Source organism: Danaus plexippus, chromosome 6 (assembly GCF_018135715.1).
Source record: "Danaus plexippus chromosome 6, MEX_DaPlex, whole genome shotgun sequence".
Classification (NCBI taxonomy): Eukaryota; Metazoa; Arthropoda; class Insecta; order Lepidoptera; family Nymphalidae; genus Danaus; species Danaus plexippus.
In genome coordinates, this window is record NC_083540.1 from 6,232,259 (window position 1) to 6,304,347 (window position 72,089).

Consider the following 72,089-nt stretch of genomic DNA (forward strand, 5'->3'; position numbering starts at 1 on the left):
ATGAAAGGGGAAATTGAAATTCGCGGTTAAACTTGTGTCTTGTACAAACACCTATAACATTAAGCATTCTCTTATTCCATTCTGAGTCGATTTTAGCCTCTTCAAATGATTCTGCCTGTTTCGAAGAGATAAAGAGTCGCTACACATAAAATTAAAATTATTTACATAATACTAATATCCTTGAACATTTTGTTTCTTGATTTTTTATTTAATTTTCTTACTCTGCAATATTATAAATATCCTTCATGTACTGATAACCATAATAAGGTAAGGTAAGATAATAAGGTAAGTTTTAACAAAGTTCCATTTATTTATTTTTCCATTTAAATAATAATTTGCAGTATATAACTGCTTATTACTAAGCAATGGCTAACAAAAAACACACCTGGACGTGGTATAATTTAGCTACAGCATAGCAACTGCAACACATACATATATACGCCAGCTCCATTGAAGAACACCCTCCCACAAAAGATCAATTTTAAGTAGCTTTTACCAAAACGTTGATCTCATAAAGGAGAAGTTCTCAATTCTACTTCCTATTTTGAGGCCCTGTTGTCATGGCCACAGAATAGGAAGTGGCCCATTTATACAAATTTTTGTAGCCCATTCATAAATTTTTTTAATGTATTTTTTAATGGCAACTATGAATTTCGATATACGAATACATATTATAAAATTTATAAAAATAAATGTCTCTCTATTATATTCAGTTTTTAATAATACTATCGCATTTTCATTTATTGAATTAAGAATATTCTTAAGGATATTTTTTTATTGACGCTTGATATATATATATTAAGACAGTAATAGTGTCGTGAAATTTCTTTGTGATTGAGTTCAGTCTCATACCTAAGCCTTTGATATCGTGAGACTCGAGACCATGGAGCTATGCTAATATTTTTAAGTTATTTCACCAATGCTTGTAGGTATTTGTTTAATGGAAATAATAGTTTTTCTCATTATTTTCAGCATTATTGACCAAATAAAGAATGGTTTGTATCAAAATAGACTGAATAGATAAATCTTATAATAAATCTTTGTGACGTTATGAACATGAAACTAAGCAGATGAAAAAATTAGTAAAAGATAATGGAAAATGTGACTTGATTTTAAATTAAAATCAAAAATGTCTGGAAATATGACTATAAATATTATGTAATGAGATCTAAGACTTTCGCGAGTCATTTAAATAAAACTACTATTTTTTCCGATTTACTACGCGAATTTTTATTATTTTCAAAACTGCACAATCCCGATGTTACTTTTAAATTTCGGTTACTTTTCAGCAACCGTGATGGCAGGCAGAGGAGATGTGAATGTCTGTCAGTTGGTCCTGTTATTTATCATCTACCGCCAACGATTTCTTAATTTTCTGGGGTACCGCTCTGGATGCCGGCAGAATGCGCTTACCGTGTCATGAGGTCCGGCGGTGGGGTCACGGAGATGGGATTTTATATATTTAAGGAGGAGGTCCCAGGTGTGGGATAGATTCCAGCCAACTTCTCTATTGAAATTGGGATGTTTTTTAATTTCAATAGTCTCGCGGATTAACCTCGGTATGTACCTGTCTTTACGAGCGAGGATTTGTGGTTTACCAAAAGGAATATTGTGGCCTAGTTTGTTCATTGTGTGTTCACACACTGCTGACTTCGACGCGCGCATTTTTTTTTTGATGTCTGAGATGTATTCTTTCACCCTTGTACCGATACTTCTCTTTGTTTGTCTAATGTATGATAAGCCACAGTTCCAATTGAGTTTGTATACACCCGCTTATTGCTAAGGAATGGTACTTTTGATAGATCTCAAGAATTGGCTCCCTTTCTTATGTGGTTTGTAAATAGTCTTGATCAAAATCTTCAAGATGTTGCCTATTCTGTAAGTAACTCCTTTCACATATGGTAATATCGCAGGTTGTTGCTCAACTGTAGGTGGCTTTAAGTGGTTTTTGCGATGCTGGCGAGGTACGGGCAGGTTGTTGGTGGTCAGAGCATGTTTTACATGCTGCAGCCCGACCTCTAGGTGGACAGCATCACAAAGGTGTTGGGCTCTCTATAACAAAGATTTGCCAACGGTAAATAACTCACACCACCACCCTGTTCAGTTAATTCTGGTTGCTGAAAAGTAACCGAAACGTCGGGATTATGTAGGTTTTAAAATAAAAAATACGCGTAGTAAATATGAAAAAATAATAGTTTTATATAAATATTATGATTTGAAGTTAAGAAATAAAAGACAACAGAATAAAATTAAACGATAACTAATTAAAAACTAACGAATAATATATATTCCTAATATATATTAGGTTCACTCATTTTGATAGCCACTTCTAACTAATATGGTTTTCCACATCTATTTCTTCGTGGGATTTAATATTTGTATGCTTTGTATTTTCCAGCTTTTGAAAATTATCATTTAAATTTTAACTAGCAATAGAAAGTTGACAACTTTGTTAGCTTTCCCAATTAGTAAAGTACACATGCGTCAATTTCTACGGCAACCATTTGTACTACTAGCGGAATTACTAATTGGATTTTCTTTGTAAGAAATACCAGTTATTCTCTAATAAAACAAATTTGAAGCAACTACGCTTTAAGCCAAATTTTAATTAAATCAATATTGAAACAAATTTATAACTTTGGTTTCTTCCTAATTCTATTCGCATTTAATAATAAAAGTTCTATTTATATTACTAACCGAAAATATTTAGCAGTTTAGTTTTCGTAAGGTTTTCCTATTTTCATATGGACTATTTATAATTTTCTACTTTGACTTTTATATTTTCCCGATTGAAGAGAAAGAATGGTCTTGCGAAATCAAGGGACAACATTGGAGAATCTGTAAAATGTAAACCATAGAATAACCTAACCTAACTGTTTACCTTACATTGAAAAATAATATTTATAAGGGTTTTTTTTTTAATCTGTAAAAATTGGTAATTATTGTTTATGACAGGTTACAGAAACGTTTATGTTTGATCCTCCAAAGCTTAATAATTTTATATACATATCTATACAGATGACACCAGTGACTATATTTTCTATGGTTTGCCTTTTTGGGAATATTGGTGATTGAGTTTGAACCCCAGCGCAAACATTGGAGTACCAAATTTTTGGAAACTTTAAATTCCTAACGGTTAATTTTCTTGTTTCAATTATTAAAAATAACCTAAAAAAGTACCTAATTATTAAAAATAACGTAAAAAAGTACTAAAACCTAAAGAAAATACATAACATTATATCCCAACATGATGTTGTTGTGGAAAATTAAACAATTTTTTTTTTTATTTACACTTTGCAGGTGATAAGGTCTTCACCACATTCTTTTTTATTTCAATTGCTTTTAACTTTTCTTGATAACAAACAAGGATTTAAACTTTTGGAAAAAAAGCCCGCAAACAATCGTACTAAGATTATGGTCGACTCCAGAGGTCAAATACGATAAACCAAATGTTATAATAAAATAATATAACATTAAAAGTTATATGCTATTGGATATTTCTATTGTAATACTCAGCAGAAGAATACTCACGGTTTTGTGGAACCAGGCAATCTTTCAATAGTCGGCGATGTGTTATTTGGATTAATAAAATAACGATTACAAAACCGGAGATCCGGAAAGCAGACAGCAACACATCAACACTAGGGGATAGACTTTAACAAAACAACAAGCAACTGTCGATTTCTAGTATTTATACTCTCTACGAACAAAAGGATCTAGAAAACGAGTTGACCGATTCAAATGCCTTAAAGTGCACTACCATAAATTTAATTACTTTACAACAATAGAAAACAGAAATACGTAAACCGATTAATGTATGGATAATCTTAACGATGGTCAGTACAGAAACACGGAAACGACAGAATTTTTAATAATTGAAATAAAAATATAGGTCCTACATAATTTTATAAGGTTACAGATTTAAGTTAGGCAAAAAAAACTATTAATAGAAATAATAAACTAATCAAAATCGAATAGTCGTAACACAGTGAAAATTTAAATATTGTTATTCACATAGATTCAATAGATTACTTTGAAGATTAAACAACTGACATAGAACAAATCTTCAAGTATTAATAAAAATAATAAATGAGAATTTCTACGTAACAACAAATAATGCATTGACTCTTAAAATTATTTTCTTCATCATAATATTTATATTTTGTCGACAAAACCATTCATCTTTTGACGATTTTATCAGTAACAATATTAATTATGAATATCAAAATTTTGCTTTGTTAACTAATTACACCTGAAGATTATTTATTTAAATAACTTCTATGTTTGTAAAAAAACTGTTATTACTTCAGGTGTTTTTAAAACAATGGAGCATAGTTTTTTGTAACAAAAAAGCTATGCAAAAGCTGAAACTAAATAATATATAAAAAAAGTAAGAAAGACAAAATGTCTTCCATTATTGTCTGCAGTCCTAGCACTGTTATTTTTTTTTTGCTACATTAGTTGATAACAACAAAATGTTATAATAATTTCGTTTACAAGATATAACGGTTGTTTCTGAGTTTTTCTTTAAAGTGTTTTTTGCCAAATATGTTGATCGTATTTATCTATGTAAAACACACACGTAAATAAAATTTTCTACATTCCCATCCTCTGAAATTTTCAACACTTTACTTTTAGCAAGTAACTTTAGTTTCAAATATTGGACAGAAAATCTTGTTACAGAAGTAGGAATAACTAGAAATGTGGCGTATTGATTAATGGATTATGTTTCACACTGAAGTACCTACTTTCTGACCAAGGTACAGTTTAAAGTTTTACTTACATAATCTGCTGTGAAAAACAGTTTTTTTTAAATTAATTTATGTGATGTGATGCGGTTTTAAACTAAAAAGTGAATACAATTTCTTTTTGTCCTTTGAAAAATCTTAAAAAAAAATGTTTAAAGGCTTGTCGTCGATTACCTGAATATCAAACCAATAATTTTCTTTTATTTATTTAAATAAAAGCTTTAGTTCTTTGAGTTTAGTTTTTTTCTATTATAACTATGAGGTATGAGGTATGAGTAAGATTAGATACGATCTCACGTGCTAAATAAAGTAAAAATTAAAAAAAAATCTGATATTCTACTGCATAATCAAATTCTTTTCTAATTAATTGGAACTGTGGGTATCGTCTAATTATTATTATCTTTTATGGTAGAGGTGGCAAAGAAGCAGACGGCCTACCTAATGATCAGTAGTCACCATCGCCCATAGACATCCGCAACATATCTTTCGTCGGATGCGTAGCCGATCTTGATTGTTGAGGAAGAGGAAGGGGTGGGAATAAGGAGATGGCAGGAATGGGTGGTAACTGGGATAGGGAAATATCGATTGTATAATAATAGACAAATTACAGAAATGACTTTTATGTAATAAAGAATTGATAAAGCTCGTACCGAATTTCTAAGCACTAGACAAGCAATAAAGCTAAAAATTATAATTATGAATTAAAAAGATATTATGTTCCCTAAAATAATGCCAACTGGAACGCACGTGTTCAAAACGTGAGCTGGTAATATAACTTCGTGGATTCCTTGCGTAATAGTAAGAAATTATAAATGAGTTTTTAATAATATTATAGTTTACAGTATTAATTTAAACTTTAATTTTACTATTTGTCAGCTGTATTTTGAAGATAAAGTTGAGAATAGCATAAATCAATTATTTCCAAAAGAAAAAAAATTGTGTTATTTAGCTTAAGTTTTTATTTCATATCGTTTAACGCTTTGTAGAGACCGCCCACTAGATGGAATGATATTTGGTTCAGTACGGCGGAATCCCAGTGGATTCAGATGGCATAAGATTGGGCGTTGTGACAGAAGCCAGGGAGTTCCATGTGCAGCGGTAGGCGATCACTCAAGTTATTAGTATGATAATGATTACTTTACGAGTATTGCAAATATTTGGAATGAAATCTTTCAGTGTTCTGTATTTTTAGCACATATAAAGCTTAAAGGTGTGTTGTTTCGTATCCGTTTGTCTTCATTACAAAAATTATTATCAGTGCACGCAAAGCTACTATATATTACTTAAATGTTACTTAGTATGCAAAACAAATGACCAGGTGAATTCGGAATATATGCTAGTAAATATATTTTATTATATTTAAAATTGATAATTTTTTTGTTTAACTCATTTAATATTACAGCTCTAAAAACGTGGTTTTTTGTTTTTGATTTTGTTAAGATTACTACCAGCTGCCAGTTTTTGACGAGAAGTGTTTAATGACAGCTTAAGTGCTAGTTTTATTAATTTTTAATTTAGGTTTCTATATAACATTTTGCTTTAATGCAGAATGCAATAAATTGATTGCCACAAACGAAGAGCAAAAGCAATCTTTGCTTTGTTTGGAAAATAGTATAGGAAAAAGTATGCCAATACTTATAAGTCAATCCTAGTATTTTAAAAGTAAACCATCATCGTAATTAACAACAACAATTCTGAAATATTTTTAATACCTGGGTACAAAGAGGAAGGATTCTAAGAAAAATAAAATTTTGAGATTTTAATTAAAATTCAAAACTTTGTAGTGACCTTTAAACGTCTTTTTTTAACAGTACCGATATAACGTACTTTCCTATGGTATACAACCAAATTACGTTGTGCCAAGCGAAATAAAAAAAAAACATTTTTTCATAAGAATTATGACCACCCTTATAGATTTATATATATCTAATTAATTAACCTTTAAATTTTTTTTTTTTTAAACTTATAAAGCGATCGATTCATATTTATGGTGGTAGAGCCTAGTCGGCTTGACCGGGGAAATAAGATGAGTGAGGGCGCTGGCTGCCCTTTTCCTTTTCCTACCTTTTCCTGCTCTTTCCCTTACCTAATCCTATCCCTTCCCTCTTCCACAATCAAGGTTGCAGATGTCCATGGGCGACGGTGACTACCTTCCATCAAGTATTACTACATTCCATCTGCTCGTTCCCCGCTGTTGATAAAAAAAATCATTAAATATCCATAACCATGAATTTGAGACAAAGTTTATAAATATTATATAAAGCAGACTCTATTAACAAGTTATCATAAATAATAAAAAACCGGTTATTTAGGAAATAAAACAATACATTTAAAATATACACATAAATTTCGTTTTTGCAACAGTAATTTTACGAAGGTTGTACATACACCAATTATTATCATCAATACAATACAACCTAAGTTTAAAATTTATGCGGAATTTACAACCTCCATAATAATTTAAAATAAAATAAAGTATATTAGTGACTCATTAAGTAATATACTGCAACTTAAATGTACATGTATGGACTATAGTTTTGTAACAACTGAGTTATGTTAGATTTGTCACCCTTTTCTGAGGGTTTGTATTTTCTTTCATTTTTTAAGCTTTACAAGTGCTTTTTGATTATGCTGTTTTAAAATTAGTTAAAAATTACCAATAGAAATAGATAGTTCTTTTTGGTCCAAAATTTTAAATGTACATTAAAATGATTACTTATATACTTTTTTACAGCGCGTGTACCTTTTGTTTTCATTTCACTTTTAAATATTATGTCACCATTCGATTCCATTGACGAAGTGCATCGGAATGAATTTATTCAGCATTGGACACAATCAAGTCTAACGCGTCCTTTCTACTCGAGCGTTACAGAGGACAGTCGAAACTGAATAGCGCTCATACAATGGATGTGATTGCTTCACTGTGTTGAAAGCCTAAGCAAATGGTTACCGTACATTTTCCTGCTCTTTTTATTCTTTGTAATAATGTTTATGCCTTATGGACAGTGTGCTACGGTTTGACTTTAAAAAAGATTGTTTTATAGTTTTTATAGATATTAAAAGAGTTTATAAAGGAAGTGGAATTTAGTTTAAAAAAGGAATACAAAAATACAATTCTTCTGAATGAAATATTATTCAGGATAGAATATAACACCGTTTCTGATAAGAGAAGGATAGATTAAAATTTCAGTTGACTAAGATTCTGGACTAATAGACCATAGTTCATTGGCTATAAATATGTATATTATTATTACTTTAATTTAATCGAAATAACATTTTGAGTGATTTTAAATCATATTTTGATGGAAATTTGACCTTCAGAATGATTTTTATTGTTGAGAATAAAAATTGAGGACAACTTTATTTCCAACCGTTTGGTAGACCAAAATGCGTATTTGGAATTTGGTCGACATGTATTCATCGGCAGCAAGTTGTATAATAAGAATCAGGTTCACCTCCCTAATAAACCTAACATAACCTTTAACTTACAAACTTTTTGATGTCGTTGAGATACAAGTGGGCCATACTGAGTTGAACAAAGTGCGTTGGCTCAGTAAGGATAATTCTTGCCTATTCCAGGAAATCAAGATCCTTGGGAGAGCAAAATATTAAACTGCTGTCAAGATAATATTTGATATCTAGAAGGTACAGAAGATTGGAAGTTTGCGTACTCTAAAGATAGCATTGAAGAGCTATCTGGAAACTGTGACGTCTAGTGGGACAGTAATTTGTGCGAGAAAAAGTCATTCACAGATTATGTTTTTATTTTTATGGATAAGTCATATCTTGTTTTGGTTACTTAAAAAACTGACTATCGTTCTGTCGATCGCCGAAGTGAAATAAATTGTGAAGTCTTCCCTCTCACAAGAGGGTCTCTAGCGGGACAAGTTTTACGTCGAGCTAGGCCAACAACTAAAAATCCTATTTGTATCTTTATTAATAAGGATTTTATCTACCGAGAACTAGGTACATAGAATTTTTTTACCACTAATAAAGAAGTCGTGTTAATAGGCTAAACATTTCTTTTTGTATGCATGTGCTGAGAAATGATAAATTGTGTTACTGGGAGAAGTGTAAAAATATGTTTATTGGAACACAAAAGATTTAAGTACCTCCTCCTCTCAAATGTGTCTTTTGCTTGCTACTGTCAAATAATTAGTACTTATTACTTGTTCAATCTTCGAAATAAATTGTTTTTCAGTTTACCAATAATTTTTTCACAACAATATCTTGCCACATGTTGGATTTCTACTTCACTAAGATTGAGAAGCGTATCCCTTAAAAAATAAAATTAGCGTCGCTTCTTAGAGTATTTTCAGTGGTGGCTGACTAATAAAAGAGGAGTGCAGATGAGTGAGGTGCATTTTAAAAACTTGCTTCTTAAATGGCGACGTTTCAAGTTTGTGTCAGTGTTCAGAATGTATTAATATGAAGGATGGGTTTTAGCACTTAAAAAAATGATGAATAAATGTTTAAAAAAATAACCCAAAAATTTCACCAGACACATCATGCAGTAGCTGTTGGATTTGGAAACTGACGTCCGACTCAAGGGATCCGATTAAACAAAGCAAAATCTTTTTTTTTCAAATACCACTGTTTCTATTTTGTCGGAAAAACCTTAATCAAGTTTTTTTTTAAAGGCACTTTAATCATTTAGTCTTTTTGACAAGTCATATAAAAATGAGTCGTTATAAAATTAAAAAAATCTTGTTATTGAAAAATTTTATTGTTCAAAGAAGTTTTAAATGAAAAAAGTGTGAGAGAGTAGAATTTTTACTCAACTTTAAGCACGCAAAATAAGGCTCATGAGGACTAAAGCTCAAAGTTTGAATTATGATTTGACCGAAAGAATGCTATGATTGTTACAAGTATGCAACAAAGCAATAGGCAATAGTCAAATTAAGATTATTATTAAATAATACAATCTGTCCTCTTTGAAATTTGTACGCCCAAAGGAGAATATCGATACATCATAACTAACATAAACCACTATGGCTCGATATACTGAAGTCCCTAAAGATTACGAGTTATTAACGAGGACATTTCATATTATTCTCATATGTAAGCACATACATAAATACACTTTTCAATATAAATAATGAAAACATATTTCATGACATGAAAAGATAATTTTGTATTGTAAACAGATGAATAAAAAAACATTTAAAACCAATGTAAAAATTTAATTATTAAATTTTAATGTTTATTTAATATATATAATTAAATAGTTTATTGTTAAACCATTATATCGACATAACATTTACTGATGTAGTGTGCCATTTCAATAATATATAATAACCACCAACAGACAAAACATTCGAATGTTTATAAAGGTAAATTGTTAGATTAGGGTAAGAGAAGAAATGATTATTTGTAAATCAATATTATATGTTATACTTAATAGCAGAGGTCCAACCCACATAGAAATCCACATAACCTGTAAAATACCTGATAACCTTTTTAATGACAACACAGAGTACATTTATTGAGATTTATAAGTTAGTGTATTAAAGTAGTAATTAAATTAAATATAGACGAAAGTAATTTAACACATATGTCCGTTCAAAGATTCTTTAGAGAGGGAGAAAGGGAGACATATAATGTATAATATTATAAATATGATTGATTATAAAATCCTTTTTTCACGTTCAATTTAAAGCATTTATTTTTCTGAATGGTTTAGTTACTAGGCCAAAAATTAATCAACCAAGAGAACATGGGAGACAGTACCTTTCTCGCAATCATAGTGCCACAGTTGAAAATGTATAGATAGATCTCTTATCCTTACATTGTGTAAATAAGATGAAGTACATGCAAGTTGAAAATGTTGGCAGCAAAGATAGAAGTTAACAATCGAGTAGTACATTTTTAAGACTTATACCGTGGGAGTATTCAAATAGTAAGTTTTATGCTTCTGCAAATTTTATCATTATTTTTCGTGAAAACTCGTACTTTATGCCAGTCTTTGTCTTAGATAACTTTTAGGCCAGAAGAAAAATCAATGAGATGGAAGTTTGTATAAGATTGAAAAACGTTCATGATCTAGCTACCGAATCTACAGTCTTGTTACCAACTAAAGTTAAAGACCAATTTATTTGATGATTTGAATACATATGATTTGAAAAGTGTATCAAAATCATTAAGATGTTGATAAAACTTGATTTACATTTATAAGGGTCATAGTTAACGGTCTCCTGAAACTCAAAAAGGCGGTCAAAATAACAGTTTGTCGTAAGTTTCTTTGTAGACTTCGTGCAGACAATTGTTTCCACAATAGCAACGTTCCTTCGCTTTATGCTTGATTCTTATGACAGCGGTTGGGTAAATTAAAAACAATTATCTTTGGTAAAATGCGCAAGAATGAATGCAACTTTTACTCTTCATACGTGGGTAACACTGATTAATTTTAGAACTGGCTAATTGACATTGCTAATAAAAACTTTTTTGAATGTCAATTTTTTTTGTGAATTGGAGGCAAATAAAAACTCTTATTGCTCGTGAAAATGTATCTAACGAAAGAAAATTTTCGGTCAAAGATTTATTATAACTTTCGTTGTGTGCTTACTCAACAACAAAACCTATGATAGGCTACGATTAGCATTTCTTAATGAAACCCAATTTCATTAAGACCTGCTAATCGAGTGTTAAACGAGTTTATGCGTGGAAATAGCAATCTCAATAATTATCCGCGTGAGGGACGTCCTTTACTACAAAAGATAAGACTAGTGCTGTGTAACGCATGATAGAGAAAGACGAGAGTGAACTATCAGCAGATACGGGGAAACCTAGGCATTGGTATGAGTCAAGTTAAATTTTGTTTTTAAATTCTAAAAGGCGAAACCGAGCAGAGGGCCTACGTGATGGCGGTAGAACCGTCGTCCATAGACAACCGCAACTTAGTTTTGCGAATGTGTGGTCACCCTCGATTGAGGAAGAGGGGGAGGAATAGGTGGGAAAAGGGAAAGGGCAACCAGCCCTCTCACTCATCAGACCAAACGCAGCCAACGGAAGACTTCTTTACGCCGATCTTCTGTGAGAGGGTGGTACTTCCCGGGTCGAGCCAGCCCATATTCGAGCTGCAGTAACCTTGACCACAGCTGGGCTCTATGACCTCAAAAATATTACACGCACATTTAGGCGTCAGGAAGCTTTATACGAGGTGGATTCTCCATAATATAACCGACGACCAGGAACACCTTCGTATTTACTGGTGTCCCCAAATGTTAAATAAGGCAGTGACTCAAATGCTGTATTTAACATCGTCATAGGTGACAAAAGCTATATAAAAGGATAGATTGCTACGAACCCGAAACCAAAAGATAATTAGCCTGGTGTGTATTTTCTTTCGGGAATCGGCAAACTAAGGTAAAGAAAGTAAGAAGTCAAGGAAAAAGGATGATTTCCTCATTTTTTATGTCGACAGGGAGGGAAATTACTTCGAAAAACAGTAAAAGTTTTGTCAACTTTCTACATTAAACAGTTTTTCCTTTTCTGAACATTTTCCATGTTACCTAGGTTTCTACGCTTCAAACTTTATCTTACTGATACTCTAGCGTATTGGAAACATCTAGGTATTGGAGTTGAAAGGTTATTTGTCTCTACCTATAGGAATACAGAATAGGGCAATATCTTAGACGAAAGTAGCTGCTTCCAATAAATCAATGCCACAAACTGGGTGGGCATCCAGGTGGTAAGGCCATCCATATAAATCTGCTAGTTATTAAGCCTTTTTGCCTTTCAAACGATACCAAAACTAGGTGGGAGGGGATTTAGTTGTTCAACAAATTAATTAATAAGTCCACCGAAACACCTTCGACTAAACCCACAGGAGTCACATTATATGCAGGGTTTTTTTTATCCACTTTGTGCAACTTAATATATATATGTAGATTTTCAAGCGTGTGCATAGATGTAAAAATACCAAACAGACAGCAACTATATCACAGTTGTTATAATTTTGTAATACATTTTTGGATGGTTTACCATAACTAAGAGATCGTCAAACATTATATCTAATTACTATCACTATCATACTTTTAGATCAACGAGAAAAAAAAAAAGATTGAAAACACTGAATTGTCACTCAATCGTGTCTGAAGCAAAACAAACGCTTACCGGACCGATCCGCATACCACTAATCTCAATAACATTATTTTATAATCAAATAAACTTTTTTTTTTAACAGTAGACCAAATTATACTATTGATGCAGTGACGAACTTATAACGTTATTCTGGAATATACGTTGTGTACTTTACGTAATTAAAATACGACGTTGAAGCAAATGACGACTAAGTTTCCTACCTTTTTGAGTATTTTTTTACTATAAACAAAAAACTTCTCAAAATTCCATGATGTAGGTTTTAGGGGCCCCTATCTAATGCACGTTAAACGCTCCCCTCCTCCCTCTACCTAACCAAATTTGAAACTAACCAACTAGGGCTACCTTCGAAGCACATTCTAAGAATTAATTTATGTTAGTTCTGGACAGGCATTGAAAAATGGGAATTGGAAATTGCAAGAATATATTTCTTTTAACACGTGTTCTTCAGCTTCAACGTGAGAGTTGAATAACGATTAGCTGCACTGGGTTGTATAATTTTCATGAAATAATTTAACTTATTTGGATGGTGTGCCTCTAAATAATAGTTTTCTCGATTTATGAAATGGTCTGTATCGTTGCTGTGAAAACAGAATTACTATACCCGGATAAACTAATAGTGTGGTTTAATGACGACTGATTGTATTTTGCGGTGGCAGTAATTTGGTGGCTCACGTTTCGCAGTTAATTACTTAAGTGTATTTCCTATATTAGTAAAATACGTATGTAGGTATACAGGTACGACACTAATAAACGAACTAACTGTTTTATTGCGACAATTTCAACGTAAGTTGTATTAAGTATTAATTAATGAATTTCATTATTAAAATATTCCTATAGGATTACAGTTGATGACCTCAAACAAATGTAGGTGTGATAGGTGTCTTATTATAACTATAGTTGTTGAATTTTAATGAGTAGCTTTCTTTATTTATAGATTTTGAAAACAAAAAAAAAAATGATTTAGCTGTGTACATCTCTGTACAAACTGCGAATATTCAAGTGAAGTTGCAATTGCCCTTGCTATGTAGATATTTATATTCTATAGATATTTATATTATATATAAATGTAATAAGGACCTGCATTCTTCCTTCTATATTTCCTTCTCATTTTGTCATTGAGACTATTATTGTATTCTTATATCAGCTATAGGTCTGTTTAAATGTTTGACGAAGAACATAATTTTCTTTTCAATATGAAGACCTTCTGGCTCCATCAGTCTTTAAGAACCGGCTAATGTTTAGCTTGATGCATTTGTATAATTCAAACACTTAAAAAATATTTTTGATATTTCCTACACAGGACACTATAAATAATGTTATTAGAAGTTTAATTGTGGCTATAATTGCTTGTATTTATAAAACTTTACACTAAAATTTACACTGTGTTTTATCAATTAATGATATATTTGGTTATTTTACTAAGTAATAAGAGTACTTTTTAATGCCTTTCCCATTTAATTCAAAGATTTATCGATCAATTTTTAACGTAGAATTTTGTTTTTATTTAAAAAAATAATATTATGTAAACTAGGTAAAGTTGCCTTAAAAAATTAATGCTACATAATTTTTACAAAAATCTTGCTTTCAACTCTTATCATTCGAGGAGCTTTTGTTATTATGGACACTTTTGTAGAACTGTATTTTATATTTTTTTTTGAATGTGAAAAATCTATAATTTTAATTTATTATGAAAAGTAGCTTTTAATACAATAACCCTATCCTAAATATTGATACGAAATTATTTAAAACGTACCATTTTTGTAGAATTATCACTTTACATTAGTTAATTACATTAGTTGTTAAGTTAAAACGTAATTGCATTAGATGTTTCTAAAATTAATATAAATTTTCTGGAAAATAGGTACGAATCATTTTACCTAATGTATATTATTGAAATTGGTGTCATTGCTTAAGAAAATACTAAAACGCACCTGAGAAGTAATTTTCTAAAGCACTCTTAGCCATATATCTTTCACTTCACATGAGTTACTATAAAGTTTATTTTATTTATTTATATTATTCTAAAAAAATACGTCATAATCGTTTCTCAAAGTTTTTACGACTACAAAATTTTGCTGCAATATTCTATTCTTCTAAGCTAAACCATTTAAGATATTATCTGTTATATTTCGTAATAAAACATAAGTGCTAGGTTTTGAAGAAGTTGTTTTTAGATCTGGTCATTTTATGGATTGCAGTCAATTGAAATGGTGTAAATTTAATCTAAAAAAAAACTAAGTAACTAGCTAACGGATACCACCTCGTTATGAGAGCTCTTATTATTTGTTTTAAATCTACTTCTTAGATAATCAATAGAATTTTTATTGTTAGTGAAACACAAACCCAATTTCGATTAAACCTGAATTTCTATTGAAATAAAAATGATGAAAAAATTATGTTGATTACCCGTACGCTACACAATAATATAATTGATTATATTTTATTACTGAAATTAAAAAAAAACCTATAATTTTATTAAGAGATGATTAACTAATACAAATGTTTTGTTTATCTCGTCAGTGGGTACAAGAAAGCCCTAATAACTCATCAGCACTAATACTTCCATTTTAATTAAACTGTCTTTACATAAGGCACTTATTTTAATTTATGACAAATTGGTCAATAAATCCAGTATAAAGATGTATCATTTTATCATTGTAAACTTAAAGTAAATTAATCCATTTTTTTAAGAGTTTTGTTCAATCAATAAAAATTCTCGCATTATTCTTGTCACTTTCCTAAGCATACAAGATCTTAAAAAAAAAACTTTTTGAAGATATTTTAATAGGTTTTAGCCGTCAGGTGATTTGCGGTAGCTTATCAAGTTATTGTCAACCTTTCTATACAGACTCATATATGATTACAATCTATTAAAATTAATGCGATATATTTCATAAAATTATTATTTAACTTATCGAATCAACCAACGGAACGCTGGAGCAAATTGACGTATAGCTTATGCATTAAAATTAGTTCACCGGAAAGTGTGCGAGGGGGAAATGTTTATATATTCATTTAGCATAGCTCACGTAGAGTGTACTTATATTTTACCGCTGGATATTTTGTTAAACGGATATTTAATTACACTGAAACCATCCCCAATCGTAATCAAGCACAAAGCAATGAAGTATATTATAACTAACTTAAATCCGTCACATATACAGCAAACTTAATGACGATTTTCACTTATAAAAATTAAGGAAATTGTTGTGATTGTTAAATTAGTCCTTTGATTACATAACAACTTTATTTTATCCAAAAGTATCTTAGTGAACACGTCAAATTACATAACATAATGATGAGAAGTTTGTGCCCACCATAAGGTAAAGTTAATGTCGAAAAATAAGACAAAGTTACCAAAATAAAATAAAAAATATATATTTAAATATTTTAGTAGTTGTTAAATTAAATCAGTTTACAAACAGCTCGGACGATTTATTGAATTTTCATACTTAAACAAAAAATAAATAATATACTTATCGATATATATAACATTGGTATAATTTATGTGTATCGGGACAACCAAAATTAACTTGTATTGAAGCCAAGTTGCGTAAAGCTGTTCTCTAACGATCTATTCCGCACTGAATATTTGATTTGATTTCATTGTTGCTGCCGCGTTATATTAAATTGGATTAAACAATGTAACGTGCGCTGTTGATAGACAACTATTATAAGTCTTCCTAATGTTGATATTCTTAATTTATAATTAAATAATCATTTTTTTATTTGTCAAAGTGACTGACAACACCGAAAATAACGGTAATGCCAATAAAATTTATTTTTATTTTTTCAAAGAGAAACATATTTCAATAATAAAGTTTGATTTATTTTAAAATTTGAATAAATAGCGAAACATTAATTTTACATATACATATAATACAAAAAAATCATTTTGCACAACTATGATTAAATATTGTCCCACAAAATATTCAGACATGGTCAATGCAGACATGGTCAACTTCACATAACCATCTTAAAATGGAAAATTATCTCAAAATTTTATAAAACCAGTATTCAGAAGTTTTTTTTTCCTTTAAACTATTTTATTTTGATGCCATCAGATTCAAAATTATGATTATTGGTATTTGTTACATACTCAGAAGAGTCTGAAACGCTGAAATTAAAAAGGAGGTATTTAAGGGAAAATAGAAATTTAATAATTCTCGTTTTGCAAAAAACTTGAAAAATAACTTTTTCCTAAAATTTCACTTACTTATTTTTCATTGAATAAGAAAATAAACCAGACCAATTTAGAGTTAAAACTTGCTTTGATATTTAATGTAATAAATATACAAAACTCTTTCTGTAAAAAAAAAAATTAGTACTACTCGAAGGCCTGTCAATGAGTCAGTCTGTCGTATTACCACTGATATTATTATTATAAATTATTTTGCTCATTTCTCCGTTATTTATCTCGGACTATTTTATTTATATTTATGAGTAATTCTCGGAAGATAAGAGAAGAAAACATTTTTTCTTAATTTTTAAGGACTTTTGAATTGACAGAACTCTTAATCGTTTCAGAATCATTAATTGCTCACTAACTCTTTAATATAATCCTACTGAATATTTTTTAATAAAACTTGCGAAAGTCTAAGATCTCATTAAAATTAATTACCATTACTAGAAAAATATTAATAGATGTGTTTATTTTGTTTGTGTACTATTTGAGAAAAAACTTAATTAATATAAACAAGTTACATTTAATATAGGTAAGTATAGAGTTATATTTATTTTCGTCTTCATTTATACTTTTTAATTTTACCCTTACTAATTCATTAAAATATGTATAGTGTTTTAGGATATCTTAAAAAAAACTCTTCAAAATTCTTGTAAATAATTGCTTTATGTATGCTATTATGGAATACCGACGTTGACTATTGTAATTACTTATTGTTAACTTTCAATGAAAAATATTTTAAGTTTATAACAAAATAATTAGTAGGATTTAATTGAATTTATTTTTTTTTCTTTTGCATTTGTTCGTATATCGTTCCAAAATACTGCATAGCTAAATCTTCACAAAAACATTAATTGATTTTGGCAAAGTACCACTATTCTCGATTCATGAAATGGCCGACGTTTCCGGCGGTGAGAACAGAATTAGTTTACAAGATAAACTAACAGTGTGGTTTAATTACAACTGATTGTAATTGAGACTGTTTATTATTTAATGTTCACATTTTTAAATATAATAAATATCTAAATTTTATCATTATTTATAAGATTCTTATTCGTGGCATGTTAAGAATCAACATCATTATCTTGGTAATGAATATCAATAAACGTAAAAATCTAAATAACCATGTTTTCGAAAAAAATCTAAGGATAATATTTATGTAGTCATTATAATTCAACACAGCAATAAACGCCTGCATTCGCCAACAAATTATAGATAATGTAGGATAAGAACAATGGAAATATTTAGTTACGACATCCACTAAGACAGCACCTTACATTTGAAATCGCTTATCCAATTCTTTAGCATAAGAGCAATAGAATTTAGAAAAAATAATAAAATTTATATTCAATCAGACTTTTGAGGTAAAGTATTAGATCCAAATAAAATGTTTTGTTAATAATTCTTCCACATGTAGAGGACCCGACTGACGGTCGCAATGGGAGGGATTGCACTTATGGAAAATAAGAGAAAATTGCACCTACGACCGTTGTCTGTTGTTTGACGCGAAATCCGAACTAAAAAAAAATATGACTTATCGTGTTCAGGTCGGGCTGTCAAAAAGCCGGTTTTTGGTTTTACGAGAGTGATGATCTGATGAGTAGAAGTGTTTAAAGCTGTTCTTACTTATTATCGACCTTTTTTACCTTTGTTATATATGTGAATTTTATCGTAGTCGTTTTTAATCTTCAAAAAAAAGTCATTTTTTTTCTGACGTAGGCGTAACGGGTTTTTGAATGGTGATTTTAAGAAATATCATTAATTTAATTATAATTGATTAGAAGTTAGAATTAATAATATATATCATATCACCTTGAAGTAGTTAGATTTTATTAATTTTAATAGTGAATATTACGAAAGTTCATGTGAAACTTGGCAACATCATAGTCAAGTTTGATCGCGATGAAAAACTATTTAAATTTTTATTAGTAAGTGTGAACATTTAATAAAAATGCGAGTTGTGGATGGCACCTCGGTGCAAGACCTACATTTATTTTATGTTATAGCGTCTATAGTAACAGGAGCGACAACCGGGTAACGACCTTAAATCGACCTTTGAACAACATTTTTTATATGGATTATGGTTTGGATTATTATTATTTATGTAAAAGAATTTAAAACAGTAACATTAGACTGATAGTTAAATGAAATTTTTAAAACATGTGTTTTCACGAAGATAATATAACCATTGATGATAATTTAGCAATTAATGTATCCTTTTATAATGTATCTGGAATTATTTAAGTGACAATTCTTGAAAATATTATTGGATTTACAAAGAATTGTTGGTTTTAAAACGATGAGCTTCACTTGAAAATACTTGAAACACGGTACTTGACGAAGTTTATTGAATGCACCAATATAGTTCTCACAACAGAAAATCTAGATGATATTAATACGACCAGATACGGAAAGTTATGAAGTAAAATTTTATTAGAACCGAACAAATATAAAAAATGTAATGAAAATGAAATATCGTACCTATATTCCAGCTGAGTCAGAATATTATTTTATACAAAATTTAATGCTAAGACATCATTTGAGGTAATAAGTAAAAAATATATGTTTTATATCAACCAATAATAAATTTTAATATGTACATTCTTATTTATACACACTGATATTTAAATAAGCAAAGTTAATGTTTATAATATATGTATATATAGAATGATTTCATCAAGTTATACCAAAGAATTTTAATATAAGCATATTTTACGTAGAATGTAATTTTCTTCCAAAATGTGACCACTATCCATTAACTGGGCATCCTGCATCGGTCCATCGCATTGCAAGGCATCTTATGCTACGCGTGTTTAAACGCGGCGTCCATTCTAAAAGTTTCTGTTCAATTGATTCTCTGAGCATCAGGAGACACGACTGGCCCACTTTAACATGCTAAGTCTTTTGCGTTTTCGGTGCCTTTAGTTCTCTGTCGCAACACACTATTAGAAACTAAGTCATAGCTAAAATAAAAGTTATGTCTCATAGTTATAGCAAAATAAAAATTATATTCCATAGTTATGGTAATAGGAAATACTTCTTACTGATATGGACAGATTTCTATTTTAATTTATTTCCTTTGTCTGTGTGGGCCCACTCCTCCACCATATAATTAAAGTGGGATCATTTCTTTGGGAAAAATTCTTTAATTCGATAGAAATTATTGAATAGTCACATTATAAATAATGATGCAACTTTTGCAAACTGAGACGTTTTTATCAAAAAAGAAGAATAACTTCACCCAATAAGTGTATTCATTATGTGTCTTCTCATTTCTTTTCGTTTACTAGAAAATTTTGATCCAGAGGAAGGAGTTACGAAACCACTCACCAAAGTTGACACCGTACCAAACATCTGCAATCGTAAACTAAATCCTAAGATTAAGATTAACGGAAATATGTAACTCGTCTGGGTAACCTCACTCACTTATAAAATTGTATTTAAATTGATATTAAGTTACACTAGTTGCAGTAGATTATGTGATTGTTTCTTAATTGATTATAATGTTAATTAAAAATAATCTTTTTTAAGAAGTCCTTCGACGAGTACACAACATGACTAACAAATCTATGAACATAATGACAGGAGTAACAGTTATATATCCAATATTTTTTTTTAAATTTTAATAAAGCAATTTTTTTTTATTTTTTTATCGTAAAATTATAATAATTGACAAATAAATGTATGTGTGGTACAGTTCATTCAATTTATATAATCAATATAGTAATAACTTATGGAATTATATTTTTAAAGTAACCTGAATTATATTTTGTAACTTTTTATGAATCCTATTATTTTATGGTAATAAATTGCTATGTTTGCTAATAAATTATAAAAAGGCTATTTTCGAAATTTTCTTCAACTGTGTAGACCAGTTTGATTTAAATGTAAGCCAACATTTGTAACAGAATTGAGGTCAGGTGACATTATTTTAATACATTTAATGGGTGGCGGGAATTCTTTATCAATTGGTGCCATCATACGGGGGGTGTACAAATAATAACCTAACTTACATACAAATATATGTATGTCTCTATTGTCTCTTACACTATGGTAAAGAATCAATAATTTCTCCACCAAGTATTTATTTCTGATATTTTACATTAAATTGAACCAATAATAGAGAAATGATCATCAAGTTCTCAATAATGTTATATTCAAATGTCGTACATAAAAAAGAGAGTACCTCATATAAATAATATTATATAAATAATATATATTGTTAAAAATGTAGGAAAAACCCCAATCGTAAGGAACCTTAAATAACATTATATCGAGTGAAAAATGGGTAATTAGTCAGGATGCCTTAACGTTGTCTAGTTTGGTGACTCTGAAAGTTGAGGGCACAAGTTATTTGAAATGTCCAGTTTATTTCAGTCGAGTTCTAGCTGAGTATGTAAATAAAACTATTTGATTGGCATTCTCACAAAAAAGTTTTTGAAAATTTCACCAAATCTACGTATATGGCAAACTTGGAAAAAGTCAAGTCTCACGTTCAAGTCCTTAAAAACAATGGATTTGACTCAAAATAAAAATTCTCAAGTCGATCAACAGCTAAAATTGTGCATTGTTCGAAGCCAATATCATGGGGCTCTTTGCATGTAAAAGCTTTCCGGGTAGCGGGACTTTCCCCGGCAGGAGAGTAGACAGGACGCTGGGCCATTAATTAAAACTGTAATTTATCTCACTTAGACAGCGTGTAACTTGTTTTAACGATACTTGTTACTGTTTCAAGTTTATGGAAATCACAACCGCGCTATTAATTTATAAAGTTGTGATATATATATTGTATTTTTATTAAAATGATACAATTTATATTTCGTCTTAAATTGCAATAATAAAATTGACCATTGGTAGATAACTTTATATTTTTTTTAATATGTTCTTCATCCGTGCAAAGATGTGCACAGTATATTCTGCCAATGTCATGTAGAATAGAGGAGACACGATTCGGGATTGACTTTTGAATGAAATAAAATTTAACAGTTTCGACTGACGTCACAATTAGGAACTACATATGTTGGTAGATCTAAAACTACACAAATTCAATTAAAAACTCTATATTTTGATAAAATTCTTATTAGGTGTCAAATATTTCAATGTCAATAGTTTAAATCAGGGATACTAAACAATTTTACTGTTTTTCTATAAAAAGGTTTCGCTATAAGGACACAAGGAGTAAAACATTTGTATAAAAACTCCTGACGTGTCAAGATTTACGACCAGTTTTATTTTATGTACCCCTCCATATTGATACCAAATGTCGCTAATTCTTATAAGGAAGCATAAGAAAATTTCACCAGAACTTGATAATAAATTAAATATCAATTAGGTCAGTGATAACTATCTAATAAATATAAATTAGAAGATTTTTTTAAAACAAGCATTTATTAAAAGTATTTAGAGGATGAAATTACCCTAACACTGCTTTCATATGTCCATTTCCTATTGTTTGTGATGGTTTAACTTTTATATAAGAGTTATATATTTAATATATAATATTTGATGGAAATTTTACCATACCTTTCATATATTCAATAAAATCTAAATACACCTACTTTAGTTTTAAATAATATGGCTATATAAATTGAACTCGAAAATCTTGTAAATTTAGATCCAGATTTCTGACATAAAAGAATTGAAAAAGTTCAATATTATAAAGAGCAGGTACTTCTAAGTTGGAAAATCGGGAGTGTTTTTCTAAAATAAGGTGAGACTTTAATCTAGGCTCGAGTTTTGAAACATGTTTTCATTAGTGAGATCCTCCGGCACATGTACATAAAATGCGCTACATAAAGTTCTGTTTCGCTGACTAACTCCGGAAAAAAATGTCAGAAATTCGTATTTTTTTCGAAACCCGTTTTTAACTTACTAAATATGGAAATACTTTTAATGATATCCAAGATTTCGCGAATAGACATGGAAATACTTTTATCGTACGCTTTAGAGCTTGATTGGATCAGACATCTGAAATGAAATATTATTTTATTCATATTTGAAAATTATAATATTCGTATTTGAAAAACATATACGAGTGACTCATTGCTAAGGATGTTTAAAATTAGTTTAAAAAGGTACCATTTACATAATGTTTATGGAATCAATATGGTAATCCATTGACATACTACGGGATTTTTTTTTAAATCACTAGTATTTTTGGAGTAAAATTTTACAACTTTGATATATTTTATGTGAATTTCGACATAGCTTATTTTTATGTACATAACTTATTGAAATTAATTTTTAAAATGAATGAAATTACTCGGTCTTTTTATAAAATAATTTTTTCTTTCTTTAATTAAATCATCATCATTAATAAATGTCTTCGTCTACTAAACACTCCACATTTTCTAGTGGGGAAGCAATCCTGCCATTATGTTTAAACTATAGAAGATAAAACGCTCAGTTGTGTAGGTTGAAGTAAAATACTTACACAAACATATTTAATTGATGAAAATTTAATTAAATCTGTTAGGATTTTATATCCATGGTAATTTGAAATCTCAAAAAAGTTTAGACCCCTGTAATTGATACCAGTAATCCAGTTTTAGGGAAACTTTGATTCATTTAGACGTAATCCTGCCATCCACTCCCGAACTATCTCATTAGCCGACCAATTTGTTTGGGGATCGAGCAAAGTCTTTAATCTTGCTGGTTGAGATTTGTCGTTTCCTATTGAGTGATGGAAGATGGATTCCAAAACGATTAATGGAAATCTAATTTATAACATCAAACAAGTTGCTGATTGAATACGTTAAGAATATTTATATTATTATATAAATGTATAAAGCACGTACAGAATACTCATTCGAGGCCATGAAAAGGTTTACTTAATTAAAATTTAAAAATCCAAGTAAATTCTTTTATATCACTATCCAGACAACAAATCCTTTCATTATAAATATCCGTTTAAGAACTTAAATGTCAAATATGGACAAGGAAGTCTTCTTTTTGGTCCTAAACAGTAACACAAAAAAAAAATTAAATGTCTCATTTTCTATCCGGAGTTGAAAATAAAGAGTGTATTAAACTCTTGTTCCTCCGATTTTATACTCACATTCAACCGAAAAGATAAAACTTTAAAGGCAGCGGCAAAGGAATAAAAGTCTGACTTCAGTTCCGTTTCTTTAAAACTTGTAAAACCACAAAGTATACTAGAAGATAAAAGATAAGCTATAGCTTATTTTCCATATATGGAGAATTCTAGTGTTAAGTTAAAAGAAAGAAGTTTTATATAAAACCAATAGTCCGTTGCTCACTAATAGCTGTTTAGAAGTTATTGAGAACAATTTTAGAAATCATTTTACTATTTTTTCCTCTTCCTATATAAATTTAATATGGGAAATTTGAAATAACTAGGATATTATTATAAAACGTACAATACGTTAAAGAAAAAATATTGTGTTGTAAAATAAAAATGTTATATCATAAATTTAATAAGGATTCATAATAAGAACCATTTTTTGTCTGTCTCGTGTCTATATAAAGTGAATTATTTGAATTTCATCTTGAACAAAAATTATTACTTGTCATTTGGTGTTTTAGTTCCCTGGTATAAAAAACGATGACGCTGATTTGCATTTTTAATAACGCATATCATTAAATACAGGCTAGACTATGACGGAATATTTTGAGTAATTATGTATTCAATATGGAGGTAAAGTTTAAGTTTTGAATAAAAGAAAATATTAAATTTGATTTCTATATTTCGGTGTAACAAATATCACTGAATTATTTTTACACAGTCTATTAGAATTAGCATTTCTTTTTATATCTACAATTAACTACAATATACATTATATCACTACAATCGCACTGTGACAATAAATTATAGATGATATAATCGACAAAATAGCGTTTGTAGACACGATCAGTCTGTGCGCAAATCATTTGAGTCGGTAGGTTAACTTAATTTTGCATGATTATAGTTTCTTATTATAATTAATTTAGGATTTTTTTTTATCTATAACTTGATCTTGAATGTTTGTTTGGTGATCACTGTAAATTGTTTTGTTTTTGTTTCTAAAATGTACTGAGCAAAATTTTTAGAGTAAGCGATTTTTCAAACATGTAATTTCAATGTAATCATTGATATATTTGTAATATTGAAATCAATTATTTGTTAACCCGTGATATATTTAAGTATTTATTAAGTGCCTCTGTTATCAAATCATTGCGCTTCAGATTGAAAAAATGAGTTTTATTTACCTGGGAAATCATAAATATCTTTTTGGAAATTTATGGACACATTTTCTAATTTACACGTGCGGCATCATTAAAAAGAAAGATCTATGATTATAAAGCAATAATAATTAATTAATCTATACACTAAACCTATCCAACTACATTCGACAATAAAACATTGGCTTTTATAATAATTAAACAAACAGCAACTACTCCCATTAAAATTACCGCAGTATTAATCACGGCATTAGATAAATCATAACGATTAGTTTATAACACAAAACTACTCGCTTAAATTTTAAATTAATATAGTGATATAATTTGAAAAAATTGAAAAATCCACGATATGAATAAAATTTTAACAAAAACTCTAATTGCAACATGTATTATAATTGACATGTGATTTCACTTTGATTTTACTTTTTGCGTGACAAGTTGAAAAAAGATCCTTACCTATTATAATATATACTTTTATAAATATCTCATTACATAGTATTATTCAATTTCAATTGCGAAAACATTGTGCTTTAGAATGATCTTATATAAATATATAAATTATAGTTGTGATTTTTCTTTCATTCATCCATAGTGATTAATTTGACTTAACCTTCTCAACTGCTTTTATTAAAGTTAAATGTAACTTACATAGTTTGCTGGTGCCCTATTTATATTGAAGCCGTCGTCCCAGTTCCAGCTACCTAATGATTTACCGCAGGCAGTACTTAAAACATTTCTTTGTTCTATTAATGCTTCACTAATTTAAGCTTCGTACATCAAATGCTTTTAGTATATACACTGTTTTTACTGTACAAATGTAATTTGACACTTATTATCACCGCCTTAAAGTAGTAAGTACTCGTAGTAGGAAAAATGACGTCATTTTATATTTCTCATTCACAGATTCGAAAAATGATGTATCGGATATTAGTTTATGTGCTTAATACTACTTCTATAATATCACAACACTCAAATAACAAAATGTCTTTGTTTCTTAAAAGTATTTCGACTTTAAGATGTATATTTTTTCATCAAATAGATTTCCACTGCAACATAAAATGTAAAGCAATCTCACGTCGATATTAATTTTTGATCTCTCACATGTTTGCATGAAATTTCACAAAAAGTTTTTATATTAGGTTTATCTGATCAATTATTTTATAATTTTCCCCAAATCAGGTGGTGTTTACGTATCGTGTAAGCGCCAATAAAATTAAAATAACATTATATGGCGCGAGATTGGAGGCGATGGCTGCTGCTGCGGGGGCTGGAGTGGGCGGACTGGGCCTGTTAGCCCGCACTACTTGTGACCGCCATCGGATTGTATATAATGGTTGTTGTCGTGATAGTGCAACTAATCTGAAACCATTATCACAGTGTTTGATGTTTGACATATAAAGCAATTCAATTTACAATCACATTAAATGGTTTAATTGACGCACTTCATCGGGCTTAAAACAGATGCAAATTTATCAAATTCAAACTCTAGATAATGTATCAATCTCACATTCTTGGTACGTCATTCAACATATACAAAATATATAATCGTCCATGGTTAGTCAAATAAGGGTGTGATTCTGCGGATAATCGAAGATCCTGAAAATCCTGATATAGTCGCGATCAGTATTTCGTCCCTCGCAAATGATAATCAGGGTCTTTTGGAATGAAAATGTCCTTTGAGCATTATGTAAAGAATGTTACCGATAGAAAATCTGAATTCATCGACAAAGGTATGTTTTCACACGTCGTTCGGGATTTACGAGTGAAAATGTCATTTCAAAAACTCGCCACGTGCCGGCTTGGCATATAATATGTACAAAGAAAAAAGATCTGTACAGAAAAATTCTTATTTTTTTACAAGCATGTGCTCTTAAGGATTTAGTGTATAATTTCCCGTAAGTAATACGAATAAAATAGATCCCAAAAAGCTATTTAAATGTGAAAGAGCTTAAAACTTTATGAGGAACAATTAAAAACAATATAACTAATAAGATATATACCTTAACCCTGGGGTGTGTTTTATTTTTTTTATAATAACTAGTTAAATGTTACGTGAAACATAATACGACTCATATAATTTTTATTTAATCTACTTTTCCAATAAAGTTTAACGGTGATTCAAAACGATGTTATAGGTACCTAATAACAACTGTGTTGAGTCTCCAGGGTAGCGTGTATGTATGGTTCTTATGACGAGCACAGAAGGTATAAAGTAGATCGCCAGCCGATGCCGCCAGCCCGCCTTCACTGTGCGCCCCCATGCCCGACCATTCGTGAAGTGTAATATTCCACGAGCTGCACGACTTATCCTAAAGTATAAATGAAAAGCAATTTTTAAAATTTCGTTTCACAAGATAGCTTGTTTATGTTTGCAATAAAATTTGAGTGTGCTTTACTGAAGGCTAAAGTAAGTTTTCATTGAAAACATTTGTTTTTGTTTATGTATAAAAAGAAACCGTGTTTTACCTGTTCTGACCATATATCAATGTAAAGTTGTCGTTCAACATTAGAGTCCAACACCCAAGTACATTGTTGATAAAAAAATTCATTTAAACTGCCCGTAACGGAAACATTCTTCGACGAAATCTCCCCTGAAAAGGTTATATTAATAAAAGGACGCAGGTAATAAAACATGTAACCATAGCTGAGAAAATAAAAGGCCCAAAACAACCAGTGACCGCAATAGAAGCGATGTAATTGGAACATTACGATCTCGCTCAAGGTTTTTTTTCATTCTGCGTTATTCCACGCCGCGAGAAACTGGGTCGGTGGCGCGTAATTTTCTCGGACACGCCCCGGTACCGAAAACAATATCCATCGCATTATAACAAACGTTCGCGGCGCGAAAAAATGAACATTTTTAGATAGTGCGTTCAGCATGGCAAAAATATAATAATATTTACTTGGAATCTTCTTTTACCACATATAATTTTAGTGGGATTAAAAACAAATGAAAATCGGAATCAAATCATGTCTAAATCTTAACACTTTATTAAGCCTTCACAAATTCTGTATCACTTCTATATTTTATCGAAAGCAATCTACCGAAAATGTTTTCGACTTGAATACAATATAATAAAAATTGCTAGGCTTAGATAAATCGAAGAGTTCTATCATATGTGTTTTCATCTAATAGAGATTTCGTATCTATGATGTCATTACTATGAACTTACCAGAATGTGTAGTGTACGTGCGTTGACCACACATAGCATCGTCATTAAAGCTATATGCAGCAGCATAATCAAATCCTCGACTCGCGTACGTGTAGTGGGCGACTGAATACTCCAAGCGCAAGCTCGTCCAGCTCCTAACTACAACAGGCAGCCAAGCAGCCTACACAAAAAAAAACATTTTTCTAATTCTCAAATTTACAATAAAACTCAAATATTCGTTTTAATCATTTACACAGACTCATATGTAATTTCATCATTTATTTCAAATGTAGTAAAATGTATTTGATTAAGTGATATAGCTGTACTAATGACCTATATTTTATTACACTGTAACACTAGTTACGAAGTGAGCTGAATTTATTTAAGCTATAAACATATTTGAATAAAGGGAATGTTTTAAAAATTGGCTCTTTTATAAATTTGAAACAAAGTGATGGAAATCAGAAAAGCTTAAATTGATCAAAAATCTCTTTTCATATATATAACACACAAACAGTTTCATGATGTTGAGTGAAGTTACTCGTGGTGTTGTCGGCAAATGTATTCGTAAATAATATTATGTAACAAAGATTAATGAAATTAACATGGAATTAGGATTTTTTAAACATAAAAGTCACTTAATGTTATTATTATATACCCATATAATACTATACTAAAAAAGAATTTGTTGGTGTACAAACTATTTTCGGATAAAAGTTTTATTACGTTACTTTGATGTAAGGTATTCCAAAAATGTGTAATGGCGTTTCCTAACTTAATAAGTCGATTTTTTGCATGTTTCTAATAAAGAGTAAAAGGACGACCCAAACCTTTTCCCGAGGGAAAAGAGAATATTGGTTTTCAGTACGGTGTAATTTGGTAGGTTTGTGGTTTCGTATATAATATTATACAATATAATTTTTAAAATAAAGTATTTTAAAATAATATCATAATTTGTTCCAAACATAAGAGCACATCCGCTTCTAATTTGAACGTTGCCAAATAAGTAATTGAATTTTGAAGGGTAAGTTTGTGGGCTGTCGCGTCGAGCGACCTCATGCCTCTAATAACCGAGGCGGCAGATGACATACCGCCAGTTACGCCATGTTTATGACCAACGGGAACAAGCAAACCCATTTCATACCTCGAGCTTCAATAAATAATTCAAGCAAATTTGACACTCGTTGTCGAAAACTGAAATTTGGAAATGATTTATTTGTTTTAAACGTGAATAATATTTATATTTATATGAAATGGATACAAATATTTAGAAGGAAAATTGTATTGTAAAAATATACTTGTTTGTTAATTTTATGATTTCATTAGTAAATGTTATTCTTAAGTAACTTTAAATATTTACAATAAGTTATTAACAAATGTTTCAAAAAAATGTTTGCTATTTTTGTGACTTAGTTTGGCTTTAGTAGTGATTATTAACTTTCAATTAGGAACAAAGAGCTAAACTATTTTTTTATCCAGATGCTAAACGATTATTATTATTTCAAATTTAATCAAGCAAAATTTTTCACTAACAAGAAAACCAATTAGGTGACGTAAAGTTGCTTATCACTTAATTGCTTTCCTAATCCTCAGACACGTCTGAAACTTAGACACAAAATCAAACTTGCCTATATTTGCGTAAGCTGAGTACAGCATAAAACGGTTTACGGCTAATGTAAAGTCGTTGAATCCGTTACCCCAAGTTTATGTTGCAGTGTTACTAAGCGTATGTAATATGGATAACATGTAGAACATGATAAATTATTTAGTGGTAAATTTGCTTTTATGTATAAGACCCTTACGGTTGGTCGGTTCCACGCTTTATTGCTATTACATACTTAATGGTAACCCTCTTACTTAATTATGCGGATCGCGCCACAGTCCGGACGCCAGTCAGAAAAGGGTTCATCTATAGCGCTGTTGGCATAGGACTCGAGTAACGCGATTAATTTGTTTGTTACAGTCTATGCTAAGAATTTCGTAATACAATTTGGCCTAACACTGAAATTTGTTACATTTGTCGCGACTACAATTTAATTATTCTATGGTTTTAACTTTTTCAGTTTACAGAAAAGTAAATAAAAACAACAGAAGTTTCCATATGGTAAAAGCACAACTAAATTTTAAATTCACGATTCACGAACTTTACTAGTAATGGGATGAAAATAAGTATTGTAGGTCCAAAATTTTTGTACTAATATTAAATAAAAACAACATTTAAATCTACTAACTCTGCAGGATTTCAGAAAGCCTCTTTACGTTTGAAATATCTTATTTCTTATTTTCATGAGATGAAAGAATAATTCTATTTAATTACATCGAATATTCTACAACTTTAAATGTCTAATTTATAGGTATCAAGAGTTCTATTTTCTCAGCACTCTCTTCGATTTTCCTTTGTGTGAGGCAATTATCGTCAATTTTCTTGACGGTAGATTTTATTAAAGGAATAAAATTCCTTTTTATATAATCAAGGAAAATTTGACTCTGTTACTGCTTGTATTTTGTATTAAAATAAGGAAAAGTGCCAATTTGTGATAATAATATCTGTATATTCGTAGTATTTTCTATTAAATTAAAAAGAAGATTCAAAACATATAGACGAATCTGTCTACTTAATGTTTAACTATATCTCGTAGATAGTATTTTTAAGTTATTGTTTTATTTTGACGATTACCTGGAAATCGCCACAAAGACAGGACAAGTGTGTACCATCGCCCGCCACAAGTGCCACGTGGTCGTGGTATCGAAGTGGTGTGTTGGCGCGACATTCACAACCAGCATCACCACAAGCGGTGCGACAGCCACCAGTTCCGGTTACCACACTTCCAGTTGGTTCAGCGCTCCACATACGCTCCAATCTTTGGATCTGCGGTAATGATAGAAAATTAAATAGAGCAATATTTATATAAAAAATACTTAGAATATAATGTTCTTGTCGTGAAGATTAGAAAAGCGAGGAGATTGAAAGCTTTAACATAATATATAAATGAAATATTGCAAATCTCTAGTAAAGAATGGTGTTGTCGCACCTCGATTGTAACACTTTGATTGGATGCTGGTATAAACCGATGAGTGCACATAAGTCTCTCCTCAATATTCCAAAAAATGTGATGATGTGAAGGAGCTGAAACCCCACCATGCACCGGCGCAGCAAGGCCGTAGTGTGTGGATGCACATGTAGCATCGGGTGAAACCGTACCCTCATGCTGTTCTGTAGATATAATGGATGTTGAAGACTTCTGTATTTAAAAAATGATAATGCAAATTAAATATAGACGAAACTAGCTCACCGTCATGAAATGAGAAGGCGCCATCCACAAATTCCTCTTCGTCGACACTTTGGGTTGTAGCTCTTCTCACTAATATGGTTAAGTTTGAACTCTTAGATGTAACGGCCTGTCTTACTAAAAACCTTCCCGAAGGATCTCTTGCTTCTCTTACAGAAGGACCACATATCCTTAGGAGGGCTCTGTCTCCTCTTTCATATCTATCCCCCTTATCCCCTTTCAATCCATATTCATGAACACCTTCCAAGACCTCAATATGAGATCTGCAACCTTGTAACCTTAAAAAATAAACGTTTAAGATTACGAATAACTAACGATTTTAAATTTGAATGGGAAGTACGTCTTAAAAGTTAGTAAATGGTCATTTTAACTATTTGTTGGAATACGAGCCATGCTCACCTTAAATTATAATTAAATAGAGATACTTGAACCACATCCGTCGGCATTCCAAGTAAATGTATTATACATTGTGCTCGCCATGTCGTTGCTCTTGTATCAAAATGTCCTGATCTTATTACGCCCGCTCCAAAACCACGAACGGTTGCACCACATCCTATACGTCCATTATTATTTGATATTTCGTTTGATGTTGCATCGTTATCGATTGCTACATTACTTTCCCCTACAGAAAAAGAATCTTCATTAACACACTCAATAAAAAGGAGCAACTGTAATTTTTACTTTTATTAATACCATATGTAAAATGTGTGAGCGCGGCGAGTGGTGGCGCAGCAGGTATCGTAGGTGCGAGAAAATTTTCTTCTATTTTTTCAAGGAATTCTAACTTCGCAATGAAGCCATTGTAGTCATATGGTGATACCAAAGGCCCAGAACTAGCCAAAACAATATTATAACTCATTAATTATTCCTTAATTATTATAGAGATTATCTAGTTTTTATTCGGAATAAATACATTTAGGTAACTCTCTAATATCATTTCTAATTTTATTTAAAATATAACGATCAAAAATACACCGAATTATTAATAAATAACTTAAAAAAATATAACAACTCATGTTTACAAATATATGTAGGATCATTTAAGATCATCACTGTATAAAGTTGAAAATATTTTAAGAACAGTACTTGAATTCCAGTAACAAATTTGGCCCAGGATGTTCTAAAGTTGCGCTTCTTTCAGAGCAGAGTGAAGCGAGAAGTGGTGCTGACGGCGAACTGCCAGCCCGGAGCGTTAAATAGTCCGTAGTACAATGGCTGTAAAGATTTAATAGTTACCCACTAAATGACTTAAATGTCCTTTTAACGTATCAGTCACATTTAATACTTAGTTTAATACTCAAATCTTGCTTATTATTATTAACGATTAATTCATAAAACTTTATTGATTGATATAATATATTTTTATGTATTAATATTACAAATACCTGCAAATGAAACTAATTTTAGGCTTTATAGACTCGGATACGAAAATTGCAATCTTTTGTTCAAATAAACAAAAACAATATTCTAGGGTAACTGTCTCATTTCGTAATATTTTAAATTTAGTATTCTCGATGTTATTTTTTCTCATTCCATTTTTTTTGTGCCAAAAAGTAAACATAATAAAAATAAAATATTAATAAATCACCATAGTCCATTATAGGATTAGCGGCCAATGTAAAAAGAAATAAAACTTGTCGAATTTTAGGCGTATTGTTTATTTTAATGAAAGTATGCAGAGGAAGAGTTGTTGTCCAAGAAGTTTGGTAAATATTTCCTTTTTTATGAACTATTACTCTTCAATATATAACAGGAATAACAGCAAAATAATGAGTTTCATTCGGATACTATCCTAAATCAAATAAGCGTATACGTTTTGATAGGCACAGAGCTTGTCTATCAACATGGTCGGTTAGAATCGTGATTGATAGCGTAATGGGTAACGGAAACTAAACTAAACGTTTCCATGAAGCGTCTTTTATATAAATGTGCTGTATATATTCATAAATTTTTTTTACCAACTGATTATAAAAAATAATTTTATAAAGTTATTTCTAATTTTATCTAATTTGAATGGTTCAATCCGACATAACCATGGAAATAATTTAGGTTATAAAAAAGGAGCTCCTACAATAAAGCGTATTGAATTTTTATAACAATGGGAAAGTAATAAGGAGGAAGAAATATTAAATAAAAGGATTTATTGCCATTAAAGGAAAATAAAAAGGCCTAAATAAGAAAATTTTATTTGAAATGTTAATAAAGTGAAAATGTGAAGGTTATTTTAAATACATTGTTATAATAATGTCAATAAAAAAAACCATTTTATAATTAAACGAATGAATAAATAAAAACGGTAACAAACTGTATAATGAAATGTTCAAATTATTTATAACGTTAATCTTACAAATTAATATCAATTACAATATCCAATAATTACACGAATTAAATATGAAACAGGAAATCGTATTCATATAGTCGAAGAATATGTATTGTAATTTACTGAAATATATTTTGTTAGATTTTTATTAATGGATAAAACATATAATTTAATGAAATTTTTTATAATATCATTATTTTCAAGTACATGTAAATTACAATGTAATTGGTAATATCAAATAACAAAAATAAACCACCTATCCCCCACTTATATTATTAATGAAAAGGGTTAAACATAGTTTTGGGAAAACGGTGTTTGTACGTAGCTACAAAGCAAATGTAACATGTAAGCTGCATTTTGTTTCAAGAATTTTGTGAGATCTAGAATGTAATTCAAAATAAAAGCGGAATAAAATTTCTTAAATATAACAGTTCTTTTTGTAGATTTTTCATATCATAACATTCGTAGACTAAATGATATTTCACGGTGTAAAAAAAAACTATTTGTGTTTCAACAATTACTTTTGTTTTATTAAAATTATACATATTTTTTTAAATAGATATTTTTTTTATTTCAATAAATATCATTGAATCACTTGATCATTTCAAAATTGTTTTATGTCATTGAAATAAATTGTGCTTGATATTCATTAAATCGTTCTCACGGAATCTTGCTCTTTTTAGGTTATTGTTACGTAGAAATCAAAATGTTGGTTTTTAATCTTCATAATGATTGTTAAAAAATTTAAATTCCACCATCATGTGACACCACTATTTCGTGCTACTAATCTTGGGTGACCGAATAAATTAGACAAAATCATATTTCTCTAATTATACTTGTTTCCGAAAACGCGTCTTTTTTTTGGTAGTATGATGTCTGTGGAATTATTCGTTAGGTCATTTAGACGCTAATGGAAATTTGAAAAATATAACACTTGGTGCGCTACTCGAATTGTATTAATAATATATTTCACTAAATAATTACAGGAAAGATTTCAATGTCATAAATAGAAGGCGATGAAGTCAGTTCCCTATTTATCTATGCTTTACTCTTGTTTATAAAGTTATCGCATACTGTTTTTGATAATTATTTTAAAATACCCTTTGAATAACATTTACATTTCAGCAACGTTATAAATTAATTGACCATTAAATAAACGTGAGGTTGATTTGTCTATACACAATTTCAGTGACGCGTGCTCATATGGGTGAAAAAGAGATAGGTTCTTTTATTTGCAGAGACAATTGTTCAGCTGCCTTTCAAAACGTACGAATGGATTTCATGCGGGTGGTTGATAAAAATACTTCCGCCGGAGTTTACATAGAATCCTTCTCTCGGGGCTTTTTAACGACGCTTCTTTTATATTTTTCTGAAGTCGTTTGGGGTGACGTACTTTATACTTTTATAAAAGAAAAAGTATAATTAATAATATGTTGAACTATATAAAAATATATAAACATGTAATTAGGAACATATTTTCATTAGTTGTTTCAATACTAATGGTCTGATTGAGACTGGAAAAATGGAAAGTTATTAGTTATATTACTCTTTCATCTTATAATACTACAGAAATAAATTGTATGAAACTTTATATATCAACATGAAAGCTGACTATGTAAGCTATATAATATAATGTACACGTAAACTAATCTATGTAGACGTATTGTTTAACTCGCAATATATGGGTACATGAATAAAATACTTCAAATAGTTATTATTCGTTACTGTATTCAAAATTGTGTGAAATGAAATTAATATTTTACATAACTATAAAATTCATATTATTAAGATTCACAATGACGATATTCTGAATTAATTTTCCTATCAGTTTTCGTAAAATATATCCGTATTTGAAGCTATTAAAACCTTAACAGGTTCTATATATAATATTGATAAAATTTTGATTATATTTTTGTATTTATATCTAAAGTATAAGTTTTTTTTTATCAACAATTTTAATATTTATAATGATTATTATAATTATGTTACGTGCTTCAGTTTGTGGTAATTTGGCTGTGACCATTATTAAAGGTACTTTTATAAATTTGTCTTAAGTAGTCTTTAATAACCGAAATGTTGCGTTTGCATTTCGAAAACTATATCGACTCGTGAAATTTATTTAGAACTACGTAAGTAACAAATACAGAGCTTGTTCAACTACCTCCCAAAATATTTATTTATTTGGTAAGATACTTCAAGATTTAAGTGGTGATATAGTCAACCATTTTCCCGTCGAACTTTGATTAAACTGTGAAATAATGTAATGCGATAATATAATATTTATCCCTTAACTCCGCATAGTCTATACGGAAACACATAATAATAGTTTTATAGAAAAGAAAGTTTTCTAACACAGGCAATAGATGTCGTTGACGGTTGGTTAACATAGTTAACTTTTCTAATCCATATCATCTACAACTGTCCATGCACACACACACACACACGCACACACAGACGCACACGCAAACTCACTTACGTACCTATATATATATATATTATAATTATTTGTTATACTTAGTATGATATTAATTTCATTATTTCATTTTTTCATTGAAATGAATTGTGTCTGTAGTGTTTTCGTAGTAAAAGTAAAATTTCATTTTGTGTTTATTCAATAATTGAAATTTAACTTGCAATGGATTAGCAATTTCCAATTGCAATATTTCAATCATAGTTTCAAAAAAAATTACTTCAAATATTGCTTTTCCTATAGGGTATCAATTTACAACAGTAATTTTATTGATACATATTATTTTTGTATAGCTAAGAATATGATTGGAATAGACGAATAATATAATGTAAAATAAAAGTAATTTATTTAATTGTGATTCTTCAACAACAGTGTTAATAATTATTATTTTACATACTTTAAAATTATTTATTACAGTTACAAAGTCTAGTAGTTCATAGTTCACAGGTTGTGATTTCAATCACTACAAATTGTCTAATCTTTCTAAATACAGTTACGTATTCTACTCTTTGTAAGTGGATCTTGCCTATACACAGCTCGCTTAATGGAAAAGAAAATCAATAAATCTACTTACTTCTTAGGTAGCAATATAGATGTAAATATAATTTTGACCCTGGTGTGTACCGAGTTTGTAGCAAAGAGATATCGGCATCGACGATGTGGAGGGTACAGGCCAGGATATCCAGGACTTGCTAACACACATGTACCGCTGCCACGACACGAGACGTCTTGGTACAACCAGTCACAATCTATTAAAATTAATGTTAATGTGAGTAATTATGGTTTATTGTTAACTTTATTAAATGTTTTAAAACGTACATTCGTAGGTAAACTTTTATTTATTTCTGAACAGGACGTAATGATTGTATATCTTAAAAAAAAATATCCAAAAAATATTGTTGAACGAGTATTTTCACATATTTTTATTATTTATAAAAACAATAAAGTTGAAACTGGATAAAATAAAACGTGCAACAGAATAGTACTATAAAAATAAAACAAACAGACCATAAATGGACACAAAATAATGTTATATATGGAAGGAACATCGTATTTAAGTGAACGCCCCAAAATGCATGCTCCCAACTAAAAGGAAACAATTTTCCGTATTCGAAATAGCGAAGCTGTCGCATCTCGAGCGCTTTCATGTCGACGGTTGGACAGGATGCACATTTTCGATTACATCATTATAGGAAACAAACAACATTGTCCGTAATATTCTACGAAGTTTTTAATGTTTTATTTGTCTAAAAAATGGAAAACATATCTTAGTTATTTTAGCTACTTGTGAACGAACATGTCGTAAATTAAAAGGTAATAAGATAACTAATTACATGTTTAAAATCTTATTTAGTTTCAATGAAGTGAAGTGTGAAGTGAAGTGAAGTGTAGATAACATCTTTGATATAAATATCATAAGGGATTGTAGAAATTTGTTTTAACCACAATTCAAGTGACAACGAATAAAGCACAAAAAGGAATTAAAGCTAAGAGAAGCTATTGAATATCAAGTCAAGATGACTGGTTTTTTCTATCACTTCATACAAAGGTTGACAAGGGTATTCTTCTCTATAAAAACCGGTGTCTCCGTTGATAGAAATTATATTGAAATATTAGCATAAAGGTCGAATCTGACATACTTAATCATCCTTATGTCGTATTTATAACAAATCTGACAACTTGAGAAAGACACACTGGTGGAAATGATAAACAAAACCGTCCGTTGAATTAAATTAAATACTCGTAAATAACACAGACATAAATTCAGGTTGAATGAATTTCTTGTTCTTTAAATATCTTCACCTGTATTAGGAATTCTGGAGCCACCTCTGGGATGGAAACCAACGCCCTGTGTATTGCTTAAAGATGTAAAACTGAAGAAAGCCAGGAACTGGGATCTTTCAGTCTTCTCAGTTATCCTGTTAATTATAAAATGTTCAATTAATAACTTTTTTATCAATCAAGAAATATAGAAAAAGATGTTTTTTTATGTTGAACTGGAATAAAATTAAAATTTGTTTGGCCAGGGCAGGGCAATATCAAACACGCAAAATAAATCGTAGTGTTTGTTTTTTAATCGCAGTATTTGTTTCCTATTGAAAGGATAAAATATATTTACAAAATGTAAAATAAATTTTGGTATAAAATTTTCGTCTTTTCAATTTTGTTACTGTTGATAATATATACCAATGAAATTTTTGTTAATCAGTTTAATAACTAGAAGCGTATGGATGACAAATAAACAAACTTTGTTTAATTTTAGTAATATTGATAAGGACAAAAATAATTGAATTGTCTTGCAAAATGTGTAAAAATTTCCGCTGTTTGATAGTAATGTTTCCGTTTGTTACTCAGAATTTTCGGAAAAAATTTAGCAGTATATGTATATGCTATTATTATTACTATTTATTTATGATGTTTAATAATAAGTTGGTCTTGTGGTAATTAGTCAAAAAAACATTTTAGTTTTTGTTGAACATATATATATGTTAACACATGTATTTATACGTGGCTTTTTTTATATCTTTTTGTTTAAAATTAGGAATATCACATAGAATTAATGGACAGAATACCTACATTTTTTAAGTTTGTGGAAAAGTTAAAAAAGTTTTTTCTTGAATTGCTGTAACTTATTCAAATATAAGACATCAATATTACTATCAATATTTTTTTTAAGCAAAAAAATACTGTTTATTGGAAAGAAGGTAATCAAACTATTTTTTATTCAGATAAACATAACGGCTATGTTGTATAGGGTTTTCCATTAAGGGCGCTTGATCTTTGAAATGCAAAAAAAAATACATGTAGGAAAGATATTTGCAAAATTTTTTTTTTTATTTGGAAGGTCTATCGACCCCATTATGTATGGAATATGACATCATTCAAATGACCGCCACGGCTTCGGTTGGTGGCGCGCACACGAAAGGTCCAATTTTCGATGACTCTGGCGCACAAATCGGGCTGTATTTGATCGATGGCGTGGCGTATGTTGACTTTGAGGGCATCGGTGGTTTGCGGCTTGTTGGCATAGACCTGCGACTTAAGAAAACCCCACAAGAAAAAGTCCAGCGGGGTCAAATCGCACGATCTCGGTGGCCAGTTCACGTCGCCTCCGCGCGAGATGACCATGTCCAGAAATTGCTCGTGCAGAACTTCCATCGTAGCGTGTGCTGTGTGGCACGTAGCGCCGTCCTGTTGAAACCACATGTTGTCCAGATCCATATTCTCGATTTCAGGCCAAAAGAAGTTGGTTATCATCGACCGGTATCGCTCACCATTGACGGTGACGGCCACACCATTATCGTTTTCGAAAAAATACGGACCAATCACGCCTCCGGCTCAAAATCCGCACCAAACAGTCACTTTCTGCGGGTGCATTGCCACTTGGTGAACCTCGTGTGGATTGGTCTCGTCCCAAATACGGCAATTTTGCTTGTTGACATAGCCATTCATCCAAAAATGCGCCTCGTCGCTGAAGATGATTTTTTTGCCAAAATCGGCGTCAACTTCCAACTGCTCTAATGCCCAGTCAGCGAACACACGGCGCTGTCTATGGTCATTAACCTTGAGCTCTTGGGTCAGCTGGATCTTGTACGGGTGCAGGCTCAAGTCACAACGCAAAATTCGCCAAGTTGTCGTCTGCGAAAGGCCGAGTTCCTGTGCGCGACGCGGAATTGACTGCCGCGGGTTTTCGAGGACACTGTCGCGCACAGCGGCGATATTCTCGGCAGATCTCGCGTTACGTTGACGCACGGGAACCGGCTGATTGTTAACTGACCCGGTTGACTCGAATTTGTCCACCAATCGACGGATAGTCGACTCGGCAGGACGATCATCGCGACCGTAAAACGGGCGAAGTGCGCGGAACGTTGCTCGAACTGAAGACCCATTTTCATAAAACAATTTTATGATTTGCACGTGCTGCTCGACACTGTAACCTGCCATGGTGGTTTGGGAGGACGGAATTAATATAACACACTGCATTTGACAGCTGTCACTCAAACAACATGGCCGCAATCAGCTGTCAAAGTTCAAGCGTCCCTATTGGAAAACCCCATATTTACTTTTAATTTAATTTTTGATTTTATTAGAGGGTGGATGATTTTTAAATCATTATTTTCGGTTTTATTATGAATAATAACAAAATACATTTTGTAGAAAATTTAATTTCCATGACATAAAATGACTGAAAATTTACTGGTTGGTCGCTAGTATGCGAGATGTCTCTTTTGAACTCCTTTTTTCAAGATAGCGGCCGAGAAAGAAGGGTTGCGGCCCCACACATCAACATAAAACTTTTAAACAAAAAAAATATACTCTCTGAAAAGAGCAACCCTAAATGTAACATCAATTGACTTGCGTATTTTTCATGTTTTAAAAATAAATAGGTAGATTTCCTCAATGATAACTATTATTTACGGAATACAAATATTTTAAAACATTGTTTAAGTTGTTTTCATTCTGTAAATTAGGTATTTTGGGGAATTGGTTTAGATTAATTTTGATACGACTTTAAATGGACGATAAATCACTTTGTCAAAATCACTACAGTTATTACGAAATTATTTGTTAACCTTGAGGACAAAAACAGTAAACTTTTAATTTTAATTTAGTTAAACAAATAATAATAATCCTCTCACAGGAACAATATTTAACCGTTGACATTTTACATATAATTTTAAAACTACGCAAACATAAATATATATATATATCTAAATAAATATATATAGCTTGGATCCAGCAACTGGAAATAATGCTCATTTAAGCTTCGCGCCTCAATTAGTGACCGAAAACGCAATTAATTAGCAGGCAATTTTAATGTAATATATGCAGTGCTAGGTTTTTTTATTTATACAAGAATCTTTATTTAGGGGAACAAAACATACTTATCTATTATTTCATAAAATCGTATCTAGAATCATGGAGTTACAATAAATAACAATTTTTATGAGTAATTAGTAATAAAAAAAACTTGAGTAATAGTAAAATAGGTAGGGATTACTTTTTTGGTATTTCAAAAAAAAAAAGAACATTTTCCTTATGATTTTCATTAATTTCAAAAACAATTTATAGTAGTAATCGCTAGTGAAGGACGCGACACTAAATTTAGGTCAAATAAAATAGTGTTATCGTAATAAGCCATTTGTTTTCTGTTGTTAGTCAAAAATATACGATTAACAAACAAAATCTTATTATCATTAATGAGGGGTCAAGACTTTAGTTTCCAGTACTTATAATAGACTTACCTAAAATCAAGAGCAGCAGCGCCGTGGTCAGCAAATAATACAACGGGAGGTGTGTACCGTTCGTTAGTACCACACAATCTAGTGTCAGCTGCGCCACTGGCATCCTGCACGGCACTGGCACCACTCAGTTGCAACCATCCACCTACACAACTGTGATATTGGTTAGCACTATTTTCATTAAAATTCATAAAATTGATAAGGGTTCATTATGGATATCACATATCATATGTTCGTTTGCTTAAAAGTTTTGATACGGGTATAAAGCCATGTTGAGCCAATATTACAATTTAATTTAGAAACGTAAAATGAATAATATTATTCTATATTTTCAAATTTAATATTGACTCGTCCTTATGTAATCCTATATTTTTGTAACAGAGTATTCTGTAACAAACTTACATATAGACAAAATGCTTGCACAATAATATACTATTTTGTTGACAATTTAAAATAAACCTGAGAAGCGTTACAGTACAAATAAGTTTCAACTTGAATTCAGAATCGAAACAATCTGTGTTCTTTTGCCGGTTCGATAAATCCTATATTTCAATGTAGAATCACTAAAGGTAGTTCGTGATGTCTTATTAGTAATATGTTGTGTAGTTGTATTTCTTATTTTAGTAAGTTATTTTTTTGGCATTTTAATTTGTAGTATACATTATTCAAAAGAGGTAATGACAGCTCACTTTGAGATTTAGATCAATCATAGATTAATTATTAAAAATATATGTCGCGCCGAGGGGTTCGCCGTATCAAAAATATTCCTTGTATTCGTTGCTTATCTTGTAGTAATAATTGTCATAAGTGAAATCATTATATTTAATTATTTTCAAATTACCCACTTCATCGATGTAAATAATTTTAGTAATACACTAGGTGATTTGTTTTGTTTAAGTACCGTAATTGTAATACAGAACGTATCCTATAAAACCCCAAGCACAATCGTACTGAATCAGGAGAGCGAATCCGACCGCCGCACAGTGCAGTCGTGTGGTGTTCTGATGTTCCGATGAGCTTATGGTCAAAAAGTGTCGAAAGTGTTAATAAGAAGTTCGATGATCATCGCGTCCGGCGTTGATCAGCAGACTTACGAAAATTGTAGCAGCCACCGTCGCCTAGTCGCCTTTGTTCTGACTATTTCACAGTCCATAGGGAAGTTAGTTACACCCCTGTTATCTAAAACCAGGGACATGGACTTAGTGTTCTCTAACATTATCACATACCTCCCTGTCAAAGCGGGAAGGACAACCCCATACAATCGTCCATCATGAGCGACAGTATCGCCGCTCGTTTTGAAGCCATGTTAGAATTCTTCGCACAAAACGCCTCAAATCTCTACAAGGTATATCTCTACAATGCCAACCATTAAGGAAGGCTAGGTTTGACACGGACAGCCCCGCATTCCATCCGATATGGAATGCTCCGAATACGAGTCGTCATCGGAGACTTCTCCGCTGATCTCAGACGCCGAGGAAGATAACGACGGGTTCAGGCTTATTGTATCCAAATCGGCTGCCGGCGTAGCTGCGCATATCCGCGGGTACAACTGTATCTGCACCTGTAGGCACATTTGTGTCCGCACCTGCGCTCACACCTGTTGTGGGAAAAACCCAACTAACGAATTATAATACAGAAGTCAGATCGACTACCCCGCCGCCGCTCTATATTAGAGCAAACAAAAGCTGGAACAATATTTCCAGCTTACTCATGATAAAAATATCAATTTTATGTCAGCCCGGAACACGGCGGTAGAGATAAAGGTCTCTACGGCCACTCCAGCTGACCACCGTGCCCTGACCGTGATAATAAAGAGGAATAATATTGAGTACCATACCTACGCCCTCCCGGAGGAGCGTAGGCCAACCGTAGTCATCAAGGGTCTCTCCGCGGAGATACCTGTTGAAACCATTAAAGAGGACCTTTAGTCCCAAAATCTACCGGTGTTGGAAGTGCATCGCATGCACAGGCCAAACAGAAAAACATTCGACTTGGTTTTAGTTCATCTGTCCCTTATTTTCAGGACGTAAGAAAGTATATGATTTAGCATCCGTTTGCCAAATATTAGTACTACAAATAGAGCTCCCGAGAAACCGCGGCGTCCCAGGACAATGCCACCGATGCCAATTGTACGGCCACTCGCAGCTATTCTGCTACGCACGCCTGTTCTGCGTAAAGTGCCTAAGCGACCACGCCAAGTCAGATTATAGCAGGGTCTCGCCTACGGAGGAGCCGCCCAGCTGCGTCTTGTGCAGCCAGTAGGGTCATCCTGCGAATTTTCGCGGAAATCTCAAAGTGCCACACTGGGCGAAGTTTGGGCGACACCCCAACAAAGCCCGGGAGGCGGCTCCTATCTCTGCTGCCCCCCCTGCAACAAACGCCTGGCAAAGGCCTAGTATTACAAATGAATTGTCAGCCCCTCAAGCACTCCAGGCCCCTAAGCCACAACAGGCACCCCAGGCCCTTAAGGCCACACAGGCCCCTCAGGTACCCGCGCAAACACCGCAAACACCGGAACTAGGGTTCTGTTCATGTCATGTATCTATTCAGTATTTTATTCTTGTAAACAAAACTCCATTTTTGGATGTATGGAATATGATAATTTTAATATTTTATGTGCATTTTATCACCTCAGAATATATAAAATTCAATAAAGTGAGATTCAGTTTTTGAATTTCAGTATTAGTTATGAGTATTGTTGTCATTGGGTAGCTCACTGACTATACATCCGAACACCCTAATTATTTTTTTACCATTACTTTAGGTTCTTAATACATGAAGTTATAACTTTTTATTACTAGTTATTCTTACAAGCATTTTCATGAACAAACTGATTTCAATGCGTAAATATTTCCGTATTAATAAAAAAAAAAAATTAAATTGTTTTCAATTTAATCTTTTTTGGAAGACAAGGATAGATAGTAATATTAAAAAGAAACCTAGTCAATTTTATTTCTAGTTAGCAGTGGCGTACTATGGCTTTGTTTAAAAAAAAATTGAATTTAAATGGCTCGACTTATAATGTTATTAGTTATATTTGTCGGATAGGCAGTAATTGGTTTACCTATTATCTAGCTTCTTGAGATTTGAATCTTATAAAGAGTCAGTCTTCTTGGTAACATAACCATTTTGAAACAATTATTTGTATATTTACAGAATTAATCATTCATACATTTTTTCGGTTTTTTTTTTAGTAGCTTTATTATAAAATGAGGTATCTATTATCTTAATTTTGTTTTGCTGTTATATTTTGTTAATTTTGAAATTTAAAATTAATTATAAAAAATTTAAATTTAATTTTTACATATTTTTAAAAGAAAACGACAAGTAATTTGGGCTTACCAAAATATATTAATATTAGGCAAATGCGAGTGTGAATTATGACATAAATATCCTACTATCAAAATTAAAGACGTTTAACTACAAAAGAGATAACAGAAGAAAATAAAACATTTCATACATGTACATACAGATACATGTTGAAAATTTTAAAATCTTTACACAATGTTCTCTTTTATTGAGAGACCTACTTATAAAAGTATTTAATTTTTCACTATTTAAAATATATTGAATATATGGGTACATATGTTTCAAGTTAATTACATAAAAATAAATTCAATTATAGAAAAATAAATAACATATAAGGTTACAAAAGAATATTTACACCTATTGTAAAAATACCAATTGAATATATTTTCTTAACAACAGCCTTGGAAACAAATTCTAGGCCTATTGTTGACGTTTCAGGTTATGTACAAAGCAATTTCTCTTTGAATACGTTTAGTACTCCGAAGTCGTTATTATAAGGCGTGCTTTCTTGCTTTCTTTGTGACCCCATATATGGTATTAATTTCTATTGTGATTGTTATTTCATTTACAAAATATGTTATTGTTTTCCTTTCATATCAACATAAATATTGACATTGTCATAGGCTTAATAACGTAAGCCTCTGAAAAAACAAATAGTTTTTTATAAAACTATAAAATATTTACGTATAGTTTTTAAATTCTTATATTTTTCTTATATGAAGGCAATATTAAATCCTGGAATTAAACGGCTCCCAAGTTATCATAATAATTAATAGACTCAAGAAAGTTCTTGTTAGTTGTGTTAAAGGGGAGGTGGTAGTTTGTGAAAAGCCTTCATTATCATAAAAGTTTGCAAAAGGACATAAACTTAACCCAATAATAATTATTGTTATATATTAGTTCCAAATAATAAAGGTTTCGAAAAGTTTTATTTATTTTTTCTGGAAACGATGACAATCATAGTGTAAAGAGCGAAATAATATTAATGAGACTGGTAATTTAACATTTATCCATACTTAAATATATGAGTAAAATGGTAAGCTAATTATAATTTTAAGATTACTTTTTTCTAATTAATATTGCTTACCTGGACCCGTTGTATCTCCCAACAGAAACAAGGCGATACACTTGAATTTCAACTCGCTGCCCTGCATCGGGCTGAAGAATGTAGGAACATGTGCTGGGACCCTCTATGGATGGAGATTTGATCTGGCCGAAAGTTTTGCCAGACTTATTCTTGAGCACTCGCGAGTCAATAGTCATATTGCACACTGTGAGAATAGAATGGTAATTATGGAGAGATATTCCTTCATATATCATACTAGAATAATATTGTCGTATGTACGTTTTAAAGTAATAAATATTTTAACATATTATGAACATTTAAATGAAACTAATATTTTTCGGATATACTACGCGGATTTTATTGTTTTAAAAAACTACATAATCCCGACGTTTCGGTTACTTTTCAGCAACCGTGATCACGGGTAGACGAGATGTGAATGTCTGTCAGTTGGTCCTTGTTATTTATCACCTACTGCCATCGATTTCTTTATTTTCTGGCATACCGCTCTGGATGCCGGCAGAATGTGCTTACAGTATCTTGAGGTCCTGCGGTTACGGACATGGGATTTTATATTTTTAAGAAGGGGGTCCCAGGTGTTTGATAGATTCCAGCCATCTTCTCTATTGAAATTGGGATGTTTTTTTAATTTCAATAGCCTCGCTTATTAACCTCGGTATATACTTGTCTTCCCGAGCGAGGATTTGAGGTTTATCAAACCAAATGTAGTGGCCTGGTTTGTCCATTGTGTGTTCACACACTGCTGACTTCGACGCGCGCCTATTTTTGATATCTGAGATGTGTTCTTTTACCCTTGTACCGTTGCTCCTCTTTGTCTGTCCAGTGTATGACAAGCCACAGTCACAATGGAGTTTGTATACACCCGCTTGTTGCAAAGGAATGTTACTCTTGATTGGTCTCAAGAATTGGCTCACTTTCTTTTGTGGTTTGTAAATAGTCTTAATCGAAACCATCTTCAAGATGTTGCCTATTCTGTCAGTAGCTCCCTTGATATATGGTAATATCGCAGGTTGCCGCTCAACTGTGGGTCGCTTCAAGTAGTTATTGCGATGCTGGCGAAGCACGGGCAGGTTGCCTCAGCCTCTAGGTGGTGAGCATCACAAAGGTGTTGGACTCTCTGTAACAAAGATTTGCCAACGGTAGCTAACTGGATAGGGTGGTGGTGTGAGTTACCATTGAGGTACCTATCCGTATGTGTGGGTTTCCTATAAACAGTATGTCCCAAAGTATTGTCAGGATGCCTAACTAAAAAATCGATGGCGGTAGGTGATAACTAACAAGGACCACCTGACAGACATTCACATCTCGTCTGCCCGTGATCACGGTTGCTTATAAGTAACCGAAACGTTGGGATTATGTAGTTTTTTAAAATAATAAAATCCGCGTAGTATATCGGAAAAATATTAGTTTCATTTAAATAAATAAAACTCGCGAAAATCTTAGATCTCATTATATTATGAACATTTTCATTTGTAAGCAATTTTTGTCCATTTACTTTTTTATAAAGAGAAATATTATATAGTTATGACTAAAATCTTCATTTTGCCATTGTAGTCTCTTGTAGCATAAGCTTTACAATTTACTTTTACTTTGTGAAACCGGAGTTAGTGGGATACCACTATATATGCATGGCAATTTGCCTAACCTAAATAGACGCCTAAGGGTATAGTTTAGAATATTTTATACAGCAAAAGGAACTAAAATTGTATTATCTTGATTTATGTTAACATTGAACCTAATTTTACGCAAAACAACGATTCCATAAATAGTTTACAAACTATTATCATCTTTGTTTTGATTATATTACGTACTATTCGAACAAAATTGTTCAAGTCCACATTGAGCGCATCTTCCGGGAGCAAAATCCCCACAGGGACATGCTCCGTCACGCACGCAACAGGCGCACTCTTCTCCTCCTTGACCTGGGCATGCACAACCTGATGATGATTGCGTCCACAAATCGACTTGACCTACGAAAATTATGAAGTCTTGCTTGTATTGACTAGGAATATGAGCGTTACTGTTTTACTTGTAATATGTATATTGAAACGCTAAAACAAAGTGATGCATGCAAGCCTAATATTGTTTTGGAAGGCCATAATTATTTATAAGTAAAAAAAAAACAACTTCAAAATAGACAACATACGAACACTGGAACTAAAAAGTAAAAAATAATTTTACACTGAAATATGTGTTTAATGTTCTATCAAAAAAGTAAATTGTTATATTTAAATAGATATAATACTTACTGCTGCCGTCTAAGAATATAGGTGTCCACGCAATCTGTGCAGAGACAGCACATGCGGTAAGTAGCAACGCAACCGCTTGCCGCATGATGCGCGCAGGCAGTCACCGTACTGGCCGCCCACGTCGTCTTCTCATCACAAAATTACAGTCAGTTCTTAAAACGCCCTAACTAACCATGTGAATGATCACAATATATGAATATTGTGTTAACCTTTTTATTTGTATTATTTACAATCTAAACATTTATATAACAGAAAACGATTTTCGGAATTCGACTCATGAATAAACGAGATAAAAATGCTAAAAACCATTCCTCGATTTGCATGATTGCATAGATAGTGTAGCCTTTTTATTATCCTACAGCGCTCCTAATTTATCGAGGTTTTATTGCGTATCCCACGAATCCTTTGTTTTCCGTAATTTCGTTTGGTGTTTCGACTATTTTTCTGTAACAAATTAAAGCGTTTGTTATTAAAGCATTTTTTAAGGTAAAATCTTTTACAAATTGAATTTGTATCAGCAATGATATAAATATAAGCTTTTTAATCAATATTTAAGTATCAAATACGTGTACACTTTTGTGATGTACAATAAAGTTATTATAAGAAATTTCTTAATTAATTTATAGTATATCTATTTCTGAATAGAATTAAAAGTTGAAGTTATTTTTCTAACACAAATGAGAAGAGCTCCTGGTAAATAATCTGATGCACTTTTATCGTCTTGTGGTAAAATCAATATGAGAGCTAGTCAAATTTCGCAAAATTGAAGCAAACAGGAAAGGGAAAATCGTGCTTAAGGCTGGCGGGTTTATCAATAAAACGAAAGCTTATAAGAAAGTTTGTCTTTATAAATATCTCTAATGTAGAATATTTAATGAAAATTTATATTTTAGAAAGTGTTTAATAAAGAGGTATTTTTTTTTAACTGATTTTGTTTGTAAGTTAATAAAAGATATATATCACGGGCGCGTGATCACGGTTGCTGAAAAGTAATCGAATAGTCGGGAGTATGTAGTTTTAACAAATAATAAAGCACGCGTAGTATATCCGAGAAATATTAGTTCCATTTAAACGAATAAAACTTGCGAAAGTCTTAGATCTCATTATAAAAAATATATTATTTATTAAAATATAATAAAGAAAACAAATTTCAATCAAAAATACAGTGAATTCGAGCTCATATAGAGTTTCCAAATTAGACGTCAGTAAATTAAGTATTATGGTATTACATTATGAAAGGTTTAGTAAATCTAATAGAGAAATCCGACTGATAGCTTAAAACTGTTTATAGAGTTAACTATCGATACACTCGAACAATGGAAATAATATGTAAGTAAGTCATTGACTTTAAAAGAAAATTCTATTTCGAATATTTATTTTTTGATGAATAGATGTGCCCGAGTCTTTTGTCTACGTGGAATCGTGACTTTAGGAAGCATTTGTTGATATATCTTTTGGTTTGGGTATTAAGAAAAGCTTTTTTTTAAAATAATACACGATTTCAGACGTATAGGCTACTAGGATTGCTAGCATGGGATAAAGCTACATAAATATGCACAAAGCCATATGTTTTTATCATGTTTCTTCCATGTTCAGAAGGTTATCAGTAATATTATAAGACATATTAACCTAACTTGAAGACAAGTTAGAATTTACCAAATATATACAATATGCGAATATTTGAAAACTATAGGACAGAGGCGCGAGTTTGGGCTCGCTTTATACACAAAGCTTTCTGCACAAACTACAAATAACCAGCCTAAACCTGACCCCTTATGTGTGATTGATCGTATATATATCACGTCAACTTACATTGGTTGTTTAAAATTCCCGAAAATTTTAATTTTAACAACTGCTTTGTATAATAATTTATAATTATAATTTAAATAGTTTAATAAATTAATGTTATATTCGACGTGATTCTTCAAAATTTTCATAATGTTTAGTTTAACAACCGATTGACATAAAATATAGGGTCCCAATAATTATTTTTTTTTTGCATATATCTTCCATATATATATTCCGATCTATTATATTTTTATTATATGTGTATATTGTTTTACGTAGAAATATTGACATAGAAGCAGTGCATATTCAAATTGTTAGAAATCCGTGTAAGCCAACGTATAACAAAAAATTGTTTTGTATATATTATTTTCTAATACATAATTCTGATTCCTCGTTTAATATAATAAAATAAATTATTAACAAAAGTCAAGGTTTTCTCATAAAATATAAAGACATTATTTTAATAAAAAATATTGCATTTGCACCCCTTTACACACCTATATGTATAAAAAATTTTTTGATATAAAATTAAGTCAGAACTAGTAAGACACATCCGAGTTATTTAAAGAATGTATTAGTTTGGTAAATTGCAATCCTGTAAAACAGTGGGTCGAGTATAAAGTTTTTTTTTCGAATTTATAACGTGTATTCTTTATGCATTATTTAATAAGTACATGTAAGGTTTGGATTTAGGGATTCATTGAAAAAGATTTGAAATGTAATGACGTTATCTTTACAATCACTTTCTTTGAAGATTTAATTTCAATTAACTGGTAAGAATATTTCAATTTACCTGTCCAACTACACAAAGATTCTTACTTGAAAAGCTTTTATAAACCAAGGTCTGATCGTGAGAACTTCAAAGACTTTCATTGAAATCGAGTTTATAGTGAGCGTTGGTAATATTTGCCGTATAGTTTAACACGGATACGAATAATATTCACCGAGTCTACGAAACTCTTTGGTAAATATTGTCAATAAAATTTTTGGAACTTCTGAGAGTAAAAAGAAAGACAAGCATTGATTTTATGTATTATCTATCTGGTAAAAAAATGATTGCAGTCTTTTGAAAAAAACCGCCACTATTCTATAAAATGATGCTCCACACAAGTTTTCACACAATATTTTTCCAATAGTAAATATAATATATTATACGTCACAAGTTCAGCGTAAATGAAGCCGTAGATATCATTACAAAAAGTTATTAATGAAACATATCTTTAAGAGAAAAATCCTTTTTAATTATGTTAATTAATAAATGAATCCGCTGAAAAAGTCACGGACGATACTCCTTTAAAATAAAAATACTACAAAGAAAAAAGCAAAGTTATATCAAATTAATAATATATTTTAGGAAATATAGAACCTTAATTATATTAATTATGAAAAAAGGATTTAAAGACTAATATAGAAAGTCAGCTATTTAAGTTTGTTCAGCCTCCCTTTTCAAGAGGCACAGCCTAAATATTTGGTTAATTCCTAATATTGTATTTATAATTGTAAATATTTCTATGATAGAATAGAGTTTAAAACCTTTAAACAAATTATGAAACTCGTTGGTTGAAGTTATTCGATATTAATTTAAATATCGTTAACAGTGACTGTTCTGACAGATTTACACAGAATATACAGAATTATATTTTAATCTGTACATTATTTCAGAGTGCCGTTTTTACAATAATGGAAATATTATAAACAATATTTTACAAAATAACAGTGTTATTAGCATTTGCAACTCATGCTGAACCGTTCCCAAAAATTACTTACTTTAAAACAGTATGACGTAACCCTTGTACAGTGTATCATATTAGTTTTTAAAATAGACGTTTATCAATTTTCGGTTTAATTTTTTTGCTACCAAATAGCCATGCCAAACAAAAATGGCCAGCTAGCCATTATTATATCTACTACATACACAAATAAAAGTGATTAATTTAATTAAGGTATATTTAATTTGTTTGTTATAAAACAGTATATTCTTCCATTATTTTGTACACCCTTTTCTAAAATAATGCACTTCAATCGACTTTATATATAAATAAACTTTCCAAGTCTTTGACTATCATGGAGATTGGATAATAAAAATATTAGTATACTGTATGTACAGGCCTACGTATATACTATATAACGATAGTCTATTTAAAGTGCTGGTCTCTTGCGATGATTTTATGGGTTCGATCACTAAACAAAACGTATAAAAAATTCTTATATTTCTTACCTCTCCAATGTATCATATGAGATGGGAGGCTTCAGCTGTATTGGTCTTGGAATATTATAGTGTTTTCATATGATTATTTGTAGAACATTTTAATAACAAGAACATGTAAAGTATGTTGTCCTTTTAGAATGTTAAAGGTAATAACTTGAAATGTTAGTAAAAATAACAGGGCAACAAAAACTTTGACTGTATGAATAACATAGGAATCATTTAATTGAAAGTAATAATTTAAAAATATTACCTTTTTTTTTGATTTCGAATGTTAAATCATTAACTTCATGTCCTATTTTATGATATATGTAGATTAAATGCGTATATTGTTCTTTTTAAATATTTTATCTATGATTATGAATGTAATTTAAAATAAACCTTAGTATTCACAAACTTGTTGGATCTAAAAATCTAATTAATAAAATAATTACAAAAAAGGACGAAAACAGAACAACATTTTATTAACATGTTACATACCGATTAAACAAATATTTTTTAAATCAAACTTTAACAACAATAATAGTAACAGTTTTTCGGAGATGGCAATATCTTTGCACGTACGCTTTCTCCACGACAATGAGGACACGATTTAGATATATGACAGCAATCGGGGGGTTCATTGTGTTTCTTTTTCTCAAAATGGTAACAACAATTACCCTGAGGAAATGAAAAAAAAAAATTAAATTCTATTTATGGTACATCTAAATATCAAGATAAAAACCTCATTGAAAGCTTAAACTTAAAAAAAGTTTTTTTTACTAATTGAAAGAATATATACGCTTGCATTTCTTATTACAAGAATTTATTCTTCATTTGGCGAGGTTGTATTTAAAGAAGTAGAGATTAAGATCACAAATTACGACCATTAAAAGTTTAATTAAATTAGTGAGAATCTTTTAACAATAATTTATTATTCCGGTCAGTCGATTTACGGTTCTTACGCAATATTCTCACTTTTGTTTTAAGCTGTACTAATTTGCATAAGAAACGAAAAGTTTCAAACGAATCCCGTAAATTAATTAACTTCGGTATTAAAGCAACTAAGTGAAAATATCTTTATATTTTGGACTTATTTCTATTGATTTGGAGGTAAAAAAGATTGGAATATATTTAAAAATATTAAGATAATAAGCTGATTTGAAACTATTTTAATGTTTAAATTTATTTATATTTGAAAATTATAGCGAATGTGGTACATTATAGAAAAATGTTAGCGCTATTGGTTTTATAAAGTCATGACCTTACATAAAAATCTTTTGAAGCAAATATATGAATTTCGTATAAGATAGGATTATTTATCTGACTTTCAACGAATACTTGTTAGTTTACAAAGTATTATTTGTGTGTGATATCACACCATGAATTTTTCATTTCACATTTAGAAGAGCCTCAATTTTTGTTAAAATACTCATTCAATTATTTTTGCTTGGTATGGAGGATTAAAGTAACTTAAAATAACTATATTGAAGAAAACCATAATGTCCGTTTTAAAAATAAATTCCAATATTAATGATTCGTGTATTCTGCAAAGACTGGGACTTTATTTAATACCAAGATATTTTATTAATTTCAATTGAGAAACATTTCAAAATAAGTTCCGTTGATATTAGTTTTTTTGAAGCTCTTCCACAGATTTTGTAATGAAATTGAATTTCTCGGCGCCACCGGCATTTATTCGGCTTTTTGCTTTGCCTTCGTCAAAGGATATTGCGTGGGAATCAATTCAGGTGCCAACGTTATTTGCCCTCCGTTGAATATTAATCTTTTTGATAATGCTATCATTTCTTTTGAAATAAAGAAATTTGTAAATAAAACGTATTGCAATAGAAAAAATTGCTAAAAAGTTTTTCAACTATTCAGTTTTGTTTTAAGTATAGATCGTGGGCATTAAAAATGGCACCTAAAAAATTCGTTTCCTTTTATTAATTATATTAAGACAACTAACTGTAAGGTACCCGTTCATCTTGAGACATATATCGGTGAACTTCTTCTTCAGCGTTCGCACTATATGATGAGGTGACGAAAGGTTTTCTCCTGGGTCGAGCACCTACTGCCACCTCACAAGCCCGACGCATCAGAATCGTAGGTTGATTTACCTGTAACAAATATATACAGTAAATAAAATATCAATATTAATTCAGAAACTTTGACCTTTTACGTTTGTAAGGATTTTAGTATCAAATATAATATTTTATTTGTTTTAGTGTTGGTACTCTATTTTAGATATAATAGTTTTGGATAAAATATTTTTGACATATGTTACGTAATAAAATTAATAACCTAGATTCGTTATATATCGCCTCATTTCAAACATTATAATTTATACAATTATTGTAAAATAATGCTTTGCGCTTCATTTACAATATAATTCTGTTAGAGCAAATCACGAAATATACTTTCAGTTAATGTTAATTTTATTTATTATATTTTTCCTAATCATCCAATATATCTTGTAATGCAACTTCAATCGGCTTCTTCTGTAATAAATGGCAACATATTTTATTTTCATAACAAGGCACTTTTAAGGGGTCGTTAGTTTTGACTGGCACTGGGGTCTCATCACATTCTATAGAAACGTCTCTAGGGCATCGCTGAAGAAAATTCGTAGTGCCAAGTAACTTAGAGTGTTCCTGATCTTGCATGCCATTTCGCTTGAATGCAGATACTGGTAGTTTTCGCACCTGGAATTTACATTGAGTATTTAGCCATATATTTCTTTGGAAAGTGATAAATGATGGCTATGGCATCGTAAATTTAATATAACGACATGGATAACCTTTCCTACATCCATTGCTCAATTCCGTGTTTTATTGAAGCAATTTATAAACTAGGCCGCCAAATAGAATCAATGCTTCTTAGAAACAACGTGGAGTTTCTTCATAGGTTTTATAGGTATGGCAAATGGAGCATCAGCCCACATTGCTTTGGTCCAACATTTTCTAATATATCCTACTCCTCCGCTTTCATTAAAGTGATAGTCTTGAAGTCCATTTCTTTTCAATGCACTAGAAGGAATTGGGTACACCTGTCGGATTTACATCTTCTTTGGTATTGTTTTATTGTTTCTAGTCGACTGTTTTATACTAAGATATTTTTTTATCTCTCTTCTTTTTAACCGGTAACATTTCCTGTGTAACTTTCGGGTATAATCTACGAATAGGTTCAATGGCAGTGTAAACAAGACACTCGTTATTTTCACTTCCAGCACATAGATATCTTATTGCGCCTCTATAACCATGAATCTGATCTTGCACGCCATTTCTACGGTAAGCCGACATGGGAAGCCTACCGTGGCGAGTTGGAACATAGCGTTCCTGAAACCAACAAATTCTAATTTAATATTATATATGTACCTAAGTTGTTGGTTTCAGGAAATTGAGAATAATCTACTAGTAAAATATATTTATCGATTTTTCACACTTACGATTCTACCATCTTCATAACGGTAACAAGGAATTACATATTTTGTCTTGACTTGTTTACAGTGATCGTGGCATGGAGAACAATACTGTTCATGACGGGGACATGAAGCCTGTTCATTGCACGTTACTGGCGGAGGCATCGATTTCTTAGGTTTTTCATTACAACAGTCTTCATAATTACTGTCTGAAGTTCGTGAACATTTTTGCAATGGCTTTTCACAACAGTAAATTATTTGGCCTTTGGGGCATCGAGGTAAGCAAGGGTAACAGATAGGGGGAGCTTCACAACATTTTTCCGCATGAAACGGAGATACTAGCATAGGCGTTACAGCATAACCTAATTCTTCAAAGGAACAGGCCATATTTATTATTTTACTGTTTTTGTACTAAGAATTTTGTTAACTAAATTTACATAAAATTTTATTAATTATTTCAATAAAATAAATTATAAACTGGTTCACTTATAATTTTGTAAATGCCAAATTTAAACTACTTTTTTCTTTTCAAGTTTCTATTTCTAACCAGTAGCAAGAAAAATTAAATACTTCTTGATTTTACAAAATAAATTCTTAATATTATTTAATGATTTGGACTACTGAAATAAATTAGTTAAATAATTTGCTGATGCAGATATTCAGATGATTTGCTTAGGAAGGAATATAATGTAGTCTTGAGAAAATTGTAAAGTAAAGCTTTCGGAAGCAATTGCAAACATTTGCAGGTGCCGCCTCTTTGTCGCCGCCGATTCGAAAATGCAATTTTCTCAATGCAAATCGAATGCTTCAGACAGATTTAATGCCTTTTACTTGTTGGTTGGGTACATCATTTTCGAAGAGAATTGAGGATACCAGTTCACGAGTGAATGAAAAAAGTTAAGAAGGAAATAAATGTCTGATGAATTTCATCATCAGAAATTGCCAAACAAACTAATATCTAGTCTTGAGTTTTAGCTAAATGACTTATAAAACTTACAATATCACAACAAAATAAAATATCCAACAAAATATTCGTGGCTATATAATTTCCAAATTTAAACGAATGTATACTTAAATAACAGTGGATATACTTAGTATTGGAAACTATAATTTTAATATTGTAATTTAATTGAAAATATAAATACTCTATATTCTAATTCGTATAATGATTATTTCGAGTTTTATGAAATTATTTAAAAATTTTGTTTATCTCCGTATAAGTTTCCAAACGCATGGGTACGGCTATTCGTAACGTATCTTCATTGTTTTTATTACCATGTTACTTTATTTCCTGGTATGTGCAAACATTAACTGTTTTCACTAAAATTTCTTAAATAAATAAATTGGTATGCTTATAAAAGAGGACAAATAAATTATCCTTTCTCTTTCAATTTTAGAGCATTAACCTAAATATTTGGAGTTAATCAATTTTCAGTACGCCTAAATTTAAATTGAACGAATTACGTTCCCACAAAAACATTGCTGACTAACGTAATAACCCGATATAATTTCACACCCACAAATATTTTTGTTCAGTTCTAGTACTATCAAATATCTTATTAAAATAAGATTTTAAAAAATGTGTCTTTACTGGTAAATGACATTGAAACTCAATTGACGAATAACATTCCTTGTTCCAGTTACACATTATCAGTTACTGAGTTTTATATATGTGCCTACTTGTTATTATGAACATTTTGTTCCAAGTCACCGATTATTATATGATATAATATATTTTTATGGCTACCAATAGAAATTATACTATGATTTTCGTTGAATATGAACATTAGATTGCTTTTATCACGTTTCTATCATAGAAGCAAAACACGATAAATAGAAGAAAAAGTCTCATAAAACATAAAAATATTTTTTATTTATACACGTCTTTAACTTTGAGCTAAATGTTAGCATTTGTTTTTGATGAACCGAATAGTTAAAAGCGTTGTTCCTAAGCACTAACAGCAACAGATGTCTGCTAACAGGTTTATGTAGCTTACACGGTGAATGCCATGCCTACACGGGGGTTCATGGGATTACATGAATAACATGATGTATACCAAAAAAAGACGGAGATTTTAATAGCGTTTTTAGGAATTTTTTAGACATAACAATACAATAAAAGTAAACGGTCCATAACCGTTTACTTTTATCTCTTTTTACAATAATGATAGGATTCAACAGTAGATAAAAAATCTTTATGACTTTTATTAATGAATAATATATCAAAAGCTAAACAAGTTTAAAAAGAAGAAGAAAATATGAGCACTTTCAAAAAATATTGTCAGTGATATAATATATTTAACTTTTCCATCAAATTCTTTCATATCTGTCTCGGGTGACTGTAAAGGGCATTCCCTTGTAATGAAACACATCCATCATATATTGGAAGAAAACAAAACGAGCTGTCAAATATAATATGCGTCAAAAGACCATCATTGAAAAATATAAAATATAGGTATTTTATTTTTATGATAAAATTGTTAAATATCACTGTCTTTTTCTTTTTAAGGGTCATTACTTTAAATATGAAGTACCTAATGTTTCTTCTTTTAGTTTAGATAACATTTAGGTCGGTATTTACATAATTACAATTTCAACGGCCAACTTTCAGCTTTTAAGTCGTCCCCGTAAACTTCTTTAAAACACTTTTTAGTCAAATTTAAAGTAGCATGATCTTGTGAAATATAAAAATAATCAACAATTTCATCTTTGTAGGCTACTTAAAATGTAACTATCTTAATATTTATTCCATTTAACACTTTCGAAATCCCTATACTTATAATTATAAATTTTTTGATGTTTTAAAAGTGTACCTGTGTAAATCTTTTCAAAAACTATATGGAAAAATTATTAGAAAGGAAGAAGACTACATAAGAATTGATACAATACTTTGCTTTTGTAAAATGTTAGATATTTTTTGCATATAGGAAATTATAATCATGCAAATACAAGAGGGTGAATAAAATAAAGGCGGTATGTTGGCACGGAATTCACGAGATTGTTTTTAAATTGCTACCATGTCAAACGTTCAATGGAAAGCAATAATGCAGGAAGAGTTTTTCTCATTGGTTTGTTTTGTGATTGTGCGAATGTAAGAGATGTTCTCACAATTGTTGCTCAATAGCCGCATAGAACATACGAGCTTAATAAATGTATACAAAAACACTTTGTTACCAATTATATAAATTAAGTATCTAACAACCCGAGTTATTCTACAACTTTCTATTAAACTACCGCTTACCTGTTGAACTTGTTCTATAATTATACTTTAAAATTTTAAATCTTTTTGAACTATCTTGTTTCCCAATTATTAAAAATATATTTGTTTAAAATGAAAGACAAAACGACATTGACATATTGCTAACCAGCCTAAACAGATTGAAATAGACTGGAAAATTCCCACTAACTCCTCGTACCCTTTCTATTGTAAATTACCTATTTTATTTGGTATTTGGAATATCTTATACTTATTTTCTTATAAAGTTAACTCTTTGCTTCATCTTTCGGTTAAAAAGCTTCACGGTCCTTAACTAAAGCAATGAGTCACACTTTTCTAAGTCTTCATTTCCTTTTCTGGTTTACCCTGATAGAACATTAGCTTGTATAGTATGTTCTAATGGCCCAAATGGTATTCCAGCCATATTGCTAAAAACATGAGCACCCGAGTTGTCTCCTGTATTGACATGACTTTAGAGCGTCTCTTGACGAAGCGTCTCTTGAATTACTGCTAATTATCGTCCGATTTCAATAACTTCTATCCATAAATCTTGCAAATTATGGAATATATATTGAGAGTTCACTTCATGGCACATCTAAAAGACAACAGTCATTGAACGGCTACATGGTTTTAGCCGACATCGTTCAACAGGGGATGTTCTGATAAATTTATGAGGGAGAGCTTTAGAGCACAACGGTGAGCTTCTCGTAGGATTTTTTTTACATTTAGAAAGCTTTAGAAAGAGTTCCAGATGATAGCCTAATTCGTAATTTTTTAGATATAATATACTGCCTGGACTTCTGACTTACTCACGTATCGTGATCTACGAATAGTTGTGATCGGCATTAAACTCAAGGATGCTTCAGGGTTTGTCTTCTCTGCAGCTTTATTTTTGATAAAAATTAAGGACTGCTATTATCAAATGTTTTTGGTTAGCATAGTTGCTAGTGGTATAAACCCAATGTTGGAGCCAGCCGGAACCAATAAAATTTGAAAGAGAGGCCATGTATTAATTTAACACTTTGGGGAGTCTACGAATGTAGGGGATGCCAATCATGTGAAATAGGGACAAACAAAACACAAGGGTGTCTTTTCATCCCCAAAAGGAGTCCGTTTACTTTAATTGCATCTTTTTAGAATGTATCCTTCTAATACACTAAATGAGGTATTAAGTATTAGTATTAGTAGTAGGTATTGAGTATTAATCCTCGAACCTTACTGCCGTAAAAATTTTAGTAGGCGCTGCCAAAGGATAACTCATTGCTTGAAAATCCGTAGAAGAGACATACAAAAAGAATCATTGGTGACCATAATTTGATTAAAACCAAACCAGTTTGCCTTCAATATGGGCGTAAAGTGCCAAGTCTCTCAATATTTTATGGGATTCACTTTGGAGAGTGTGCACGGAAATTACATAATTTAATTCTTCCATCTTTTCACCTTTCTTACATCCGGACGAAGCGAAACGCTTCCTCCATCCTCATGTCCATAGCAAAGGATTGGAAAAGTTTTCCTGCGTCGGTGTTTCCTAACCATTATAATTTGGGAGTTTTCAAGACTAAAGTGAAAATAGGCAGTTACTAAGATGATACTTCATTTCTATTTATTAACGAGTAAAATGTTAATCGAGCACTTTTCAGTCATTGTAAAAAAAATCTTTATTATTTTCAATAAAGTTAGATACTATACTATCACAACACGGTAAAACCTTGATTTTAGTACCATAGCTAATATATATTTTACCCATTCCGTGTGAAATGTACGAGTTTATTCCGAAAATTGTTTCAACTATGTTAGATAGTGATTTACAAAGAGGAAACGAACCTTTGTAACTATCACTACTTACAGTGATTCGTATCATCCGTAATATTTTCCGTTTAACTTTGTAAGGTCTTATAGAATATTATTTAGTCATGCGTGGAATCCACCTGAAAAGAAGTTCTGTTCATATTAGTATTCCTAATTTCGAAAGCTTAGCTATTGATAATAGTTCAAGAGCCAGGTTTAAACCTTGTTATATTATATATAATGTTTTTAGTTTTCAAATTAGGATTGTTGTAGAGTCACAAAATTTAGGTTAGTACTCATTCCAGTTACCTAGTTTTTTTTTGAAGTAGTATTTAAAAATAAAAGAAAGTGATAAATATGTTTCCAACTGTATAATAAATATGCTCAAAGGTGCTAAATAAAAGAATTTGTAGAGCTTTTTACGAGCTTGACCCTCTGATGTCGAAAAACAAAAGTTAAACGACAGAAGATTTATGGCTTTCGGCTGAGTATTTATTTTCTTTCACACATTTTCCTTAATTACATTTTTATGTTTATAAATTTAATGTTGTAAGCATTTTAAAAAGAAAGATTTCTAGTACAATAATAGTAAAAAATAACTTAAGCCTCGGTTTTAGCTGAAGTACTAAATCATAACATTTATGTATAATCAGAATTTGACAGCAGTGAAATGACATAAATACACGCAATTATAAAAAATATATAAATAAGATTTAACCTCTGATTCAGTCTTGTGTTGCAGTGATTGTAAAATTTTAAAAAAAATTGTTTTATGTATCTTATTAAGCTCAGGGCTATTTAAAGTCAAGATAACAAATTACTTTCTTATAGGTAATACGTTAAAGACTTGATGTTTTAAAAGACTGGAGAATCATAAGGCACAAGGGTTTGTTATTTAAAGTAGGTGCCAAACTCTTTACAACTTCCCTCGCATAAATTCTAACTTCATGAACTCTAATGAAAACACTACCACATAATTGTGGTTCCAATTAAATTGTTGGTGCTAAGATAAACTCAGCAACATTATGCTTAAGTTAAAGTATCATCTCGGCTTCGGATATATTATATACAAAGTCTACTCTGAGTAAATTATTATACCTCATTTAAGATGTTTTTATAACAAAAAATACTATATCTATAAAACTTGCCACAGAAGGTGAAAATATTTTTTTGATTTGAAATAACAAAATATTCAACATAAAATATTACTTCATTTTATTGAAATAATATTATCTGCTGACTCTAAATGTTGTTTCTAATGTAAGTATTAACAAACAAAATACATATTAGTAAAGTTAAAGGGTGAAAATAATACATGTACACGTAATAATAAAGTAATTTCCACAATTATTTATGGGTTTTACTAAAAGGATATCTATGTGACTTGTTTGTTATGTGGATTAACTCTTTGTTTTACATGTTTCCGTATTCTTAAACTTGAATTAAGCTTTCAGATTAATCCTTGCTGCCTTATATAAAGAGAAATATTTCTTTTTTAAAAATTCGTTTTTTTTTTTTAGTAATTTACGTAGCGTGACAATAAAGTTTGTAAAAGATTGAACGAATTTTTCTGCCATAAATCCAAATAACATGCAAATTTTATTTTTTTATAGGAAACACGATAGTGGATCAAGCTTGTCTTTATAATCAATTTTAAAATTATTTCTACTGAAATTTTCAATTAAATAAAAGACAAAGATCTAAACGAAAACACATAATTCCATCTGATCAAAAAATATTTCATCCATTTGAAATTCATCAAAAGCATGAAGTCATTTTTTATTATTAACAAAATTAAGCCAAGGACAACACAAATGAATATACCATTATAATAAAATTTTTGTTGAAACTAAAAAAGTAACAACAGCTTTAACATCCTTTTCAGGTCGGAACCAAAATTTTATATTTTTTTAATTAGAAAAAATCAACGATGACTTTCCGTATGATATCATTTGGATTAAAATGGATTTCAATTACGTAACATAATTTATATCGCTGTTAAAAGCATAATCCCTAATAAAAAAAAATAGAAACGATAAAGGAGAATAAAAAAGTTGGGCTAACTTTAAGGAATAAAAAGAGGGATTGATAAATTTAAATTTTCTTAAACAAAACATTTCACAAGATTTTGAAAATATAATAGAAAATTTTAAACATACAGTGTATGCATTAGATATTACAATTTGACTTTTCGTAGTAATAAATTATAAAGAATAACAAAATCAGGCATTCCATCTAAAGGTAAAAGTAGAATATTTTGAAAATGCTATATAGATCTAAGATTTTAAATAAAAAGTATATTAAGTGACGATAAAAGTGTTACCCCAGTGGAAAGCACCTATCTTTGATGAAGTACACAAGTGTTAAATAAAATATTGGATTACTTCAAGACAATTTATTTTAAACTACTAAGGAAGACCAAAATTAAGCACTTTACACCCAACGAACATAATATACATTGTGCAATAATTAATCAAAAACAAAGAAGTTGCTAACTAGAAGGAAGAGATTATCAGACTAAGTATTAATATAAGCAGGTCAAATAGTATAGGATCACAAGAAAACTAGATAACAAATTAACCAATCTTATTGTAGAGTCAAACGCACTAAATCTAATCTTTGAAATCAATTTAAATCAATACCTACGCAGTTCCAACTGTTATATTTACGTTACACAATAACGACATCAACACATATCGTCTTCGCCACCAAAGAAGAGGTCGCGCTTTATACACGTCGCTCCGGCGTTCTGCCGTCGGAGGACGCCCTGCAATCCCATCACCCGATGACGATTTCCGGCCTCTTAGAGGTACCTTTGGGACAGGCGTACGCCCCCCCCCCTTAAGCCTTTCAAGGCCGTATTTGACGGATATGTTCCATAGGTCCACCCACCCCCCCGGTGAGGCTGTCAAAGTCATTAAGGTCATTAGGTCTAACATCCACGGTCAAGTCCAAAAAAAAGCCGAGAGATTATTAAAGCCTATACCACCTATACTTTTTAATAGAGACGCAGATTCTACCTGCTATGGACAGGAGTATTTTAAATACTGTTGAATATAAAGTTAATCGTAGCGTCGAGGTTTGTGTGTATATGCACAATAGGGAATATGGCATAAAATTTTAAATGGCCTAAAATAATTTTTTTTTCGAATACTTATTATCGTCATAGTATAATGGAAAGGTTTTTTTTATTTACTTATTATTTAAGCCCCTAAAATAATATTCAAAAACTGCAAAATAAGAGAGCAAAAGCCAAACTTCCAAAACGCGCCACTATTGGTCGAACGAAATGTGACGTCATCTCATATGACATTGCATTCATCAGCGTCGTAACTCATACTGTTTTACAAGTTTTTGTGAAAAAAAATAAGTAATTTAAACGTGTATTCTAGTGTGAAGTTTAGTTTAGCTTTGTAGGGTATTTATATTGGTATAGGACGATGACTAAAGCTGGTTTTGTGAAATTACAATCCGACAAACTACCGAAAATAGATTTATGATGAAGGTATATTTTGCATCTAATCCCGATTTTATAAGTGAAGAGATCAGAGGAGTAAAAGCTGTAAGGTAATTACTATGTTTCATAATATATCTAAGACCATAAATAGATTTTTATTCATATTTGCACACATTAGTTTACTTATAATACACCAAAACATAACCTATACATATTGAGTTGTCATTAAAATTACTCTGAAACTTATTTTACCTCTATAAAATAATAATAAATACATATTTTATTATTGAAGTTCAAATTAGTATTCAAGTATAATCACTTTGATTTTGTGTGTCTGAGATAAATATATAATGATTTAATGTTTATAAATTGACATCCTGATTTACGTGGACTGATTTCTTTAAGTGTTTATAAGTACTTGCCTATTTCAGGTTTTGACGAGAATCTTACGGTGATTCAGCAGTTGGGTATGTCCAAATAAAACGAGATGGGGACACGTGTGTTGTTAAGGCATAAAAATTTCGTTAAGCCACAACAGTAATAAAGTTTTTTAGAAATACGTTAGGTTAATTTTAAACCGAATTTTCTAATCTTCAAATCAACAAACTTACTGTAATAAATAAAGTAAACTATCATTAAAATGGTCTTCAAAACAATATAAACACGATTTAGGTGATATATTATCCCTTCTCATCACCTTACACCACCTTTTTCGTATTTTCGCATCACTTGAAATATGAAAAAATACTTTGTCGGGTGTTTTTCCTAATAGTATTTGTGAACTCCGGTGCTATGCAATAGTTATAAGGTAATTTTTTGGCTTCTTCCATGGTTATTAACGTTATTTAAACTGTAAATATGTACGAAGTAACTGAAAAGTTCATAGTAATACCCACTGGATGTGTGATGTGACGTCACGCAAAGCGCGCTGAAAATGACGGCGTTTCAACTGCTCAAATTTTGTCAATGTTTTAAATTCCATTTTTGAAAATATCTAGAATATTTTGAAGCCTATTTATATTTTTTTCTACGTTATAAAGTAGTAAACTATTAATTTAAAACAAAAAAAAAAACATGAATATCCCCTATTATATCTGTTATCAGCGTAATCGAAGACCTCTCCGACGTATCTCACATGATGAATCATTTAAAAATGGAATCCTAGAATGGCCAGTCAATAAAAATAGTTTTGTTTATGCAGGTGCACAAGAGCTTGGATTTTACGTTTCCAAAATTTTGTGCTAAATATTTGAGCAGAGAGTTATATGGTAAATGAGTTACATAACAAAACAATGTGTGTGCATGCGAGCTCACACATAATTTTTAAGGCAATCAAAACCGAAGTTTACGTGAGCAAAAGCTTGGTAATAAACAGTTATAACAAATGTTGTAACAATAATTACGTAGGAAGACGGGAAAGTTGGTGCGATTAGTCATTCAACTCAGGACATGATCAGTGTTTCTAGTTTTATTTACTCTATTATAAAAACAGCTTTATTTGGTAAACGTAAAATTCATGGATAACATTTTGTAAAATATGATTTCATATCAATAAATTACAACAATCAAATGCAACATAACTAAATTATGTTTTCAAAATTTCGTCCATTTATAATTAATTAATATCACATTTTCCGTATAAATTGCAGTCAAATGTTGATTACCTCTTTAGTAAACTAAATACTAATAATATATTGTTAATGTTTTAATATCCAATGATGAAACTAAAAATGTAATGTAGCTGTAAATACACGATTACAAGCTTTATGTATAATAAGAACATTTTATTATCTAGATTATTTACAATTATCATGTAGGGTCTGTTACTCATAACTGTGTCTGTTTGAACTGGTATCTACCGCATAAATCTTATAATTCCAATCTTCTTGATTTCATACTATGAGAAACGGTTTTCACCAAAGATGATTAACTTCCACATTGCGTTTTCTGGATTATCTTCCAACTACTTCTATATATATATATAGTGAACTAAACCTTTGTGGTCTTTGGTGTTGTAAGTATCAGCCACTTTCTCACATCAAAAGATGACGTATTGTATAGTCTCGTCTCTCGTTCCACAGAGCCGTCACTTATTAGTCAGAGTATTTTTGAGAATATATCTATCACTTTATCTAGTTACTATAACGTAATTAATACTCTCTATAATTTTTCTTTTTTTTATCATGTATCAACCTGTAAAGCTGGCCAAATCTTGGTTTAGTTATTTATTTATTTATTTGGGTTGTAATAGTTGATGTATTAAATTTACATCTATAGTTCATTTCAATAGGAATTGGCAATCTTGTAAACAAAGCAACTGACAACGACTACTCATTTCTTACGTACAATTGAATGTCAGTCCTGATAATAATTGCATATCAATGAACCCACCACTGTTTTTAGCAATCTTTCCATCATTACACAACTGTTTAAATGAAACTAATATTTTTCGGATAAACTACGCGGATTTTTATTATTTTAAATAACTACATAATCCCGACGTTTCGGTTACTTTTCAGCAACCGTGATCACGGGCAGACGAGATGTAACCGAAACGTCGGGATTATGTAGTTTTTTTAAATAATAAAAATCCGCGTAGTTTATCCGAAAAATATTAGTTTCATTTAAATGAATAAAACTCGCGAAAATCTTAGAATTATTATTATAAAACTTTGTAAATATGTTTATTTTATTTTGAACAAGAAAATTTATTTCTTTCTTCAAATTGACACGATCCTTTTTTACTCATCAAAGTCTATTTATTATACATCTATCATGTACAACAGTGTCTTTGAAAAGTCAGTGTTGTACATGATAAATGTATAATAAACATGTTAAAGGAAGAAGAGGAGATGAAAAAGTTGGATGGCATCATAGATGTAGCAACTGACGCTGGAATAGAGCCCTTTGTAATAACCGTCCAAGGTGACGGAAAGCGACTTCAGAAAGCGGTTATTCGGAATAAAACCATTTATATAGATTGGTAAACTTGTGTTCTCTTTACAGTACTATCCTATAATAACTATAAACGTATAAATAACAATTAACAACTACTTAATAAAACATGAATAAATTTAAGTAATTATATAAATATAATAATTAAGATTGAAGTATCTTAAACAGTGCTCACATCACTAAGGGCATAGACAAGTCTCTGTCAATATCAGCTGATTACGTTTGTTTTCTATAGAAATGATTCCTTTCTGTGACATTTAATCCTAATTATGTTAAATATTTCCCTGCTTCTTTATATGTTCCGTAATTTTTTCTTAAATTATTCCATTCTTTTGTATCCTTAATCAGTTTAAACATTTGAATTAAATGAACATTTTTTATTTTTTAAATTTTTTTTGTTTCCCCTTTAGACTAATAAAATTTTCTAGACATCATTAGACATTTCTAGATTTACAGTTTATTTATATATATATATATATATATTTAATATAGCTATGTATTGAAACTGCGTAGATATTTATTCCTCAAACAAATTCCATCGCTATATATCACGTAGATATTCCAGTGGTCTTTACTAAAATGGAATATTTATCTCCATTAGTAGCTTACGAATTTAAATCATATATTAAAGTAAATGGTTACTTTTATTGTGTTTTAATTTATAACTTTTTAACATATAATTGTTTAAAAATATCTTTGAAAATTTAACGGTTCACAAAATAAGCCACGTAACGAAAAATATCCTTAAAATATGCCTCGTCTTATCGTTGTGGGAACCTTCTATCTCGGCATAAATTGTCTCAATATACTAGTAACAATATTTAGACATTTATAAAATGGTTAAATATTCACTTACTATTCCTAAAAAATATCAACAAAGCACTTTCTATAGTGTATTCAGGTCACACTAAAATATTTTTGTGAAATCTAGGCATCTTCTTAGGTAATTTGACTAATCACTAAATGATCTTTATAACCTTCGACTCCTCGTTGGCAACTTCTTTGTTGGGGATTAATTATTTAATTATTTTTGAACTATTTCTAAAGTTCGTTAGCTGTTATTTACTCGTATGTTAAGACTTTGAACATAGTATCCGATTTTGCGGTTGATTAGTGTTTTCGTTTTTAGGAATTAAAACAACTTTTACGGTAGTAAGCTAATCTCCTTATTGTTCCGTTCCAGCTATTATCCTATATTTTATTCTGTGCCTGTGAGAATCGAAAAGATTTTCAAGGTAAGTTATTCATTAAAAACAATTCTTTTATGCTTTATCTTAGGCAGTTGTTTTTCACTTTTGTAATTTCTTAATTGGACTATGTCAATTAATCTTAGAATTACTTAACATCAATGTCCATTATGCCCTGCATTAAAAATCTGTCTCCCATATAGTATCCCTATTGTACAAATTCGTAGTACAAAGAAGTTATTTTTATGAAATATTCTATGGTATTTTTGGGAATAAATTCCATTGTTTTATCTTGTTGACCGTTGAGAGAAATAAAAATGCTATGCTGAGAAATTTGAAGGTATGTAAAAGTATTATTACACACACGTTTAATTTGGTCACAATATGTTTGTATTAGAAAATTTCTGGAGGTACAAGTATATCAAATACGTAGTTATATTGTATTATATTTAAAAAGATTTTTCGAGATATAAACGTATAGAAACGTAACTTCATAGAAAACTATGCCCAAATGAATATATTCTCCACTTTCTACAATACCTTTACCGTAATCAACGTCTATTGTTGTATTGGGTGTAACAGAATTTTACTTTGGGTTTTGAAGTGGACGATAACATATGATATCTCAGAAGAATAAAAATTATTCTCACACCACGATAAAATTTTATAGCGGTAGAATATTATGAGTAAATACACCACAAGAAAGTTATTTAGTCCATCATCACTGAAATTTTATTTCTTCATACTAATATAACAATTACTCTTTATGTGACATTTATTGTATGTGTAGAGTAGAACTAGATAAATATGGATTTTTTCATTTTAGGCCCGTTTACATTTTTGCCTAAATAAAATTCAATAACTCGTCGATGTGGTGAATATAGTACCTAGCTGAATTTGAATTGGCAAGTTCAGCCCATACATATTCAGTTTGAGGAAGAGACGCAGTGCGCAAAACTTTTGGCACTCTCGCTTGCATACAAAAAATGAAAGTGGCTTGCGACGGATGCAATGGCGCGTCTTTTTACGATGTTAACTTGACCTACATATATCGTCTTATAATACTCATAATGTTCTAACTTTATTTGTTCATAATTTATTTGAAACATGTGACGTTATTCCTAAATATATATATTTTTTATTATAAAAAACAGCTCCCTATTTCTCACACTATGGCAAACTTACGTCTTACATCTAGAATGATCTCAGAAGTTCCCTTTTTGTATTAGTGATAAAGCTAAAATTTATATCTATGTGACTTATTCAAATATTAATTACAAAAGACCTTTCACAGATAATTAATTTACAAAAAATGTAGGGAACTACTCGAATTAACAAATAGAATGTGTAAAGTAGAAGCTCAATTATGTAAAGCCGATTTTTGTAAGTTTTTACAACATATTTTCAAATCCTGAAAGATAATATAAAATAATAAAAATAAATCACACATTTATAGCACAACAATATATAAATAAAAATTCGTAATATTTTTTTCATTAGTGGCTTATAAATTAAATATTTAAAATAAAAAAAAATTACATATATTTTGAAAACATAATCTTAATTTTGTTTACTCACACATGAAATGATATTTCTCTTAGTTGTTTACGTTTTGGGAGTAGCGAAATATTTCATCTCGATCATTTAATTGTATTTACAAGCGTGGGTAAAATAATTATGAACTCTCGCAAACTTTTTTCGAGTAGGTGCCTTTATAATATCATTAAACTTTTACGACACTGGACGACAAATTTTAATTAATGTCATTTTACCCCAAGCATTTATAAATTTTTCAAGGGCATTTTAATGAAAGCATAGTTATAACTGATTACTAAAGTTGTGTACGATGGAAGTAGGTACTTGGTATACAAAAGGAATGTAAAAACATTAAATATTAATGAGATCACGATTATTTATTATATTTTTTTTTTATATAATTGCATTTAATTTTATAATCTCTAGACCAAACTAATTATTCATTACCACCATAATTATCATCTCTTAGATTTGTATTTTCTAGACCAGACGTAACAGTATGGTTTTAGGATTTTGCGTTTACAATTACGATAACTATTTAGTAACGCACATTGCTTTTATATTATAGTCAGTAAAGTTATATAGTTGTTTGCACGTTGGTTTGGTTCGATGCTCAAAATTGGATAGTACTAGTATCATTTGAACCTTCATTTCATTGTTACATAGCTATTGAATAACTTTTGGATTACAGAGCATAAAAGGGGAAAATCAACTGCAAATTTTTTAACAGTAATTTTACATAAAAAAAATCACTAAACATAAATACGTATATAATTTAATAAGGAAAAATTTTTAACTTAACATTCTAAACAAAGTCTTATTAATAATATCATGAGAAAGGTAAAAGGACTGCTTAATGTAGACTTAGAATGTAATAATCTAACTTAAAATGAATTTAGGTTGCCGACAAAAAATGGTATAGTATATTAATAAGAAATAATAACTTTCACTAAAATATATAACGATGACCACTACATTTATAAGTTTTACATAACAATGGTATAAATGCTATATATATATCACGAAGATCGATAACGTCATTAAGAGGAAACAGTACTATATATTTGTAATCTTTTGGAGATAAAATATTATTTATTTATATAAATATCATAACTTATGTAGACATATATTAAACGAGCAATTATAATTTACCAAATTGATTACTTGTACACAAAATAAAACCACAAGCCAACATATTTCTGAACTACGATTTATTTTAAGTAATTGAAATTGCAATGGAATGGTAAATCCGATTCATTAGTGACGGTTTTGCAGTTCTAGTTTTTTCAGTAAAATAAAAATTGAAATTCCACATCATACTGACTGAGCCGGGATTTCTTTTGCAATTATTATAAAATGAATAATTTAAATAATTTATAATAATAATAATTTATTAAAGTAACAAAATATTTTATTTGGTAATCACCACGAGTATTATATATATCATTAAGGTTTTTATAGTGTTATGATAAAACATTTTCATCGCTATAAAAACATGTTTACGTCAATATAAGTGTTTATTCAAATAGAGAAATAATTTTTTATATTATAACACATATTATGTCGCATTTATTATCAACCAGTTCTTTTCTAAATTTATATTTTAATCCGTAAAAGCTTTTCATTATATATTTTATGAAGAGGGCAAAAGGAAATTGAAAATTCAGAGCTTACTAATACCCCCAAAAGTTACTTATTATTATTGTAAGTAGAAATTTAAAAATGAGACTATTTTAATATTTATTTACATTACTATTACATTTATTTACAACGAAGATTTGTAAGTAATGCTTTGCTTTTTGCAAAAATATTGTGTATTGTTATTGTATTCTTAGGAAAATAAATAAAAATATTTCTTGTAGATATATGGGTGACCAATAGTATTGACGAAACAAGTAAGATGGAGACGGCGACATTTTATATTTTCCTCATATTTTTAAGTTTAGTGTATTTTTATGTTCTTTTTAAAGTATCGTTATATACATAATTTTTTGTAATGCAAAATATTAAATCTTTTAAAAATTTTACAATATTCAATTGTGGCGTAATTCACAAAAGACCATCTTATCGCTTAACAGCTACCTCTTCAAGGATTTTTTCCTGATGTAATTAAATCCTATCACCACGTTTATACAGTATATAGGTCATGATGCTTATAGCACTAATATAGCATATTCACAATAATGGTTCTTATTTAAATTAATACGAATTATAATAAAATAC

The 72,089-nt window shown here is 30.4% G+C and overlaps 1 protein-coding gene across 1 annotated transcript; it reads right to left on the reverse strand.

Moving 5' to 3' along the window:
• Nucleotides 1–26,201: 26,201 nt before the first annotated feature.
• LOC116778281 (uncharacterized) lies at nucleotides 26,202–55,844 on the reverse strand. The gene is made up of 20 exons (XM_032672228.2): nucleotides 55,754–55,844; nucleotides 54,893–55,010; nucleotides 54,610–54,806; nucleotides 54,275–54,425; nucleotides 48,333–48,776; nucleotides 47,895–48,053; nucleotides 46,087–46,270; nucleotides 41,694–41,843; nucleotides 38,251–38,366; nucleotides 37,022–37,196; nucleotides 32,744–32,872; nucleotides 32,351–32,490; nucleotides 32,057–32,279; nucleotides 31,661–31,935; nucleotides 31,400–31,581; nucleotides 31,045–31,236; nucleotides 28,389–28,548; nucleotides 27,682–27,806; nucleotides 27,355–27,524; nucleotides 26,202–26,574 (listed from the first exon to the last, which is right to left on the reverse strand). Exons 5-20 carry the CDS (start codon nucleotides 48,415–48,417, stop codon nucleotides 26,391–26,393), a joined length of 2,649 nt encoding a protein of 882 aa, XP_032528119.1. The 5' UTR covers nucleotides 48,418–48,776; nucleotides 54,275–54,425; nucleotides 54,610–54,806; nucleotides 54,893–55,010; nucleotides 55,754–55,844; the 3' UTR covers nucleotides 26,202–26,390.
• Nucleotides 55,845–72,089: the final 16,245 nt, after the last annotated feature.

Coding starts and splice junctions, on each gene's coding strand:
- LOC116778281 (XM_032672228.2), bottom strand. CDS start 48,417: ATGCGGCAAGCGGTTGCGTTGCTACTTACCGCATGTGCTGTCTCTGCA. Junction 31,237..31,399: donor ATCAAAGTGTTACAATCGAG/GTGCGACAACAC, acceptor TCATTACCGCAG/ATCCAAAGATTGGAGCGTAT. Junction 26,575..27,354: donor CTCAACACAGTTGTTATTAG/GTACCTATAACA, acceptor TAATGGTTTCAG/ATTAGTTGCACTATCACGAC.